Source organism: Salvelinus namaycush, chromosome 5 (genome assembly GCF_016432855.1).
Source record: "Salvelinus namaycush isolate Seneca chromosome 5, SaNama_1.0, whole genome shotgun sequence".
NCBI classification, from domain to species: Eukaryota; Metazoa; Chordata; class Actinopteri; order Salmoniformes; family Salmonidae; genus Salvelinus; species Salvelinus namaycush.
The window spans coordinates 67,161,781-67,233,869 of record NC_052311.1 but is presented as its reverse complement, the minus strand read 5'-3'; the positions used below and the strand labels follow the sequence as shown (position 1 = coordinate 67,233,869).

Sequence of the window (72,089 nt, the reverse complement as noted above, 5' to 3'; positions counted from 1 at the left end):
GATACACTACAACATGGATACCACTACAACATGGATACACTACAACATGGATACACTACAACATGGATACCACTACAACATGGATACCACTACAACATGGATACCACTACAACATGGATACACTACAACATGGATACACTACAACATGGATACCACTACAACATGGATACACTACAACATGGATACCACTACAACATGGATAACACTACAACATGGATACCACTACAGCATGGATACACTACAACATGGATACACTACAACATGGATACACTACAACATGGATACCACTACAACATGGATACACTACAACATGGATACCACTAAAGCATGGATACACTACAACATGGATACCACTACAGCATGGATACCACTACAACATGGATACCACTACAACATGGATACACTACAACATGGATACACTACAACATGGATACCACTACAGCATGGATACCACTACAACATGGATACCACTACAACATGGATACCACTACAACATGGATACCACTACAACATGGATACCACTACAACATGGATACACTACAACATGGATACACTACAACATGGATACCACTACAACATGGATACACTACAACATGGATACACTACAACATGGATACCACTACAACATGGATACACTACAACATGGATACACTACAACATGGATACACTACAACATGGATACACTACAACATGGATACACTACAACATGGATACCACTACAACATGGATACCCTACAACATGGATACCACTACAGCATGGATACACTACAGCATGGATACACTACAACATGGATACGCTACAACATGGATACGCTACAACATGGATACGCTACAACATGGATACACTACAGCATGGATACACTACAACATGGATACACTACAACATGGATACACTACAACATGGATACACTACAACATGGATACACTACAACATGGATACACTACAACATGGATACACTACAACATGGATACCACTACAACATGGATACCACTACAACATGGATACACTACAACATGGATACACTACAACATGGATACCACTACAACATGGATACCACTACAACATGGATACACTACAACATGGATACCACTACAACATGGATACACTACAACATGGATACCACTATAACATGGATACACTACAACATGGATACCACTACAACATGGATACACTACAACATGGATACACTACAACATCGATACCACTACAACATGGATACCACTAGAGCAGGGGTGTCAAACTCATTCCACGGAGGGCCTAGTGTCTGCAGGTTTTTGGTTTTTCCTTTCAATAAAGCCCTAGACAACCAGGTGTGGGGAGTTCCTAACTAATTAGTGATGTTAATTCATCAATCAAGTACAAGGGAGGAGCGAAAACCCGCAGACACTCGGCCCCCCGTGGAATGAGTTTGACACCTGTGCACTAGAGCATGGATACCACTACAACATGGATACCACTACAACATGGGTACACTACAACATGGATACACTACAGCATGGATACACTACAACATGGATACACTACAACATGGATACCACTACAACATGGATACACTACAACATGGATACACTACAACATGGATACACTACAACATGGATACACTACAACATGGATACACTACAACATGGATACCACTACAACATGGATACACTACAACATGGATACCACTACAACATGGATACCACTACAACATGGATACACTACAACATGGATACACTACAACATGGATACCACTACAACATGGATACACTACAACATGGATACCACTACAACATGGATACCACTACAGCATGGATACACTACAACATGGATACCACTACAACATGGATACACTACAACATGGATACACTACAACATGGATACCACTACAACATGGATATCACTACAACATGGATACACTACAACATGGATACCACTACAACATGGATACACTACAACATGGATACACTACAACATGGATACCACTACAACATGGATACACTACAACATGGATACACTACAACATGGATACACTACAACATGGATACACTACAGCATGGATACACTACAACATGGATACACTACAGCATGGATACACTACAACATGGATACACTAACATGGATACACTACAACATGGATACACTACAACATGGATACACTACAGCATGGATACACTACAACATGGATACACTACAACATGGATACACTACAGCATGGATACACTACAACATGGATACACTACAACATGGATACCACTACAACATGGATACCACTACAACATGGATACCACTACAACATGGATACCACTACATGGATACCACTACAACATGGATACCACTACAACATGGATACACTACAACATGGATACCACTACAACATGGATACACTTACAACATGGATACACTACAACATGGATACACTACAACATGGATACACTACAACATGGATACACTACAACATGGATACACTACAACATGGATACACTACAGCATGGATACACTACAACATGGATACACTACAGCATGGATACACTACAACATGGATACACTACAACATGGATACACTACAACATGGATACACTACAACATGGATACACTACAACATGGATACACTACAGCATGGATACACTACAACATGGATACACTACAACATGGATACCACTACAGCATGGATACACTACAACATGGATACACTACAACATGGATACACTACAACATGGATACACTACAACATGGATACACTACAGCATGGATAACATTATAGCATGGATACACTACAACATGGATAACATTATAGCATGGATACACTACAACATGGATACACTACAACATGGATACACTACAACATGGATACACTACAACATGGATACACTACAACATGGATACACTACAACATGGATACACTACAGCATGGATACACTACAACATGGATACACTACAACATGGATACACTACAACATGGATACACTACAACATGGATACACTACAACATGGATAACATTATAGCATGGATACACTATAACATGGATACACTACAACATGGATACACTACAACATGGATACACTACAACATGGATACACTGCAACATGGATACACTACAACATGGATACACTACAACATGGATACACTACAACATGGATACACTGCAACATGGATACACTACAACATGGATACACTACAACATGGATACACTACAACATCGATACCACTACAACATCGATACCACTACAACATGGATACACTACAACATGGATACACTACAACATGGATACCACTACAGCATGGATACACTACAACATGGATACCACTACAACATGGATACACTACAACATGGATACCACTACAACATGAATACACTACAACATGGATACACTACAACATGGATACCACTACAGCATGGATACACTACAACATGGATACCACTACAACATGGATACCACTACAACATGGATACACTACAACATGGATACACTACAACATGGATACACTACAACATGGATACCACTACAGCATGGATACACTACAGCATGGATACCACTGCAACATGGATACACTACAACATGGATACACTACAACATGGATACAGTACAACATGGATAGACTACAACATGGATACCACTACAACATGGATACCACTACAACATGGATACCACTACAACATGGATACACTACAACATGGATACCACTACAGCATGGATACCACTACAGCATGGATACACTACAACATGTATACACTACAACATGGATACCACTACAACATGGATACACTACAACATGGATACACTACAACATGGATACACTACAGCATGGATACACTACAACATGGATACCACTACAACATGGATACCACTACAGCATGGATACCACTACAGCATGGATACACTACAACATGGATACACTACAACATGGATACACTACAGCATGGATACACTACAGCATGGATACACTACAACATGGATACACTACAACATGGATACACTACAACATGGATACCACTACAACATGGATACCACTACAACATGGATACACTACAACATGGATACACTACAACATGGATACACTACAACATGGATACACTACAACATGGATACACTACAACATGGATACACTACAACATGGATACACTACAACATGGATACACTACAGCATGGATACCACTACAACATGGATACCACTACAACATGGATACACTACAACATGGATACACTACAACATGGATACACTACAACATGGATACACTACAACATGGATACCACTACAACATGGATACCACTACAACATGGATACACTACAACATGGATACACTACAACATGGATACACTACAACATGGATACACTACAACATGGATACACTACAACATGGATACACTACAACATGGATACACTACAACATGGATACCACTACAGCATGGATACACTACAACATGGATACACTACAACATGGATACCACTACAACATGGATACCACTACAACATGGATACACTACAACATGGATACACTACAACATGGATACACTACAACATGGATACACTACAACATGGATACACTACAACATGGATACACTACAACATGGATACACTACAGCATGGATACACTACAACATGGATACACTACAACATGGATACACTACAACATGGATACCACTACAACATGGATACACTACAACATGGATACCACTACAACATGGATACACTACAACATGGATACCACTACAACATGGATACACTACAACATGGATACCACTACAACATGGATACACTACAACATGGATACCACTACAACATGGATACACTACAACATGGATACCACTACAGCATGGATACACTACAGCATGGATACCACTACAACATGGATACACTACAACATGGATACCACTACAACATGGATACCACTACAACATGGATACACTACAACATGGATACACTACAGCATGGATACACTACAACATGGATACCACTACAACATGGATACCACTACAGCATGGATACCACTACAGCATGGATACACTACAACATGGATACACTACAACATGGATACACTACAGCATGGATACACTACAGCATGGATACACTACAACATGGATACACTACAACATGGATACACTACAACATGGATACCACTACAACATGGATACCACTACAACATGGATACACTACAACATGGATACCACTACAACATGGATACACTACAACATGGATACACTACAACATGGATACACTACAACATGGATACACTACAACATGGATACACTACAACATGGATACACTACAGCATGGATACCACTACAACATGGATACCACTACAACATGGATACACTACAACATGGATACACTACAACATGGATACACTACAACATGGATACACTACAACATGGATACCACTACAACATGGATACCACTACAACATGGATACACTACAACATGGATACACTACAACATGGATACACTACAACATGGATACACTACAACATGGATACACTACAACATGGATACACTACAACATGGATACACTACAACATGGATACCACTACAGCATGGATACACTACAACCTGGATACACTACAACATGGATACACTACAACATGGATACACTACAACATGGATATCACTACAACCTGGATACACTACAACATGGATACACTACAACATGGATACCACTACAACATGGATACACTACAACATGGATACCACTACAACATGGATACACTACAACATGGATATCACTACAGCATGGATACCACTACAACATGGATACACTACAACATGGATACACTACAACATGGATACCACTACAACATGGATACCACTACAACACACACACACACACACACACACACACACACACACACACACACACACACACACACACACACACACACACACACACACTCCATCTGCCCTTCAGGTATTACAGGAAATGTCAATCTGAGCTGAATCCATGCATCACTCCGTCCAATCATAAACCAACATTTACCAAGTAGCTTCTAACATCACACGGATACATAAGGTTAAAACAAGGCTTCATAGACACTAACCTCCTACTCCTCATTCTGTAATACTATACACTCCTACCTTTGGTGGAACGCATTATGCATTTTCCATCCAATAGTAATTGACTCTGTTATTAGCATAAACAGTTTCTGTCTGCGGCTCTGTTGGCTGAAATGGCCACGCGGTGGAAAGAGAGTGTGGTGGGACCCACATGAAAAAACACTATAATATACTATGGTTTCAATACTATAAATCAAATCAAATTTTATTTGTCACATTAACATGGTTAGCAGATGTTAATGCGAGTGTAGCGAAATGCTTGTGCTTCTAGTTCCGACAGTGCAGTAATATCTAACAAGTAATCTAACAATTCCCCAACAACTACCTAATAAACACACATCTAAAAGGGGTGAATGAGAATATGTACATGTAAGTATATGGATGAGTAACGACCGAGCGGCATAGGCAAGGTGCAATAGATGGTATAAAATACAGTATACATGCAGATATATATAGTATACAATTGTATGAATACTATAGTATACTATGGTTTAAATACTATAGTCTACTACGGTATAAATATTATAGTCTACTATGGTATAAATACTATAGTATTCACTGTAATATTTTTGCTGACTTTACTGTAGCATTTACAGTAGCATACTGTAGTATAAATACCGTAGTAAAAGAAAACTGTATATACTATAGTAATTAATGTAGTGTTTTTGTGGATTGTAGTATACTGTAGTATTTATTGTAGTGTTTTTGTTTTATTGTCTTTGACATAGAATTGCAGGCGTTCTCCTCGAGGAAACCTACTGGAGAAATACTAAAAGAACACATTTTACATAACCTGTAGGTAGGTAGGTAGGACTGGGGTCTGAATGGAGAGTTCAGAGCTTTTGCTCTTTTCTATAACATGTAGGGAACACATTATATGGTCTATACTTGGCATGTAGGTTTCTCACTTATGGGTGGCACAACTTGATATGGGGGAGGGGAATGTGTAGGGTATATGCAAATTAAATACTGTAGTATTTACTTTAGTTCAAAAAGTGCTTTTTCGGACTGTAGTGTTTTTACAGACATTACTGTAGTATTTACTACAATGTTTTCGGGGAGATAATACTGTAGTATTTACTATAGTATTCAACAACATTCTATAGTAAGTACTCCACATGATTGAGGGACACTACCGTGTGTAGCATAGTATTCTACAGTATACTACAGTTTACTACAGTTTACTATAGAATTATATAGTAAGTACTGAAGTATTCTATAGTAATCTGTAGTATTTTTTTAATGTGGGGAGAGTCGACACCAAAAATCCTGAAGACGTTAAAAACAAATCAGCCAGCTAGTCTGGCGTAGGCTACTGAATAGCCTTAAGTATTTTGTTTAGTAGAGATTGTCAGATGGCTCCATATGCATTGCTTATCAATCACCCAGTTCATTAGGACACGTGCACACACTGACATAGCAGCTGTAGCTTAGCTAACTGTAGCTTAGCTAATTGTGGTCAGTTTTGTCAAATTTGAGTCAGTCGAGAAAGCGTCGACTCCAACGACTCTGATAGCAGGAGTCGGAGTCGACTCCAATAGAAACAGAATATCCAGTCTCTCTCTGGCCTCTCGTTGTCCTGACAACAGCCCACACAGGAACAGCAAGGAACCAGCTCAGTGCTGGAACCGTATCACTCATAACACCAGTTTCATAAACAGACAGGTTATAGCAATTACTGACACCCACTAGCACCTGCCCACCTACTCCTTTCATCTCACACGAAGAGGGGGGAGACACACACACACACACACACACACACACACACACACACACACACACACACACACACACACACACACACACACACACACACACACACACACACACACACACACACACAGAACTTATTCTATTCTGTCAACACTGAGATTAAATTCTATGGGGTTGTTCATAGAAACTATACGGTATAACAACATCCCTTTTATACAACAATGAGCCTTGAAGCCTCTGTGAATATTTCATAACATGTCAAAACACTGGTTAGACATGTAGTCTACAGACCTCCTAACCTCATTCTAAGAGTACATAAAACATGGGAAAAATGTCATGTTTTAAGACCAAATATAATGCACGACATACAAAAAAGACATAAGAGATCTTCTAATCTTTGTATTAGTTCATATAAATTATATTTTTGTATGAGTTGTAATGTAAATCATATCAACTCAAACTTTGTCACTTGCGCTGAATACAAGTGTAGACCTTACCGTGAAATGCCTACTTACAAACCCTTAACCAACAGTGCAGTTCAAGAAAAGTTAATAAAATATTTCCCCAAAAAACTAAAGTAAAAAATAATAAAAGTAACACAATAACATAAACAATAATGAGGCTACAGCTGAAGTCGGAAGTTTACATACACCTTAGCCAAATACATTTAAACTCAGTTTTTCACAATTCCTGACATTTAATCCCAGTAAACATTCCCTGTCTTAGGTCAATTAGGATCACCACTTTATTTTAAGAATGTGAAATTTCAGAATAATAGTAGAGAGAATGATTTATTTCAGCTTTTATTTCTTTCATCACATTCCCAGCGGGTCAGAAGTTTACATACTCTCAATTAGTATTTGGTAGCATTGCCTTTAAATTGTTGAACTTTTTGGGTAGCCTTCCACAAGCTTCCCACAATAAGTTGGGTGAATTTCGGCCCATTCCTCCTGACAGAGCTGGTGTAACTGAGTCAGGTTTGTAGGCCTCCTTGCTCGCACACGCTTTTTCAGTTCTGCTCACAAATGTTTTATGGGATTGAGGTCAGGGCTTTGTGATGGCCACTCCAATACCTTGACTTTGTTGTCCTTAAGCCATTTTGGAAGTATGCTTGGGGGCATTGTCCATTTGGAAGAGCCATTTGCGGACCAAGCTTTAACTTCCTGACTGATGTCTTGAGATGTTGCTTCAATATATCCACATAATTTTCTTCCCTCATGATGCCATCTATTTTGTGAAGTGCACCAGTCCCTCCTGCAGCAAAGCACCCCAACAACATGATGCTGCAACCCGTGCTTCACAGTTGGGATGGTGTTCTTCGGTTTGTAAGCCTCCCCCTTTTTCCTCCAAACATAACAATGGTCATTATGGCCAAACAGTTCTATTTTTGCTTCATCAGACCAGAGGACATTTCTCCAAAAAGTACGATCTTTGTCCCCATGTGCAGTTGCAAACCGTAGTCTGGCTTTTTTATGGCAGTTTTCGAGTAGTGGCTTCTTCCTTGCTGAGCGGCCTTTCAGGTTATGTCGATATAGGACTCGTTTTACTGTGGATATGTCACGCCCTGACCCTAGTTCCTTTTTTATGTCTCTATTTTGGTTGGTCAGGTCGTGAGTTGGGGTGGGCATTCTATGTTTTTCCCCCTAAGTTTTCTATTTCTATGTGTTTGGCCTGGTATGGTTCCCAATCAGAGGCAGCTGTCTATCGTTGTCTCTGATTGAGAACCATACTTAGGTAGCCTTTTCCCACCTGTGGTTTGTGGGTAGTTGTTTCCTGTTTTGTGTTGTTTCACCTTTCAGGACTGTTTCGATTTTCGTTTCTTACATTCACTTTGTTATTTTGTATTTTCGTGTTCAGTTATAATAAATTAACATGGACACTTACCACACTGCGTTTTGGTCCGATCTTTCCTGTTCCTCAGATGAAGAAGATCGTTACAGGATATAGATACTTTGTACCTGTTTCCTCCAGCATCTTCCCAAAGTCCTTTGCTGTTGTTCTGGGATTGATTTGCACTTTTCGCACCAAAGTACGTTCATCTCTAGGAAACAGAACGCGTCTCCTTCCTGAGCGGTATGATGGCTGTGTGAGAGGCACAAAGAGGCACTGAGTTTGAAGGTAGGCCTTGAAATACATCCACTGGTACACCTCCAATTGACTCAACTTATGTCAGTTAGCCTATCAGAAGCTTCTAAAGCCATGACATAATTTTCTGGAATTTTCCAAGCTGTTTAAAGGCACAGTCAACTTAGTGTATGTAAGCTTCTGACCCACTGGAATTGTGATACAGTGAATTATAAGTGAAATAATCTGTCTGTAAACAATTGTTGGAAAAATTACTTGTGTCATGCACAAAGAAGATGTCCTAACCGACTTGCCAAAACAATAGTTTGTTTACAAGAAATTTATGGAGGGGTTAAAAAACTAGTTTTAATAACTCCAACCTAAGTGTATGTAATCTTCTGACTTCAACTGTATATACAGGGGGTACTGGTACCCGAGTCAATGTGCGGGGGTACAGGTTAGAGGTATTTGTACATGTAGGTAGGGGTGAAGACTATGCATAGATAATAAACAGCGAGTAGCAGCAGTGTAGAAATCAAACGGGGGGGGGGGGGGGGGGTCAATGTAAATGCAAATGGGGGGGTCAATGGGCTTTCCTCTGACACCACCTATTATATAGGTCCTGGATTGCAGGAAGCTTGGCCCCAGTGATGTACTGGGCCGTACGCATTACCCTCTGTAGCGCCTTACGGTCAGATGCCGAGCAGTTGCCATACCAGGCAGTGATGCAACCGGTCAGGATGCTCTCGATGGTGCAGCTGTAGAACTATTTGAGGAACTGGGGACCCATGCCAAATCTTTTTAGTCTCCTGAGGGGGAAAAGGTTTTGTCGTGCCCTCTTCACGACTGTCTTGGTGTGTTTGGACCATGATAGTTCATTGGTGATGTGGACACCAAGGAACTTGAAACTCTCGACCCGCTCCACTACAGCCCCGTTGATGTTAATGGGGCTTGTTCGGCCCACCTTTCACTGTAGTCCACGATCAGCTCTTCTATCTTGCTCACATTGAGGAAGAGGTTGTTGTCCTGGCACCACACTGCCAGGTCTCTGACCTCCTCCCTATAGCTGTCTCATTGTTGTCGGTGATCAGGTCTACCACTGTTGTGTCGTCAGCAAACTTAATGATGGTGTTGGGAGTCGTGTTTGGCCATGCAGTCGTGGGTGAACAGGGAGTACAGGAGGGGACTAAGTACACACCACTGAGGGGCCCCAGTGTTGAGGATCAGCGTGGCAGACGTATTGTTGCCTACCCTCACCACCTGGGGGCGGCCCGTCAGGAAGTCCAGGATCCAGTTGCAGAGGGAGGTGTTTAATCCCAGGGTCTTTAGCTTAGTGAAGAGCTTCGTGGGCACTATGGTGTTGAACGCTGAGCTGTAGTCAATGAACAGCATTCTCACATAGGTGTTCTTTTTGTCCAGGTGGGAAAGGGAAGTGTGGAGTGCGATTGAGATTGCGTCATCTGTGGATCTGCTGGTGCGGTTTTTGAATTGGAGTGGGTCTAGGGTATCCGGGAGGATGCTGTTGATGTGAGCCATGACCAGCCTTTCAAAGCATTCATGGCTACCGGCGTGAGTGCTACGGGACGGTAATCATTTATGTATGTATTAGTTGTAATGTAAACAATAGGTTTGTACTAGTTGTAATGTAAACAATAGGTTTGTACTAGTTGTAATGTAAACAATAGGTTTGTACTAGTTGTAATGTAAACAATAGGTTTGTACTAGTTGTAATGTAAACAATAGGTTTGTACTAGTTGTAATGTAAACAATAGGTTTGTACTAGTTGTAATGTAAACAATAGGTTTGTACTAGTTGTAATGTAAACAATAGGTTTGTACTCGTTGTAATGTAAACCGTAGGTTTGTACTCGTTGTAATGTAAACAGTAGGTTTGTACTAGTTGTAATGTAAACAATAGGTTTGTACTAGTTGTAATGTAAACAATAGGTTTGTACTAGTTGTAATGTAAACCGTAGGTTTGTACTAGTTGTAATGGAAACAGTAGGTTTGTACTAGTTGTAATGGAAACAGTAGGTTTGTACTAGTTGTAATGTAAACAATAGGTTTGTACTAGTTGTAATGGAAACAATAGGTTTGTACTAGTTGTAATGTAAACCGTAGGTTTGTACTAGTTGTAATGGAAACAATAGGTTTGTACTAGTTGTAATGGAAACAATAGGTTTGTACTAGTTGTAATGTAAACAATAGGTTTGTACTAGTTGTAATGTAAACAATAGGTTTGTACTAGTTGTAATGTAAACCGTAGGTTTGTACTAGTTGTAATGTAAACAATAGGTTTGTACTAGTTGTAATGGAAACAATAGGTTTGTACTAGTTGTAATGGAAACAATAGGTTTGTACTAGTTGTAATGTAAACAATAGGTTTGTACTAGTTGTAATGGAAACAATAGGTTTGTACTAGTTGTAATGGAAACAATAGGTTTGTACTAGTTGTAATGTAAAAAATAGGTTTGTACTAGTTGTAATGTAAACAATAGGTTTGTACTAGTTGTAATGTAAACAATAGGTTTGTACTAGTTGTAATGTAAACAATAGGTTTGTACTAGTTGTAATGTAAACCGTAGGTTTGTACTAGTTGTAATGTAAACCATAGGTTTGTACTAGTTGTAATGTAAACAATAGGTTTGTACTAGTTGTAATGTAAACCATAGGTTTGTACTAGTTGTAATGTAAACCGTAGGTTTGTACTAGTTGTAATGTAAACAATAGGTTTGTACTAGTTGTAATGTAAACCGTAGGTTTGTACTAGTTGTAATGTAAACCGTAGGTTTGTACTAGTTGTAATGTAAACCGTAGGTTTGTACTAGTTGTAATGTAAACAATAGGTTTGTACTAGTTGTAATGTAAACCGTAGGTTTGTACTAGTTGTAATATAAACAATAGGTTTGTACTAGTTGTAATGTAAACAATAGGTTTGTACTAGTTGTAATGTAAACCGTAGGTTTGTACTAGTTGTAATGGAAACAATAGGTTTGTACTAGTTGTAATGTAAACCGTAGGTTTGTACTAGTTGTAATGTAAACCATAGGTTTGTACTAGTTGTAATGTAAACAATAGGTTTGTACTAGTTGTAATGTAAACCATAGGTTTGTACTAGTTGTAATGTAAACCGTAGGTTTGTACTAGTTGTAATGTAAACAATAGGTTTGTACTAGTTGTAATGTAAACCGTAGGTTTGTACTAGTTGTAATGTAAACCGTAGGTTTGTACTAGTTGTAATGTAAACCGTAGGTTTGTACTAGTTGTAATGTAAACAATAGGTTTGTACTAGTTGTAATGTAAACCGTAGGTTTGTACTAGTTGTAATATAAACAATAGGTTTGTACTAGTTGTAATGTAAACAATAGGTTTGTACTAGTTGTAATGTAAACCATAGGTTTGTACTAGTTGTAATGTAAACCATAGGTTTGTACTAGTTGTAATGTAAACCGTAGGTTTGTACTAGTTGTAATGTAAACAATAGGTTTGTACTAGTTGTAATGTAAACCATAGGTTTGTACTAGTTGTAATGTAAACAATAGGTTTGTACTAGTTGTAATGTAAACAATAGGTTTGTACTAGTTGTAATGTAAACCGTAGGTTTGTACTAGTTGTAATGGAAACAATAGGTTTGAATTAATTGTAATGTAAACGATAGGTTTGTACTAGTTGTAATGTAAACAATAGGTTTGTACTAGTTGTAATGGAAACAATAGGTTTGTACTAGTTGTAATGTAAACAATAGGTTTGTACTAGTTGTAATGTAAACAATAGGTTTGTACTAGTTGTAATGTAAACAATAGGTTTGTACTAGTTGTAATGGAAACCGTAGGTTTGTACTAGTTGTAATGTAAACAATAGGTTTGTACTAGTTGTAATGGAAACCGTAGGTTTGTACTAGTTGTAATGGAAACAATAGGTTTGTACTAGTTGTAATGTAAACCGTAGGTTTGTACTTGCTGTAATGTAAACAATAGGTTTGTACTAGTTGTAATGTAAACCGTAGGTTTGTACTAGTTGTAATGTAAACAATAGGTTTGTACTAGTTGTAATGTAAAAAGTAGGTTTGTACTAGTTGTAATGTAAACAATAGGTTTGTACTAGCTGTAATGGAAACAATAGGTTTGTACTAGTTGTAATGTAAACAATAGGTTTGTACTAGTTGTAATGTAAACAATAGGTTTGTACTAGTTGTAATGTAAACCGTAGGTTTGTACTAGTTGTAATGTAAACCGTAGGTTTGTACTAGCTGTAATGTAAACAATAGGTTTGTACTAGTTGTAATGTAAACAATAGGTTTGTACTAGTTGTAATGTAAACAATAGGTTTGTACTAGTTGTAATGTAAACAATAGGTTTGTACTAGTTGTAATGTAAACAATAGGTTTGTACTAGTTGTAATATAAACAATAGGTTTGTACTAGTTGTAATGGAAACAATAGGTTTGTACTAGTTGTAATGTAAACAATAGGTTTGTACTAGTTGTAATGTAAACCGTAGGTTTGTACTAGTTGTAATGGAAACAATAGGTTTGCACTAGTTGTAATGTAAACCATAGGTTTGTACTAGTTGTAATGGAAACAATAGGTTTGAATTGGTTGTAATGTAAACAATAGGTTTGCAGTAGTTGTAATGTAAACCATAGGTTTGTACTAGTTGTAATGGAAACAATAGGTTTGTACTAGTTGTAATGTAAACAATAGGTTTGTACTAGTTGTAATGGAAACAATAGGTTTGTACTAGCTGTAATGGAAACAATAGGTTTGAATTGGTTGTAATGTAAACCATAGGTTTGTACTAGTTGTAATGTAAACCGTAGGTTTGTACTAGTTGTAATGTAAACCATAGGTTTGTACTAGTTGTAATGTAAACCGTAGGTTTGTACTAGCTGTAATGTAAACAATAGGTTTGTACTAGTTGTAATGTAAACCATAGGTTTGTACTAGTTGTAATGGAAACAATAGGTTTGTACTAGTTGTAATGTAAACCATAGGTTTGTACTAGTTGTAATGGAAACCATAGGTTTGTACTAGTTGTAATGGAAACCATAGGTTTGTACTAGTTGTAATGGAAACAATAGGTTTGTACTAGTTGTAATGTAAACAATAGGTTTGTACTAGTTGTAATGTAAACAATAGGTTTGTACTAGTTGTAATGTAAACCATAGGTTTGTACTAGTTGTAATGGAAACAATAGGTTTGTACTAGTTGTAATGTAAACCATAGGTTTGTACTAGTTGTAATGGAAACAATAGGTTTGTACTAGTTGTAATGTAAACAATAGGTTTGTACTAGTTGTAATGTAAACAATAGGTTTGTACTAGTTGTAATGGAAACAATAGGTTTGTACTAGTTGTAATGTAAACCATAGGTTTGTACTAGTTGTAATGGAAACAATAGGTTTGTACTAGTTGTAATGTAAACAATAGGTTTGTACTAGTTGTAATGGAAACCGTAGGTTTGTACTAGTTGTAATGGAAACAATAGGTTTGTACTAGTTGTAATGTAAACAATAGGTTTGTACTAGTTGTAATGTAAACAATAGGTTTGTACTAGTTGTAATGGAAACCGTAGGTTTGTACTAGTTGTAATGTAAACAATAGGTTTGCACTAGTTGTAATGTAAACAATAGGTTTGTACTAGTTGTAATGTAAACCATAGGTTTGTACTAGTTGTAATGTAAATAATATGTTCTGTGGGCCCCCAGGCTCTAAACTGGCCCATGGTTTATAAGAGCCACATTGAGGCTTAATTGGTACTGCAGTAAGAGCACCAGACTGAGCCATTCACACACACACACACACACACACACACACACACACACACACACACACACACACACACACACACACACACACACACACACACACACACACACACACACACACACACACACACACACACACACACACACACACACATCCCATTTCAGCGTCCCCCTTTAATCTTACAGGGACATCAATTATTCAGCGTGAGCAGGTGGGAGGAGTGGTGAGGGGTGAGGAGGAGGTGTGGTTTATGAGGAAAGGGGAGTATCATTCAAAGAAGCACCCCCACCCCAACCCATCCCATCCCATCCCACTCCCTCTCCCATCCCACCCCCACCCCATTGCAGCCCACTCTCACCCCATCCCAGCCCACTCCCGAGGCCATGAATGGCAATTTGGAGGCAGCCAAAGATGTAAGAGGGAGAGGACAAAGAAGCCTAAGGAAGTGATGTGTGACCTTAGCACAGTAGGCAACACAGACACACTTCTGCCCTGCACTACTTTGGTATTTTTACTATTACATTGTTACTGACTACTGCATTGTTGGGTTTAGGGCTTGCAAGAAAGGCATTTCACTGTACTTGTGCATGTAACATTATAACACTAAAAACACACACACCCTCACAGTTGCAGTTATAGTAGGCACAAGCTAAAAATACCTGATGCGTTTCTGAGAGGCTCTTCTTCATCATCAAATCTGTGATCTTATTAAAAGATCCCAGTGGAAAGAGAGAGTAGCATCTCAAAATCAACTGAAATAAAAAACAAGCAGCCTCTTGTTTGTTATGCTTGCAACTGCTTAAACACATACAAACACACACAGACACACACACAGAGGAGAGAGGTCATTGATCAACCTAAGGAAACTAGGTCTCGCTGCATGAAGCCAAGAAACATGCACGCTCAACCTCAATGCCCTCCTCACACACACACAGCTCAAGAAAGTTATCTCGTCAACAAAGGGAAAGGGGGATACCTAGTCAGTTGTACAACTGAATGCATTCAACTGAAATGTGTCTTCTGCATTTAACCCAAGCAGGGTGCAGTGTGATTGGATGGATGGAGAAGAGCAGCACACACACACACACAAACACACAAAGCATATAACAGAACCTCATGAAACACATAGCCACCGCAGGAGAGAGAGAGAGATGGAAAGAGGGAGGGAGAGAAAGAGACAACAGGACTGAGAACCATTCCCTCCATACTACCATTGTACTGATCACTACAACAGGACAGAGAACCATTCCCTCCATACTACCATTGTACTGATCACTACAACAGGACAGAGAACCATTCCCTCCATACTACCATTGTACTGATCACTACAACAGGACAGAGAACCATTCCCTCCATACTACCATTGTACTGATCACTACAACAGGACAGAGAACCATTCCCTCCATACTACCATTGTACTGATCACTACAACAGGACAGAGAACCATTCCCTCCATACTACCATTGTACTGATCACTACAACAGGACAGAGAACCATTCCCTCCATACTACCATTGTACTGATCACTACAACAGGACAGAGAACCATTCCCTCCATACTACCATTGTACTGATCACTACAACAGGACAGAGAACCATTCCCTCCATACTACCATTGTACTGATCACTACAACAGGACTGAGAACCATTCCCTCCATACTACCATTGTACTGATCACTACAACAGGACAGAGAACCATTCCCTCCATACTACCATTGTACTGATCACTACAACAGGACAGAGAACCATTCCCTCCATACTACCATTGTACTGATCACTACAACAGGACTGAGAACCATTCCCTCCATACTACCATTGTACTGATCACTACAACAGGACTGAGAACCATTCCCTCCATACTACCATTGTACTGATCACTACAACAGGACAGAGAACCATTCCCTCCATACTACCATTGTACTGATCACTACAACAGGACAGAGAACCATTCCCTCCATACTACCATTGTACTGATCACTACAACAGGACAGAGAACCATTCCCTCCATACTACCATTGTACTGATCACTACAACAGGACAGAGAACCATTCCCTCCATACTACCATTGTACTGATCACTACAACAGGACTGAGAACCATTCCCTCCATACTACCATTGTACTGATCACTACAACAGGACAGAGAACCATTCCCTCCATACTACCATTGTACTGACCACTACAACAGGACAGAGAACCATTCCCTCCATACTACCATTGTACTGATCACTACAACAGGACTGAGAACCATTCCCTCCATACTACCATTGTACTGATCACTACAACAGGACAGAGAACCATTCCCTCCATACTACTATTGTACTGATCACTACAACAGGACAGAGAACCATTCCCTCCATACTACCATTGTACTGATCACTACAACAGGACAGAGAACCATTCCCTCCATACTACCATTGTACTGATCACTACAACAGGACAGAGAACCATTCCCTCCATACTACTATTGTACTGATCACTACAACAGGACAGGGGTTCAAATCTATATGCAGGCTTCCCAAACCATACAGACACACAGTTACAGCTGTGAATACAGACTCCAGACTCCAACATAGAATACAGACTCCATATGATGGATGACATCCAGCACCTCAGGTCACCAAACACAACATACGACAGAGACATGCCTGACCGTGTCACAACAATAGCTCTACATCCCACAGGGACACTGTGTCATGACACATGACGCTTCATGCATCATACAGTAACCCTACGAGTGGCAGCACTGTGCTGTTTGGATATTCCTGTGATGTCATCTCCATTTCTCTCAGTCTACTGTGTGTGAATGGCTCTGGGTGACAGGTGAAATAGATCCTCATACAGAGAGAGATGACTTCAGCTATAATGACACGACAGAGTACAGACTCACTCTAATGATGCAGACTCACTTCTACACACAACTGCCTGCTTAGGTGAGCATGTTTGATTTATTTCACCTTTATTTTGACAGGGAGTCATGCTGAGACCAAGGTCTCTTTTTCAGAAGAACCCTGTGATTACAAAAATGATGCATATCAATACACTACAAAAAGCACAACAGAGATACAAAACACAATCATAGAAAACACACATTCTTCAGTAAAACAGATAGTCAATCAGCAGCCATCTGAATAGCCCTCGAGACACCAAAACATCACATTTAAAGAGTTTGGAAACTATTCCAAGAGTAAGGTGCAAAAAAACTTAAAGCGATTTACCAAACTCAGTGGCGATCGAAGGGATATCCCGAGTTAGCCCTCCCTGAGACCGGGTCTGGTAGCTCATACATCTGTAGGTTAACAATGACGCAAGGTACGGCGGAAGTTGTGTAAGGGGGCTTTATAAACTAAAATAGTGCAATGCATCGATCTACGAGACCTCAGAGAGGGCCAGCCTACTTTAATCAATGCACAGATCTACGAGACCTCAAAGAGGGCCAGACTACTTTCATCAATGCACCGATCTACGAGACCTCAAAGAGGGCCAGCCTACTTTCTGATACAGAATGCAGTGATGTGTACTGAACCTGTCACCCTGTGTCTTTGTGTCTGTGACACAGACACAGAGAGAGCGAGAGAGAGAGAGAGAGAGAGAGAGAGAGAGAGAGACACAACTTCCCCTCATTAGTGAAAGACCATTGGTCAGCAGAGTGTGAGGGCCAGATAGAGAGAGCTTGAGAGAAAGGAAGAGAGGGAGAGAGAGAAGTGGTAAAAGCTGACAGAGAAACAGTGAGAGGGAGTAAAAGTGAAAAAGGGAGAAAGCTGAGTGAGAGAGAGATGACGGGATGGAGAGCGAGAGAAATAGCCCCACAAACACACAGCATATAATTTCTTCCCCAAAACAAGGTGGCCCAAAAGGCACTGGACACTGGGAGGAAATATGGTCCTGTCTGCTCTGTACCACACGATCAGCCAGAGGTGAAAGATGTCTCATTCCTCATTAGAGCACTGTGATAAAGATGTACTGCCAGATTCTGTTGTTCTACATACCCAGAGGCAGAACTCGTGGATCCCATTTTAATGTCTCTGCATGCACCATGAAGGACATGCTACCGTACCTGTAGACTTCCAAACATTGCTCTAACACTAATTAGCACAGGCTCCCGAAACTACCTCTTAACTTCCTTTATTCTGTGCGCAATGACAACTGCTAGAATCTTGCAGTATCCCTTTAAGACCTCATTTGAAAGCCTGCTTATGAACGGCTTATAACCTGCATAATAACGGCGTATAACCTGCTTATGAACAGCTTATAACCTGCTTATGAACGGCTTATAAACTATTGTTGCCGAGTGAATAAGCAGCCTATAAGCAGTATTACCAACCAAGTATTCATAATCAATGATAGGCCTACAGCACTGCCACTAACAGGTTTTCCCAGATCAAAGCTTCGCGAGGAAGACATTAGGGACTAATTAAACAGCTCTTAAAGACATGCTCCGGTACTTTGGCGACTAGTAAATATTTTTGAAACCTCCCGCTTTGGCCTGGATGTGTCAATATGTAGTTCACCCATGCATAATCTATGATCGGAATTACTGTCTTACCTCAACTAGGCACGAAACTGCTCGTTTGAAAGTGACTATTTTCTGGAAGCTGTGCTGCGCCATTTTCACTAAATTTCCCCCGCATGGGCCAGACCCCCAACAATTTGAGTTCCAGCCAATGAGATTCAGCCCCTCGTAATTTGAGTGACAGCTAGCAAGAATCACACACAGCAGAGTGAAAGAGAGAGCAATGACGTGGTGCACATACAGTATCTGCACATATGTGATGTAGTACACTATTTTCGGGGACCACTTTTGGCTCATGGGTGCTACTTTCAGAACTACTTGCTAATAAGTATACAAAAGTAACGGAGAATTCCTTTAATCATACAAAATACCGTCTAGTACTACTGGCTATTTTACTATCACATGCAGAAATCATGACATAGAGAGAAAGGGGATTTATCGCAGTAGATTTCGAGAATGTTGGTGATAGGTCAAAGGTTATACTCACTGGTTCAGTTCAACATCCAAGATGAACTGCTCACCAAACGCGTCCACCTGGAAGCTGGCTTGGGCCACGTGGTTCCCCTGTGAATAATTTAAAAAAAAGAAACGTGGTACAATCATCTCTATTCCATTGAGTGCTGAAAAAGCTTTTACAAAACAACTAACAATATACATACTGTACATGAACTTTAAGGAAAGGAATACATTCTGAGAGACAGGGGAGCTGTGATGGAAGCTGAACTAGACCCAGACATTCTGAGAGACAGGGGAGCTGTGATGGAAGCTGAACTAGACCCAGACATTCTGAGAGACGGGAGCTGTGATGGAAGCTGAACTAGACCCAGACATTCTGAGAGACGGGAGCTGTGATGGAAGCTGAACTAGACCCAGACATTCTGAGAGACAGGGGAGCTGTGATGGAAGCTGAACCAGACCCAGACATTCTGAGAGACAGGGGAGCTGTGATGGAAGCTGAACCAGACCCAGACATTATGAGAGATGGGAGCTGTGATGGAAGCTGAACCAGACCCAGACATTCTGAGAGACAGGGGAGCTGTGATGGAAGCTGAACTAGACCCAGACATTCTGAGAGACAGGGGAGCTGTGATGGAAGCTGAACCAGACCCAGACATTCTGAGAGACAGGGGAGCTGTGATGGAAGCTGAACCAGACCCAGACATTATGAGAGATGGGAGCTGTGATGGAAGCTGAACCAGACCCAGACATTCTGAGAGACAGGGGAGCTGTGATGGAAGCTGAACCAGACCCAGACATTCTGAGAGACAGGGGAGCTGTGATGGAAGCTGAACTAGACCCAGACATTCTGAGAGACATCGGTGAAATTAACCATGCAAATCTGTGTAACTCACACCCTCCCACCTCCTCCTGTACTCACATCCTCCCACCTCCCCCTGTACTCACACACACATCCACCCACCCACCCTCCCTGCTGGCTCATCCAGAAATGATTGATTGGGTTGAGGGGGAAGGTCTAATACATCCCTAGCTCTGGGCACATATGGCGCGTGGTCTATTACAGGCCCCAGGGGCAACGAGGACTTACCACTATTGTTCCTGTGTAACTCTGAGGGAGTCCCCAGCTAGTCTAATACAGGACTAACCCCTACCCCAGGCATAGCCCACGGGCCTGAGTCAATACACTCCGGACGCTGCATTAAAACCAAGGGAGTGTGTGTGTGTGAGTATGAAATGCCGCAATCTTCACCCAAGGATGACCTTAAACCTCGGGGTCCCCTGTGGCCACAGACACTATTGTTACTATGTGTGTGTGTGTGTGTGTGTGTGTGTGTGTGTGTGTGTGTGTGTGTGTGTGTGTGTGTGTGTGTGTGTGTGTGTGTGTGTGTGTGTGTGTGTGTGTACGCACGAGCATATAACGGTACGCGAGTATGTGATTCTTTTTCAGGGCACACTTTAAAATCAAATTAAGCAAATTGAATCCACATGAAGTGGTACCAGTAATTGTGTTCTCCTGGACCAGATTTCCCAGTTTGACTGGGCCGAGCCGAGGCACCGAGATCAGCGACTCCTGTTTCATTGATTAGTGCATCATAGCAGGACCACTGATGGAGCTAGGGGCCTACCAGGGAGGGCTGTTATCCTACTACAACACAGACAGCCTTACACACACACACACACACACACACACACACACACACACACACACACACACACACACACACACACACACACACACACACACACACACACACACACACACACACACACACACACACACACACACACACACACACACACACACACACTCCACTGATGGCTATGGGCCCATGACTATAAGTGCTTTTCTTCCACAGAAACGCTTAAACAGCACTCAGCTGAGCTCTTCTCAAAGCTCCTCTTTTAAAAATGTGTACAGTAAGTTACGCCTTTAACTGAAAATAGTAGACTCAACGCAAGTCTATAAATAGTTATTTTTGTGTGTCATACTTTAAGAATGATTTGACAGGTTCCTTTCAGATGTTATGATACCGAGCTAAAAACAGCCGAAATCAGAGCAGAATCAGACAATAGGACGCTGAGAATGCAGGCTGTGTGACGAAGTGGCTGATTTGAGGTTAGTTTAAAACTCTCTCTGGGGATGACAAGAAACTCAACGACTGATCAGATCAAATGAAGATTCCTCATATCTCTCTCTCTTTCTCTCTCTCTTTGTGGGGCAGTAAAATTTCACCTGGAGACACCTGATGCAGTTGTGCTTTAAATAGTGGCAAAAAGATGAGGCAGTGTTTCCCCCAAGAACTTTCTTTTAGGCGGCACAAGAATCTTATTTTGAAGACAAATGAAGCCAAACCAGTTTATCAGTATCTGGCACACATGTTCCAGTCCCAAGTTAACAGTTCTAATGACGTACGCTCATGTTCCTTATTAGAGCTCAACATATAGAACACCAGTGAGGTCATATAAACAATGTTGAAGCCAATGACAGATGTGTCCAATTAGCTTGGTTATCATGGCTAGCCTGGTTCTCTCTACCTTGGAGTGAGAGACAAAGGGTTAACACCTTCCCTGCCTGCCATAATCTGCAGCCCTTTACCTGACCCTGTGGGAGCCCCGTGCAGGCTAGCCTTTAGCCTAGCATAGCCTCTGGAACTATAAACCCATAATAGGTTAGCGTCCAGGGGCAGATTGGCCATTTGGCAAATGACAGATGGTTTTCGCGCAATTTTTCCGTTATTCTACTCTATAATGAGCCTTTGGCTGATCAGTGGGCAATGGCCGGCCCCCCTACCAAGATGGGCCTGCCTGGTTTTCTGATAGGCTGAGCTGAGGTCATGTTAACTCACATTCAAAGTCAAACGCAGTATGAGCAAAGGGAACTGCTCTGACCTTGTCATTATACTAGTAAACAAACTGAAAGGGTGCATATAAACGGAGAAAGAGCACATTCTACATTGTCACCTCACTCAAAACGTCCTATTTTTGGGGCGACTAAAACCATGGTTTGGTCAAACTATAAAGTGCATTATCCTCATGATTCCTGTAATGAAAGTGTCTGCCCTTGTGCCTGTGCTCTCGATGTCCCTCTGCTCAGGCTGAAATTTCAGGCGGTCTTTTCAAACAGCTCTTACACTAAAAGGGCACTATCATAATTTTCACAGTATTATTCCAACTGCATGTGTGGAAATATATATAAAACACAGACAAATCACATGTGTTGACTGCACTGGGACTTTAATATCAATAACACAACTAGATTTTAGATAAAAGGAAGGAATAGTGGAATAGAAATCTGATGATGTTTATAACGTGTACATTTCAGAGGTAGAGAGCCTTACGATTGTATCTGAGTATCCAGACTAGGTCTTCATACCAAACAGATAATTTAATAGCCAAAGCAACCACACAGACAGTGAACTGTAAAGGATGCCAACCAGATAGAGAGCAGACTCTCTTTAACCATCCAAGAAGCAGTGTGTCTCAGACATAGGGCCATGTGGGTTACGAGCGAATCCATTGTAAGGGCACAAACCAATCATTATTCAATAGATTCTGAAGATATTGTGTCAGGTCCGCTCACCTTTATAATAATGAGAACCTCTCTTACTATATAACGAAAACAAAATATTTGACATGTATTAACATATATGGATGTTACAGGCCTATTTGTCTATTCATTCTAATGCATAGGCTTCATCCCCATGTGTTTCATGCATGGGCTCTTTTGCTGATCAGGCCTGAGCCTGTCTTTTGTGTATGTATGTGCATAGAAAACCCCACAATACACCACCAGGCTATCTTTATTTTGCTCAATGAAAAGACACTGCCTACGCTTTTAAATGTGGCGAAATTGAATAGCCTATATTTCTGTACATAGACCACTAGTCAAAAGAACTAGCTTGTTATAGGTGAAAATATGATATTGCCGAATTATCTGTGAAATGCGTAAAAAGGAGATGTTTCAACAAAAACATAAACAACATGAGAATAGCGGGATGTCTCCAATAGCAACGCGTACCAAAAGCATTTGTCTCTCTGCACATAGCGGAGCTCCATCGCCACCGTCACCATAATAAATAACACCACCACTGTGTAGGCTACCTGTGTGGGGCTGGAACTGGCTCTAGTCCTGGTGCTGATGACATCGTGGGAGATTTGACTGTGGTTGTGCATGCTGTAGAGCAGACGGAGCGGGACCGTGTCCTCCTTCTCCGCGAACCTGCTCGCATCACGAACAGCCTTCGCCTGCGACAAGGCGTCTCCTGCACAGGGAGGAAACAGCGATGTTTAAGACTGCGATAGCCATCCTGGCGCAAAAAACACAGCTACAAGCGCCTATACCAAAACATAAATCAACGTGAAATAACACTGCAATGGTTTTGGAATATCTTTCATCAAATAGTGACAGATTCCCTTTCATAAGGTTACATTAAATGCATATTTTAGAGGTTGTTTACGTTGGGGATTCAGGCTCCCTCTCTGGCAGCATAATAACATGGAATGTGATGCTGTTGCTATTCGGATCTATTCCAATAAAATACATCGCAATATTTGTTGTCATAAATACATTACCATTTCGAGGCATATGATTGCTGGAATGAACGATGCACATCAGTACATAGACGCACAAAAGGGAAATCCACCATCGCCGATACATCGTCATCAGTTCTTCTTCATCAATGGACAGAAAGAGGGACAAAAAAAAGCGATATCCTAAAACGGATTTGGGCACCTCTCTCTTCGCTAGAGGAGGTTCGGGGTTGAGAAGCACAGATGAAAGTGCGCGCTGGTCGTCTGCTTAGCGCAGTCTCTTGTGCTGGTGGCCATCGGGGTGCTCTTGCTGCCCCTGCATTGAGACGCTCACGCTGCTGTTTCTACGCCAAGTGCATCTTAGCGCGCTGAGTCTCTATGGGACACAGAGCGGAGAGGGAGGAGAGGTAAGAGGAAGGGAGGAGAGGGGACACATTAAAGCACATCAATATCCAGTAGCTCACTGCAGAAGCGCCTCATGCGTAAACATGCGAGGAGAACAGCGATTGCCGAGATGGGATGTCGGGAACTGTAGTGTGCACGCTCCATCTCCATACAGACCTAGACTACCTTCTGACCGCTTCTGCGCATAATCATAGAAGGGCACAATCACTGAAGGGCACGGTCAAGATAAACAATCTGTAATACTGCTATGTTGTGTATAACAGCCCATCATGCTCTTTCTAGACTATATTCTCAGTTGCTGTATAATTAGCCCAACCCACAGCCAGATGACGCTATTATTCCTTTTACGTCATCTGCGTCCACCTGTAATGTGCCCAGCCGTCTATACACTGGTCTCCCCCTGCGACCGGCTCATACATAAAACATCCTCCGTTCAGGCTGCAAAGGCATCAGTTTCCTCCTAAAATCGGTTTAATTGCCCTTCAGTCTAACAAAACATGAAAATATAAGTACTATTTGAATAAAACACAATTTTCCACTACCATGCTGGGGTGGCTAATGCTACTTCCTGATGTTGCGCATTGTGTTTTGCCATGGATAAACTACTGTAAGCAGGTCCCCTACAAGCATACACATACACCAGAAATCATCACAACTTGATCATGTATTAAACCCCTTTAGGCCTATAGCGCATTTTAGGAGCAATCCAGAGCTAATAACATTCACAAGTGACATATTTGGTCCCCCAAAAAAACCTCTAGGCCAATTGATATTTTTATTCAAGATGATTCTACAACCCAGGGGAATACAGTGCAAGAGGCATCACTACAGTCCCTGGTTCGATTCCAGACTGTATCACATCCGGCCGTGATTGGGAGTCCCATAGGGTGCATAGGGTGGCGTACAATTGGCCCAGCGTCGTAGGTCGTCACTGTAAATAAGAATTTGTTCTTAACGGACTTACCTAGTTAAATAAAAATACATTTAAAAAAGGTCCCCAAGAACACAGTGGCCTACATCATTCTTAAATGGAAGAAGTTTGGAACCACCAAGACTCTTCCTTGAGCTGGCCACCCGGCCAAACTGAGCAATCGTGGGAGAAGGGAGGGAGGGAGGTGCAGCGACAGATTAACCTCTGTCACTGACAGAGCTCCAGAGTTCCTCTGTGGAGATGGGAAAACTTTCCAGAAGGACAACTATCTCTGCAGCACTCCACCAAATCAGGCCTTTATGGTAGTGGCCAAACAGAAGCCATTCCCTAGTAAAAAGCACACAGCCCGCTTGGAGTATTCCAAAAGGCACCTAAAGGACTCTCCGACCATGAGAAACAAGATTCTCTGGTCTGATGAAACCAGGATTGAACTCTTTGGCTAGTCAGGATCGAGGGAACGATTAACGTAGAAAATGACAGAGAGATCCTTGATGAAAACCTGCTCCAGAGCGCTCAGGACCTCAGACTGGGGCGAAGGGTCACCTTCCAACAGAACAACAACCCTAAGCACACAGCCAAGACAACGCATTAGTGGCTTCGGGACAAGTCTCTGAATGTCCTTGAGTGGCCCAAACAGAGCCTGGACTTGAACCCGATCGAACATCTCTGGAGAGACCTGAAAATAGCTGTGCAGCGACGCTCCCCATTCAACCTGACAGAGCTTGAGAGGATCTGCAGAGAAGAATGGGAGAAACTCCCCAAATACAGGTGTGCCAAGCTTGTAGCATCATACCCAAGAAGACTCAAGGCTGTATTTGCTGCCAAAGGTGCTTCAACAAAGTACTGAGTAAAGGGTCTGAATACTTAAAAAAAATACATTTGCAAAAATGTCTAAAAAGCTGTTTTTGCTTTGTCATTATGGGGTATTGTGTGTAGATTGAGGGAAAAAAACAATTTAATACATTTTAGAATAAGGCTGTAACTTAACAAAATGTGAAAAAAGTCAAGAGGTCTGAATAGATTCCAAATGCATTGTATGGCTAGCCCCCTATCCTCCTCAACATTACTTCCACCTGCTCTCTTTACCTATTGATTGCTCATTGTCAGCAAATAATCCTTACCTCTGTTCAGGCATGTGCACAGATAGGGCTCTACCTGTGCAGAGCACATGCCCCTTCCAGTCTCCAAAGTGCCCTTTTCCATGGTGGTATAATTTCCCCCAAAAATGTTTTAAAAAAAATACTATAAATATGTAATTGTTCTAAACCCACTGAACTCAAATTAGCACCTATTCTTCCGAACCAAAAATGTGTGCATCTTGATTGTTGACCAATGACCAGCAGCGTTGCATGGGTAAAATCCCTGGGGAAGCCTCCACTATTCCAGCACCATTTCAACTTCAACATCATCAAATCACCTTTGCTTAGTCTAATACAGTGACAACTAAAAGATACCAAAAACGATTTAGTCCAATCAACATAGGCTAAATATGTGGCTGTCCATGGTTCTGATTTTATACGTGTGTGCGTGCTCTTTCATGCAAGTAGAAAAACATGTTGACTCACTCTACTTGTAGAGAAACGCCAATGCCATCCTCTCTTTCATGTTGACGAAATGGTCTATCACTCTGTCATACAGTACACGCTTTTATCTTTTGGTGTCCTGGGCTACCTGGCTAAAATGCTTGCTAGCTAGCCTAACTTTAATTCATGGGCAACGTTAGCTATTTAACATTAGTGTTCTACATCTAGCTACAAATTGAACTTCCATCTTCTCAGGCCAGGGGCACAACAATGTATAAATTAATGGTTGGATCAGAATCGCCGTTATAATCATTGTAAAGTACAGAGAACCACAACTCCAAATCCCTATATCCATCCATGGCTAATTTAGGAAAGTGCCAATTTTAGCTAGCTGGCTAGCTAGCCACTGGAGGACAACACAACAACGAGATGCAACAATTCAAATTTTTCTGTCAATGATATATGCTCTCAATGGGATTTGATAGTAGTGAAGCCAAAATCCAAGCTGGCTTCCCTCGACACTTTTTTTTTGGTGCGCCAGTACCATTCAATTGAGCTCGCTCAGTTTAGCTCAATGCTGATATACTTGTTCTGTCAAGGGAGGCCTGACAGAAGGTTAAATAAAGGTTAAATAAAAAATAAAAAAATGTAAATGCTCATTGGCTTCCCTTACCTTCAATGCTTCGGCGGCAACAATGTCATCCTCATTTGGACCAGACAGAATCAGATAGTTGGCCTACACATGGAGACAGAGGGGTGCTGTTTCGCTCTCTCAGATGCTTTCTCCTGTGAGATACAGTCAACCTCTTACGAATTAAAGGAAAATTATGAAACACAGAGACGAAAGATAAATTATTTCGTTTTTTTATTTGTTCCTTGGTAATTTTTGGGGGGGAAGCCTGGCTTCCCTTGGCATTCATGAATACACTCCACTGCCAATGACCAGTCATCAGCATTGTTGGGCAAAGGTGGTATGGGTTAAACTAAGCTTAGGTTTAGGGCAGGGATGTCCCAAGGATTCCAAATAGCCCTAACCTATCCAGATTAGTGGCCAGAAAGACAGTATTGCCTGGCAAAAACAGTGTAGGCCTACGTTAATTATCCATATAAAATACAGTTTAGCAATCAACTACTGACTCATCATTGCCAGAACAACAGGCTACCTGGTGATGTGGTCTTATTTCAGATATTGCCAGTAGCCACCCAAACTTGGCCTATGTCTAAAGAAGCTGTAACATCGATATTATGACTTCAACATTATGGGATGAAGATGTAACATATTCTGGCAAATGCATTACGATATTTGTGAGGCAGAACAGGGCTACCCGGCTGGCATCAAGCACCTTGTAAGCAGGCTGCCCTACAAAGTGATGGCTGGTGGAAACAGAACGCGCTTTCTGAAATTGTGTGTACTTTACTCATCAGATTGCGCTGCCTTTCTCTCTTGTAATTTTTGCTTAATGAGTCTGTAACCGCAGTGCAGATTTTTCTTTTTGGGGGGGGGGGGCACATGTACCCCCCCGAAAGGTCTGTGCACGGCCCTGCCTGTTTACAGCCCAGACGCCAAGTTTAAATTGTATCTCCTATTCAGTCACTAATCACCAGCGCCACATAGCAACTCCCATCTGACCCCAGTGCATTCATTTTAAAGAAATGAGGGAGAACAAGAGCACTATGCTAAATACAGGCACACAAATAAGGAAAACCTAGAAAACCGATGCATTTCTCCTTCAGTTATGCTGAGGGGAATTCTAGATGCATTCAGTACATGAGAAAGTGCAAATACTTCTTTATTACTGTTATGGAGGGAAAGAGGAAGCAATCCCTCTCGCCTTGTCTCAGTCTCTCTGTGTTGGTGGCTGTGTAAGAGGACGATGTGCTTTATGACAAGTTAGCCTTGAGGGAGACCTCTCCTTTGTGTAACACAGCATGTCCAGGGTCAGAGCTATGTACTCTTATCTATGAGAATGTGCTCATTCAACTGATCACAGACATGTCAGAGCGGTTTAGGTAGTCTTTCATTTATCAAACAGACGTCACGTAGATACCTTTTTCACCTGTACAATACGTACAGAAATGTAATGACAATTCAATAGAAGACCTTCGGTTGTATCCCTTTTTATTTTTAAATGTACAATACCACATACCAAAAACACAACCATGCAGTTCCTCTGGACACCAGAACACATGCAGGCGTTGTACAGGACTGAGGATAGTGCTCCAGCCTGTTCTCCAGATAAAACCAGTCATGGTAAAAAAAGCCAGGTAGACTAAAAGCTGCCATGGTTAAATCAACACAAGTGTTGCGCCACCACCCTCCCAACCTGAAGAGAACTATTCCCTTTATAGAAGTCATAGGTTTAAAGAGCCACAGTCAACAGGTTCCCATATAGATCTGCTATGTCACTCAATGAAACTGTCATACAATAAGTTCATACAGTGAGTCCGTAACAAGTTAGTGCTCATATTGGGAAGATTCTGGGTCACCCAAACCCCCCCCACTCTCCTCTAGCTGGGGAAGGCCTGGAACTCCCAGTCTATGTACTCACTGGAGTTGAACAGCTGGGAAAGCCTCTGAACTCACACTCCATGTCCTCACTGGAGTGGAACAGCTGCCAGAGGTTCAGCAGAGAGCTGCTGGGAACATTGCTCGGTTTTTCCTGCTCCTGAGCAGTCTGCTGCTTCTCAACTTTCCTTCTCTTCCGTCTGTAATCCCTGACCCTCCTCTGTAACGTCCTGGCAGGAGGAGGGGTGTGTGTCTCCGTGTCACCTGCCTCGAGCTCCGAAACACCCACAGTATTCCCGGGAAGAGTATCCCCAGCCAACGTATCATGACTCAGTTCACTCTCCTCTAAAGCTCTGAGCTTGTGGTGTTCTGAAGGCCCTGCCACCTCGTGCTGACTGGAATCGACATTCACACGTCCAGCTGGATCGCCACATTGTAAATCCTCTGTGTGACTAAATGAAGAGTGGCCATCTTTGTCTGTGTGAGTTCTCTGGCCCTGATGGGAAAGTCTGGGGTTGGCGACAGAGTCATGGGTAGAAGGGTCTATTTCTGCATTAGACACAGGTGTCTGACTCAGCCCAGCCCTCTGGGGGTGCTTGCGCGGGGATCCCTGTCGGCAGCAATGTTTGCAGGACAGGGATCTGTGCTTGGGCTGGGGTCTGTCTGAGACGTAAGAGCACCTCTTCTCCCCCTCGTGGGTGCTGTGGGGAACAGGGGCTCCTCGGCTGCACTTCCGAGGCTGTTCCAAGGGTTTTTCCACACTCTGGGAGAGAGGGTGCTCCACTGTAGTAGACCAGAGGGACATTAATCCCCCCTTAAGCTCTTTGGTTTCCACACCTCCCTCCTTCTGTATGCTGGGTCCAGGAACACACAACAGGGAGGTTATGCTGTACTTTGACCTGTGGGAACAAAAAATTACTTAGAGATGTGGTGATCAGCACAACAGATGAAAAAAAAAAAAACAGGCAATCTGCAAAATGTTCCACACAACATTGCATTTGTTTTCCTAACAAACATGTGACTGAACAGCATTCAATATGTGTGCGTTTACTTTTGATTTGGGTAGATTTTGCTCCTGTGTGGACAATTGGTAGCGCATGGTGCTTGAAACGCCAGGGTTGTGGGTTCCATTCCCACGGGGAATTTAGAAAATGTATGCACTCACTACTTACTGTAAGTCGCTCTGGATAAGAACGCCTGCTAAATGACTAAAATGTAAAAATGTAAGACTACTGCACCTTGTGGTTGGAGTTTGTGTTGTTTTGACGTGACTGAAGTTGAAGGGCAGTGTGGTGATGAGCCTGTCCACCACCAGGTACTCATCACTTCTGGAGAAGGCCGTGTGCTGCTCACTCTGCAGGTGCTGCAGAATACAGACACAAGTCAAGCATTACCACAACGTCTGCTACCACTACATCAAGTACAGAAGGCCTTTTGTACATGATTAGGTTCTCGTTATAAACACGTGTTAACTGTGTTTACATACATTAAACAGATGTATTCTAACTCACAGCTTTGATGTTGTTGTATTTGAGCGTGCAGCACTCGCAGTAGCCTCCACGTTTCTTCTCCCTGTTCCTCCTGGCCGGGTCCTGCCCCCTCTCCTCACTGGCTGATACTCTCACCCCTCGGTTCCTGAGACACCTATAGGTCAGTAAGTAATAGCCAGGTCAGAGTTCAATCACATATAGTTGCCTAGCAACCAAGACTTAGCAGTTAGTCCCGGAGGGTGCTAAGCAATACATAACCGTTTCCTGCTGTAGCAATCCCCATCAACAACAGTAGGAAAATCTGGATGTTTTGGTGAATCAGGTAAAACACAAATGCCAAGACAGGGGAATATACTGCCACACTGCTTCTTCTGTAATTGGTGGATTTTCTTTATGTTCACAACAAGAAGGGTTAAGAAAGGTGAGGCGTTTAGTGAATGAGACTCCATACCCGTGCTCTTTAGGTCTCTTCCCAGAGTGTTCCTGGTCCTCTACATAGAAGGGACTGCAGGGGGGAGCTGACGTTAGGTTAAACTCTGGCATGTTCGGCATGGCCAGATAAATTGGACGGTAATGTCTGGCAGAGAGACATAAGATAGATGCTATATTACATGCTCAAACACTAACAAAATGACAATAAGAATTGCCTTAATATGTCAATACTACAGACATCGGAGTCTGTCATCTCTTTTATAGACCCACCTGCTGGAGTCCACTACCTTTACAAAGGGTTTACGGATCCTTCCACCTGAGCAAAACACAGAACAAAGCATTAGAGACAGTGCCTATGTCTGGGTCAAATAACTTCTCATAATGATATACAGGAGGACGGCTCATAATAACGGCTGGACGGAGCAAATGGAATGGCATCCAACACATGGGCTCCCGAGTGGTGCAGCGGTCGAAGGCACTGCATCTCAGTGCTAGAGGTGTCACTGCAGACCCTGGTTCGAGTCCAGGCTGTATCACAACCGGCCGTGTTTGGGAGTCCCATAGGGCGGCGCACAATTGGCCCAGTGTCATCCGGGGTAGGCCATCATTGTAAATAAGAATTTGTTCTTAACTGACTTGCCTAGTTAAATAAATCAAATAAAAAATGTATTTGATACCATTCCACTGATTCTGCTCCAGCCATTACCACAAGCCCGTCCTCCCCAATTAAGGTGCCACCAACCTCCTGTGAGTACCAGTGTTATCGTACAACCAACATCAACCTTAATCTACTGAGATGATATACGTAGAAGGTTTTAGAAGTTCTCTATAACAATAACACAGTGATGAAGCGGTAAACAGACAACAGAGTCACATGCAACAGGACATTATTTACCCTTATACTTCTGGAAGGCTGGATTTCCTGCAGGTTCTCCTTTGGCCTACATTAGTAAGGAATAACACACAAGACTCATGTAAGTGATATGTTATTCCAGGAAATAACTGTCAAAATATAAATCCAGAAACATGACTTACACTTTTCTTGACAGCAGATGTGGTTGCGGTTGGCTTTTCAGCAGTATACTTAACATTCCTTTTCTTCTTTTCCATATAAGCTATTACATCTGGAATTTAAGGAAATTCAAGAAAATATTTTTTTTACATATGAAAGTATCATTGTCATAATAAGCATTATGTCAACATTTCTTATCAAACAAATGAATAGACATGTTACCATCAATGTACAGGATTTTCACTCCCCACTCCAGAGCATTGGATAGGATCTCGTTGACCTGTATTCTCACCTACAGGGTAAAAACAAATAAACATCTTAATTAACCAAAGAACTGAAATCCAAAGTATCTCCTGAAGTATGAACAAACATTTCGATCCAAAGTGCAAACTTTCCTGAAGTTCCTGACGCCTATCAGTCGGAAACAATAAAAGTAACATGTAGCATTAGGTTGGAAATAGCTTGCCAAACTCATTAGTGAGGATCTTAACAAACCTGCTCTTTTACAACTCTCTTCACAAAAGACTTGCCCCTGCTTATGACCACCTGTCAAGAGAAATAGGGAGAGATGGATAAATATATATATGGATAGCTTCAGTTATACAGCATATCATGGAAAATGATCCCACTGAGATACAGATACCAGTGACAGACACAGAGAGGAATAGTTGTCTCACCATGTCTGCCTGGCCCTGGGAACTTCCTTTGAGGCTGTCTCTGTGGCTGCCAGGACGGGGGTGAGGGTGGGGGGAGCTGTGCCCAGAGTCAGGGCTTGGGACAAGTGAGTCGCGGCCATGACAATGCACATACCTGGCCTCTCTCTTATTAGACACCAGGTACTTGATCTCCTTGCTGAAGAACTTCTCCACCGTCTGAGAGAGGGGACAGAGACACAGGGTCAGACGCAAGAGGGGGCGGTCTGTGCATATTTGTAAACAACAGCTGGTGCACGAAATCTAAGGAAGTCTCTAGATTTTGCTCGCCTGAAGTAGAGTATATTGTGATAAATTGCAGGCCACACTACTTGCCTAGAGAGTTTTCAGCCATACTTTTCGTGGCTGTTTATTTACCACCACAGACAGATGCTGGCACTAAGACCGCACTCAGTCAGCTGTATAAGGAAATAAGCAAACAGGAAACCACTCACCCAGAAGCAGCGCTCCTAGTGGCCGGAGACTTTAATATAGGTTAACTTAAATCAGTTTAACCAAATTTCTATTAACATGTTAAATGATCACCTGTACTCCACACACAGAGACGCGTACAAAGCTCTCCCTCGCCCTCCATTTGGTAAATCTGACCACAACTCTATCCTCCTGATTCCTGCTTACAAGCAAAAATTAAAGCAGGAAGCACCAGTGACTCGATCTATAAAAAAAGTGGTCAGATGAAGCAGATGCTAAACTACAGGACTGTTTTGCTATCACAGACTGGAACATGTTGCGGGATTCTTCCGATGGCATTGAGGAGTACACCACATCAGTCACTGGCTTTATCAATAAGTGCATCGAGGACGTCGTCCCCAGTGACTGTATGTACATACTTGAGGTCGACCGATTAATCGGAATGGCCGATTAATTAGGGCCGATTTCAAGTTTTCATAACAATCGGAAATCGGCATTTTTTTGTTGTTGACACCTTTATTTAACTAGACAAATCAGTTAAGAACACATTCTTATTTTCAATGACGGCTAGGAATGGTGGGTTAACCGCCTTGTTCAGGGGCAGAACGACAGATTTTTACCTTGTCAGCTCGGGGATTCAATCTTGCAACCTTACGGTTAACTAGTCCAACGCTCTAACCACACCTGCCTTACTTTGCACTCCACGAGGAGCCTGCCTGTTACGCGAATGCAGTAAGAAGCCAAGCTAAGTTGCTAGCTAGCATTAAACTTATCTTATGAAAAACAATCAATCAATCAATCATAATCACTAGTTAACTACACATGGTTGATGATATTACTAGTTTATCTAGCGTGTCCTGCGTTGCATATAATCGATGCGGTGCGCATTCGCGAAAAAGGACTGTCGTTGCTCCAACGTGTACGGTACCTAACCATAAACATCAATGCCTTTCTTAAAATCAATACACAGAAGTATACATTTTTTTAAACCTGCATATTTAGCTAAAACAAATCCAGGTTAGCAGGCAATATTGACCAGGTGAAATTGTGTCACTTCTCTTGCGTTCATTGCACGCTGAGTCAGGGTACATGCAACAGTTTGGGCCGCCTGGCTCGTTGCGAACTAATTTGCCAGAATTTTACGTAATTATGACATGACATTGAAGGTTGTGCAATGTAACAGGAATATTTAGACTTATGGATGCCACTCGTTAGATAAAATACGGAACGGTTCCGTATTTCACTGAAAGAATAAACGTTTTGTTTTCGAGATGATAGTTTCCGGATTCGACCATATTAATGACCTAAGGCTCGTATTTCTCTGTGTTATTATGTTATAATTAAGTCTATGATTTGATAGAGCAGTCTGACTGAGCAATGGTAGGCACCAGCAGGCTCGTAAGCATTCATTCAAACAGCACTTTTGTGCATTATGCCAGCAGCTCTTCGCAATGCTTCAAGCATTGCGCTGTTTATGACTTCAAGCCTATCAACTCCCGAGAATAGGCTGGTGTAACCGATGTGAAATGGCTAGCTAGTTAGCAGGGTGCACGCTAATAGCGTTTCAAACGTCACTCGCTCTGAGACTTGGAGTGGTTGTTCCCCTTGCTCTGCAAGGGTAACGCTGCTTCGAGGGTGGCTGTTGTTGATGTGTTCCTGGTTCGAGCCCAGGTAGGAGCGAGGAGAGGGACGGAAGCTATACTGTTACACTGGCAATACTAAAGTGCCTATAAGAACATCCAATAGTCAAAGGTATATGAAATACAAATCGTAGAGAGAAATAGTCCTATAATAACTACAACCTAAAACTTCTTACCTGGGAATATTGAACACTCATGTTAAAAGGAACCACCAGCTTTCATATGTTCTCATGTTCTGAGCAAGGAACTTAAACGTTAGCTTTCTTATATGGCACATATTGCACTTTTACTTTCTTCTCCAACACTTTGTTTTTCATTATTTCAACCAAATAGAACATTTTTCATTATTTATTTGAGGCTAAATTTATTTTATTGATGTATTATATTAAGTTAAAATAAGTGTTAATTCAGTATTGTTGTAATTGTCATTATTACAAATAAAAAAATTGGCATAACCGGTATCGGCTTTTTTTGGTCCTCCAATAATCGGTATCGGCGTTGAAAAATCATAATCGGTCGACCTCTAGTACATACCCCAACCAGAAGCCATGGATTACAGGCAACATTCGCAATGAGCTAAAGGGTAGAGCTGCCGCTTTCAAGGTGCGGGACACTAACCCAGAAGCTTACAAGAAATCCTGCTATGCCCTGCGACGAACCATCAGGCAAAGCGTCAATACAGGGCTAAGATTGAATCATACTACACCGGCTCCGACGCTCATCTTATGTGGCAGGGCTTGCAAACTATTACAGACTACAAAGCGAAGCACAGCCGCGAGCTGCCCAGTGACACAAGCCTACCAGACGAGCTAAATCACTTCTATGCTTGGGTCGAGGAAAACAACACTAAGGCATGCATGAGAGCATCAGCTGTTCCGGACGACTGTGTGAACACGCTCTCCGTAGCCGACGTGAGTAAGACCTTTAAACAGGTCAACATACACAAGGCTGCGGGGCCAGACGGATTTCCAGGACGTGTGCTCCGGGCATGTGCTGACCAACTGGAAAGTGTCTTCACTGACATTTTCAACATGTCCCTGACTGAGTCTGTAATACCAACATGTTTCAAGCAGACCACCATAGTCCCTGTGCCCGAGAACACAAAGGCAACCTGCCTAAATGACCACAGACCCGTAGCACTCATGTCCGTAGCCATGAAGTGCTTTGAAAGGTTGGTAATGGCTCACATCAACACCATTATCCCAGAAACCCTAGACCCACTCCAATTTGCATACCGTCCAAACAGATCCACAGATGATGCAATCTCTATTGCACTCCACACTGCCCTTTCCCACCTGTACAAAAGGAACACTTATGTGAGAATGCTGTTCATTGACTACAGATCAGCGTTCAACACCATAGCGCCCTCAAAGCTCATCACTAGGCTAAGGATCCTGGGACTAAACACCTCCCTCTGCAACTGGATCCTGGACTTCCTGAAGGGCCGCCCCAGGTGGTGAGGGTAGGTAGCAACACATCTGCCACGCTGATCCTCAACACTGGAGCTACACAGGGGTGCGTGCCCAGTCCCCTCCTGTTCACCCACGACTGCATGGCCAGGCACGACTCCAACACCCTCATTAAGTTTGCAGACGACACAACAGTGGTAGGCCTGATCACCGACAACGATGAGACAGCCTATAGGGAGGAGGTCAGAGATCTGGCCGGGTGGTGGCAGAATAACAAACTATCCATCAACGTAACCAAGACTAAGGAGATGATTGTGGACTACAGGAAAAGGAGGACCGAGCACGCCCCCATTCTCATCGACGGGGCTGTAGTGGAGCAAGTTGAGAGCTTTAAGTTCCTTGGTGTCCACATCAACAACAAACTAGAATGGTCCAAACACACCAAAACAGTCGTGAAGAGGGCACGACAAAGCCTATTCCCCCTCAGGAAACTGAAAAGATTTGGCATGGGTCCTCAGATCCTCAAAAGGTTCTACAGCTGCACCATCGAGAGCATCCTAACTGGTTGCGTCACTGCCTGGTACGGCAATTGCTCGGCCTCTGACCGCAAGGCACTACAGAGGGTAGTGCGTACGGCCCAGTACATCACTGGGGCTAAGCTGCCTGCCATCAAGGACCTCTACACCAGGCGGTGTCAGAGGAAGGCCCTAATTGTCAAAGACCCCAGCCACCCCAGTCATAGACTGTTCTCTCTATTACCGCATGGCAAGCCGTACCGGAGTGCCAAGTCTAGGACAAAAAGGCTTCTCAACAGTTTTTACCCCCAAGCCATAAGACTCCTGAACTGGTTATCAAATGGCTACCCGGACTATTTGCATTGTGTGCACCTCTTTTTACGCTGGTGCTACTCTCTGTTTATCATATATGCATAGTCACTTTAACCATATCTACATGTACATACTACCTCAATCAGCCTGACTAACCGGTGTCTGAATGTAGCCTCGCTACTTTTATAGCCTCGCTACTGTATATAGCCTGTCTTTTTACTGTTGTTTTATTTCTTTAGTTACCTATTGTTCACCTAACACCTTTTTTGCACTATTGGTTAGAACCTGTAAGTAAGCATTTTCCTGTAAGGTACCTGTTGTATTCGGCGCACGTGACAAATAAACTTTGATTTGGGGGAGAACACACAAGGTCCATCCTGGGCCAGAGTATTAATCAAATACTGTATTTAAAACGGTGGTGAAAAGAGAGAAATGACAGCGGGCAGCAGTGCAAGGGGCTTCCGGGCCTCTATGAGGACCCCACATGCACAATCTTGCACAACGTTTTGAGCTGCTGCACTTCGGAAGGAGATATAGGCCCCACTGTTCAGCAAGAATAGGAGCAGGTTGTGCTTGATTGCGTCAGCTATCAGGTTGCTGAACAGTGGAACATAGGACAGATGCAGGCCCTATACATGGTCGGACAGTTAAGCCGCAGACTTTAAATATGTGTGACTTGAGTACTAACTTTCCAATGTTTTCCGTACTACATGTATTATAGTGTAGTGTTTATATGCTGACTTCACAAAATGAATTTCTATGTAAATGGACAATAACTTACTGTATGTATATTGTATCAATAGGAGTCAACCAGAGAGAACTCCGGTAACAAGACAGAAGCAATCACTAGAAGAGTTATGTTCCAAAAGACTGAAAGCCACTTCTCCTCCACAGTAAGTAGACAGTAGCCACATTGGTGTGAAAGGCAGCAAGTTGTCATTTCTCTTCAAAATGGTCCATGATCAGCAGTATGTCAACACAACACCTTATTAACAATTCACACAACCTGTCAATTTGAATGCCCTATCTCGCTGGCTCAGGAATGATTATCCCCTTTTGTTAAAGGCAGGCAAGCTGATAACTGTATCATCCACATTCAATGTGCTATAATACTTTACAGTCTGTCATTATGTAAAATGCTAACAGATGTAAACAAATATTCACTTACCCCTCCAAACCGTTTGATATCATTCTCTAATGTCTCTGCTCTTCTGTTTGATGGCAAATCTAAGTAGAATAGTTTCCCAGTGAAAGGCTTTTTTGGGGCAGGATAAGATTCACATGGTGGTTTGGCATGGCTCTTCGATGCTGACTTGTGCCCCTTATCAGCGAGTTTGGGGTCTGAAAAAGTAGCTAGTTTCAGTTAGTTTCAATTTTTGACGGAACTTTCTTGAAGATAAGGCTCATCAACAATGTAGTAATAACGTTCGCTAGTTACATGTTAAAAAATATCCCTTACCTTGTAAACGGGGTTTTGTAGACTTTTGGGTGCGTCTAGATTTCATCTTATTCAATATAATTTGAGAGGAGAATAGAATATCCTTGTATTCTCCTGTGTTGTAAGCAATAGACATGTTTACAAACTGAGTTAATGGATGCTAACGTTAACCGTTGTAACGTTATCTAGCTAAACTGCATAAAATCGTTAGCTTTAAAAATAAAACAAAAATAAGTTTAAGGAGTAACGTTAATGTAAATATTGACATAGTTAGAGAAGTTTAAAATGAAAAATAGGACTTCAAAGAAAACGAAAAGACCCTAGCTAGCACAAGCAAACAACAAACCCGTACCACGGCAATTTAAACTTTGTTTTTACAGCCTGTTTTTTAAACTACAGGGAGTGGAATCTGCCAGCTAACTAACGTTAGCTAATTAGTAACGTTAGCTTGCTAACTCACTGGCTAAAAGTTCATATATACCTGTGGTCTTGTAAAACAATATATTTCCGTAAATTGACATTTGTTACAACCGATTTTCACAAAAGTTCAGTAGTATCTTTAAATTGTTTTGGTTCCGCTAAGATTACTCTGTTGCCATAATATTTTGTTGTGCCATAGACGTTCTATGTTCTTTCCCGCTTCGAAAAATCCCGTCATTCCAAAAAAGGGGGTGTGGTTGCTGAAAGTTATCATTGCTTTCGAATGCGATGTTTCCACATATTTTTTCTGGCTTTTTTAAAAGTAAAAATTGATCAAGCAAGTAACTGATGACTTTATCCTTAACGAATAATTTATTGAGAAATTGGAATTTGTCATATTTATAGGTATTTAGTTAGTTAGCTAGTGTAGCTGTAACCATGTGCTGGATCTCCTTGTGCCAAGAATGTGCTCTGCTGAAAGTCTAAATACTTTTACAAATGTAATGTTGGGTAAACTAGCTATTCTTATTTCACTTTATCTAGTTGAATGAAGCCATGTATTGTGGAATTGCCCCATGAAGCACATGTACGCAGATACGAGCTATAAGAATACCGGGACATCACATTTAAAATGGGATTGGTTTGGATTCCGTCGCTGACAAAGAGCAAGACTACTTGTTCACTGTGTAGTTATTTATTTATCTAGAGTAGCTAGATAAATAAGTTAGCTAGCTAGCTTCTAGTTCCTGCAATATAGCTAGCATAGCAAGAAGCTTCTCTGAGGTAAACATAATGATTACAAATTGTCACTGGCCAGAATTCAACAATCATTTATTGGTCAATTAAATGTTCATAACAACAACTGAATCAAATGTTGTTTTGAATATCTTTCTTAGGCAAGATGAGTGGTAATTCTGGTAAAAATCCTGTGCCCGTCGACCAATGGCATTACTCCATTTCAACAGATGTTGGCTTCCTGCTCAGGGGCTCTCCTGACGTCATTGTTTGGTGAGCACGGGAACCCTCCCCTACACACACATACACTGACTATATATATATCTCTGGATGTTGTCAAGATCAGACTCCAGGCTCAGAAAAGTCATTTTCCCAAAGGTAATAAGACAATAATCAATGTAACCTACCATTCCGCTGTCCTCTCTCTAAACCACAGTGCTCAATCCATTATGTATGTCTTCATTGTTCTCCAGGGAAATGCTTTGTGTACTACAATGGCCTGATGGACCATACCTGTGTGTGTACGAACGGCAACTCCAAGGCCTGGTACAAGGCCCCCGGCCACTTCAACGGCACTCTGGTAAACATCTTTAACATCTCTACCCAACTCCCAACCCCCATCTAGATATGCAAGGATTGGGTTGGTGTGTATCGTGTGCAACTTTTTTCTAATCATCATTAGTTACTTCTTGCAGCCTTAGAATGTATTAAAAAGCAAAACATATAGCCCAATGTTTGAATCACAACTACATAAATAACTCTAAATTAAGCAAATAGGATTACCTGTTTCTTTGTTAACCACTCAACACAGAGTAGCCGCATGTGCACACTCCCTCAAATCGTTTGGAAAAAATATCCTTTCTATTTTATTAAGCTATGTTCAATGGTATTCTTTGTAATATAAAATAATACCACAGAATTCTAAGCAAATCATGTCTGCTAAATGAACTAGTGTAGCCCACAGCCATATGGCATAGCCAGATCAGGACCTATCATAAGGACAACTCAGAGTATGCTATTCTGTTAATCTGAAAGAGACTACATTTTCTTCATATCATATTTCTTTAGACCTGTCGAAAATAAATCATGGATTTATTGTGATGGTGTAGGCTATATTACATAGATTTATTAGACTTTTTAAAATGTAGATGTTCCAAAGGTCTGCACCAGTAGCTTGTAGGCTATGTGTGGAAGCCAGGAGATGTTAAATGTGTTAATGTTAATTAACTGTCAATTATCGTTAGACCGGCTGTTATTTGCTTGACAATCACCGGCTGACAAAATTTCATGACCGCCACAGCCCGTGGGACTTGGAACCAGCCTCAAGTGGTGGATCCATTGAAAGCTAACCACAAGCATTATAAAGATGTACAGTGGCAAGAAAAAGTATGTGAACCCTTAAGAATGATCTGGATTTCTGCATAAATTGGTCATAACAACATATAAACACATTCTTCTTAAACTAATAACACACAAATTATTGTATGTTTCTTGTCTATATTGAATACATCATTTAAACATTCACAGTGTAGGTTGGAAAAAGTATGTGAACCCCTAGGCTAATGACTTCTCCAAAAGCTAATTGGAGTCAGGAGTCAGCTAACCTGGAGTACAATCATTGAGACAAGTTTGGAGATGTTGGTTAGAGCTGCCCTGCCCAATAAAAAACACTCAAAAAAATTTGAGTTTGCTATTCACAAGAAGCATTGCCTGATGTGAAACATGCCTCAAACAAAAGAGATCTCAGAAGACCCAAGAATAAGAGTAGTTGACTTACATAAGCTGGAAAGGGTTACAAAAGTATCTCTAAAAGCCTTGATGTTCATCAGTCCACGGGAAGACAAATTGTCTATAAATGTAGAAAGTTCAGCACTGTTGCTTCTCTCTCTAGGAGTGGCCGTCCTGCAAAGATGACTGCAAGAGCACAACGCAGAATGCTCAATGAGGTTAAGAAGAATCCTAGAGTGTCAGCTAAAGACTTACAGAAATCTTTGGAACATGCTAACATCTCTGTTGACGAGTATACGATACGTAAAACACTAAACAATAATGGTGTTCATGGGAGGACACCACGGAAGAAGCCACTGCTGTCCAAAAAAAACATTGCTGCACATCTGAAGTTTGCAAAAGAGCATCTGGATGTTCTACAGCGCTACTGGCAAAATATTCTGTGACAGATGAAACTACAGTTGAGTTGTTTGGAAGGAACACACAACACTGTGGAGAAAAAAAGGCACAGCACGCCAACATCAAAACGTCAACTGTTAAGTATGGTTAAGGGAGCATCATGGTTTGGAGCTGCTTTGCTGCCTCAGGGCCTGGACAGCTTGCTATCATCGACGGAAAAATGAATTCCCAAGTTTATCAAGACATTTTGCAGGAGAATGTAAGGCTATCTGTCCGCCAATTGAAGCTCAACAGAAGTTGGGTGATGCAACAGGACAACGACCCAAAACACAGAAGTAAATCAACAACAGAATGGCTTCAACAGAAGAAAATACGCCTTCTGGAGTGGCCCAGTCAGAGTCCTGACCTCAACCCGATTTAGATGCTGTGGCATAACCTCAATAGAATGGTTCACACCATACATCCAAAAATATTGCTGAACTGAAACAGTTTTGTAAAGAGGAATGGTCCAAAATTTCTCCTGACCAGTGCAGGAGTGCAGGTCGGATCTGCAACTACAGAAAACGTTTGGTTGAGGTTATTGCTGCCAAAGGAGGGTCAACCAGTTATTAAATCCAAGGGTTCACATACTTTTCCCACCCTGCACTGTGAATGTTTACACGGTGTGTTCAATAAAGACATGAAAATGTATAATTGTTTGTGTGTTATTCGTTTTAAGCAGACTGTGTTTGTCTATTGTTGTGACTTAGATGAAGATCAAATTGTATGACCAATTTATGCAGAAGTCCAGGTAACTCCAAAGGGTTCACATACTTTTTATTGCCACTGTATAATGGTTCGGACACACCAATAGCATTTGCCTGCCGAGAGTACTTAGCTCCTCTGAACAGAGTGCCGGCTGTAATTTGCAAACCGAGTGTGAACCGATTTTACATGTAGAATCGCACAAAAGTGTCGGCAGTCAGACATCAACAGCGTGCTAAATGAACGGTAGACAAACGGGAGATCCACATTCGGTACGACCCTTAAGCATTTATAAACATGTACATCAGTATCATGCATTAGTTATTTCTCTGGTTCTTTGACCCTCTCTCTACAGGATGCCTTTATTAAGATAGTCCGCAGGGAAGGTATCAAGTCGTTATGGAGCGGCCTCCCTCCAACCCTGTGAGTCTGAAGTCTGCCGTTACTCTGCCTCATTACTAATTCACACTGCTTACTTGGCTTCAGCACTGATTTATGGTCAGCTGTGTCTTGAGTGCCTGGCCCGCTGTGATTCAGCAAACTCATAGTCTATTGATAATTCAGTTGTTTACGATTGTTTCCCATTGTTCTGCTCATTTGTATCGAGCAGTATGGATGGACAAGGGGATTTTGTAGACTCAGGGTTTATCGATATTTGAGTTGTTAATGTTTTATTTTAAATCTCTCAGTCCTGGATTTGTGTCTGAGCGGTGTGATAACGGCTGAGTCATGGGCTGTTGATTAATTTGGGAACATTTTATTTGTACCTCTTGCTTGTACCCATCTGATTTGTGTCTGATATGGTAAAAGCTGATTCATTTTATTTGTTGTTTATGGATATTTCATCTGTTGATGTTGGTTTCTTGTTTGTAATGCCTGATTTGAATGAGTCAGGGTTCTTGAGGAAACATTAGATTTGCATCTCTGTTAATGCTTCTTGCAGTATCATGGCGGTCCCGGCAACGGTGATCTACTTCACGTGTTACGACCAACTGCGTGCTGCCCTGAGGGTCAGGATGGGGTCACACGCTGAGGAGGCGCCTCTACTAGCAGGCGCCCTCGCCAGAGGTGAGCTGACCTCTGACCTTACAGGTCACTGTGGTGATGTATACTTGAGAGCGATAAATAGTGATAGAGTGATTAACATTGTTTTGTCTATCCACTAGAAAGACCTTAGTAACCCAACTGCTGCTTCCTATCCTAGACTATGGTGATATCATCAATCAAAACACAACCAAGACCTTACTTTGCAAATTAGATGTAATTTATAACTATCTTTGCGGATTCATTCTTGGATGCCATTGTAAGACATCATTGAACAATGTCTGAATCACTAAACTAGCTGTCACTCCCAAACAGAAGACCACTGCATTGGTACTAGTTCCTTTTTAAATGTTTCAACTTAAAGTTCCCTGTATATATTAAGGAACACCTAACTTCACAAAACTCGCACTACTTTCGACAACGGCAGTAATTCCAAAAGGGGGTTGGAGTAAGATCTTTCAGATATGGTACAAAGGCCTGAGTGACTGGAATCATTTACCGACAGAAACCAGGACATTGTTATCACACAGTGCATTTACGAAACCCTTTTTCAACTGTTAAGAACAAACTGTTTGTGTTTTTAACTAATAGAAACATCACCATGTGAGGATATTTGTAAATATGTATACTCTATATTAAAGGTACTTAGTTGTATTAGTAGTTGTAGCGTAGTTTTTATTAGTTATAAGCCTATTCGTAGTTGTACAACAACTTTTTATGCTGTTAATGTAATTATATTTTATTATCATTATAATTATTTAATTGTTATTATTATTAGACAGTAGTTGCCATATTCTTCTTCTTACTAAGTACTTTAATAAAATAAAATATACAATATATACACTGCTCAAAAAAATAAAGGGAACACTTAAACAACACAACGTAACTCCCAAGTCAATCACACTTCTGTGAAATCAAAATGTCCACTTAGGAAGCAACACTGATTGACAATAAATTTCACATGCTGTTGTGCAAATGGAATAGACAACAGGTGGAAATTATAGGCAATTAGCAAGACACCCCCAATAAAGGAGTGGTTCTGCAGGTGGTGACCACAGACCACTTCTCAGTTCCTATGCTTCCTGGCTGATGTTTTGGTCACTTTTGAATGCTGGCGGTGCTTTCATTCTAGTGGTAGCATGAGACGGAGTCTACAACCCACACAAGTGGCTCAGGTAGTGCAGCTCATCCAGGATGGCACATCAATGCGAGCTGTGGCAAGAAGGTTTGCTGTGTCTTTCAGCGTAGTGTCCAGAGCATGGAGGCGCTACCAGGAGACAGGCCAGTACATCAGGAGACGTGGAGGAGGCCGTAGGAGGGCAACAACCCAGCAGCAGGACCGCTACCTCCGCCTTTGTGCAAGGAGCACTGCCAGAGCCCTGCAAAATGACCTCCAGCAGGCCACAAATGTGCATGTGTCTGCTCAAACGGTCAGAAACAGACTCCATGAGGGTGGTATGAGGGCCCGACGTCCACAGGTGGGGGTTGTGCTTACAGCCCAACACCGTGCAGGACGTTTGGCATTTGCCAGAGAACACCAAGATTGGCAAATTTGCCACTGGCGCCCTGTGCTCTTCACAGATGAAAGCAGGTTCACACTGAGCACATGTGACAGACGTGACAGAGTCTGGAGACGCCGTGGAGAACGTTCTGCTGCCTGCAACATCCTCCAGCATGACCGGTTTGGCGGTGGGTCAGTCATGGTGTGGGGTGGCATTTCTTTGGGGGGGGCCGCACAGCCCTCCATGTGCTCGCCAGAGGTAGCCTGACTGCCATTAGGTACCGAGATAAGATCCTCAGACCCCTTGTGAGACCATATGCTGGTGCGGTTGGCCCTGGGTTCCTCCTAATGCAAGACAATGCTAGACCTCATGTGGCTGGAGTGTGTCAGCAGTTCCTGCAAGAGGAAGGCATTGATGCTATGGACTGGCCCGCCCGTTCCCCAGACCTGAATCCAATTGAGCACATCTGGGACATCATGTCTCGCTCCATCCACCAACGCCACGTTGCACCACAGACTGTCCAGGAGTTGGCGGATGCTTTAGTCCAGGTCTGGGAGGAGATCCCGCCACCTCATCAGAAGCATGCCCAGGCGTTGTAGGGAGGTCATACAGGCACGTGGAGGCCACACACACTACTGAGCCTCATTTTGACTTGTTTTAAGGACATTACATCAAAGTTGGATCAGCCTGTAGTGTGGTTTTCCACTTTAATTTTGAGTGTGACTGCAAATCCAGACCTCCATGGGTTGATAAATTTGATTTCCATTGATCATTTTTGTGTGATTTTGTTGTCAGCACATTCAACTATGTAAAGAAAAAAGTATTTAATAAGAATATTTCATTCATTCAGATCTAGGATGTGTTATTTTAGTGTTCCCTTTATTTTTTTGAGCAGTGTGTATATATTTATATATATATATATATATGTTGGGACACTCTTGAAAACGAGATGGTGCATCTCAAGAGATTTCATCCTGCAAAATTTCAAATAAATATGGAAACTACAGACACCTTATTTTCAATCAAATCCAATGTTATTAGTCACATGCGCCGAATACAACAGGTGTAGAACTTACAGTGAAATGCATACTTACAAGCCCCTAACCAACAATGCAGTTTAAAGAATAAGAAATTTAAGTAACAAGTTATTAAAGAGTAAAATATCAATAGCGAGACTATATACAGGGGGTACCGGTTAGTCGAGGTAATTGAGGTAATGTCTACATGTAGTTAGAGTTAATAAAGTGACTATGCTTAAATAATAACAGAGAGTAGCAGCGGCATAAAAGAGGGGGGCAATGCAAATAGTCTGTGTAGCCATTTGATTAGATGTTCAGGAGACTTATGGCTTGGGGGTAGAAGCTGTTTAGAAGCCTCTTGGATCTAGACTTGGTGCTTCAGTACGGCTTGCCGTGCCGTAGCAGAGAGAAAAGTCTATGACTAGGGTGGCTGGAGTCTTTGACAATTTTTAGGGCCTTCCTCTGACACCGCCTGGTATAGAGGTCCTGGATGGCAGGAAGCTTGGCCCCAGTGATGTATTGGGCCGTACACACTACCCTCTGTAGTGCCTTGCGGTCGGAGGCCGAGCAGTTGCCATACAAGGCAGTGATGCGACCAGTCAGGATGTTCTCGATGGTGCAGCTGTAGAACCTTTTGAGGATCTGAGGACCCATGCCAAATATTTTCAGTCTCCTGAGGGGGAATAGGTTTTGTCGTGCCCTTTTCACGACTGTCTTGGTGTGCTTGGACCATGTTAGTTTGTTGGTGATGTGGACACCAAGGAACTTAAAGCTCTCAACCTGCTCCATTGCAGCCTCGTCGATGAGAATGGGGGTGTGCTCGGGCCTCCCTTTCCTGAAGTCCACAATCATCTCCTTAGTCTTGATCACGTTGAGGGATAGGTTGTTGTCCTGGCACCACACGACCAGGTCTCTGACCTCCTCCCTATAGGCTGTCTCGTCGATGTCGGTGATCAGGCCTACCACTGTTGTGTCATCGGTAAACTTAATGATGGTGTTGGAATCGTGCCTGGCCGTGCAGTAATGAGTGAACAGGGAGTACAGGAGGGGACTGAGCACACACCCCTGAGTGTTGAGGATCAACATGGCGGATGTGTTGTTACCTACATTTACCACCTGGGGGCGGCCCGTCAGGAAGTCCAGGATCCAGTTGCAGAGGGAGGTGTTTAGTCCCAGGGTCCTTAGCTTGTTGATGAGCTTTGAGGGCACTATGGTGTTGAACGCTGAGCTGTAGTCAATGAATAGCATTCTCACATAGGTGTTCCTTTTGTCCAGGTGGGAAAAGGCAGTGTGGAGTGCAATAGAGATTGCATCATCTGTGGATCTGTTAGGGCGGTATGCAAATTGGAGTGGGTCTAGGGTTTCCGGCATGATGGTGTTGATGTGAGCCATGACCAGCCGTTCAAAGCACTTCATGGCTACAGATGTGAGTGCTATGGGTCGGTAGTCATTTAGGCAGGTTACCTTAGTGTTCTTGGGCACAGGGACTATGCTGGTCTGCTTAAAGCATGTTGGTATTACAGACTCTAGGAGAGGGGTGACCTTGATAATTTATTGTTAAAACGATAGGCTGCCTGGATCTTTAACTTAAAGACCCTTGCTCCCTTCGGTCTCAACGTAGACTTTGATCTGAAGCCATTCTTGTGATTATTGTGACTTTGCCATTGTAATTGTTTGTAAGCTTGTGTAGTCTAAAATGAATCTATGATCGTATGCTATCCATTTGTTTTTTGTATGCTGCTCTTTGTATGCCATTTTAATATTTGAGAATTAACCAATGATATTAGGCCACTCTTGGCCATGATTACAGACACCTGTGTGTCTTTTGACACTATATAAACGAGTCATCCCGCAGTGTTTGTGATTATACCCTGATGAAGACAGCTTGGCTGTCGAAACGTTGGTAATTACATTTTTGCATCTGAGCTCCTAGAGTGTGCGGCTCTCCTTTATTTTTAAGTATTACAGACTCGGACAGGGAGAGGTTGAAAATGTCAGTGAAGACACTTGCCAGTTGGTCAGCGCATGCTCACAGTACATGTTCTGGTAATCCGCCTGGCCTTGTGAATGTTGACCTGTTTAAAGGTCTTGCTCACATTGGCTGCGGAGTCGCCCGGGAACAGCTGGTGCTCTCATGCATGTTTCAGTGTTATTTGCCTGGAAGTAGTTTAGCTCGTCTGGTAGATTAGTTAAAACGGATTTAAATTTCCCTGCGTGAAAGTCCCCAGCCACTAGGAGCGCCGCCTCTGGATGAGCGTTTTCCTGTTTGCTTATGGCGGAATACAGCTCATTGAGTGCGGTCTTAGTGCCAGCATTGGTCTGTGGTGGTATGTAGACAGCTACGAAAAATACAGATGAAAACTCTCTAGGTAGATAGTGTGGTCGACAGCTTATCATGAGATACTCTACCTCAGGCGAGCAAAACCTCAAGACTTCCTTAGATATCGTGCACCAGCTGTTGTTTACAAATATGCATAGTCCGCCACCCCTTGTCTTACCAGACGCCGCTGTTCTATCCTGCCGATACAGCATATAACCAGCCAGCTGTATGTTGATAATGTCGTCATTCAGCCACGACTCCGTGAAGCATAAGATATTACAGTTTTTATTGTCGTCGATTTTATTTTCCAATGATTGCACGTTAGCTAGTAGAAAGGAAGGCCTACGAATTCTCAGAAGGCAGCCCTCTTTTTCTCCATCTTCTCTTCACGCAAATGACGGGGATTTGGGCCTGTTCCCGGGAAAGCAGTATGTCCTTCACGTCAGGCTTGTCGGGCTCGTTAAAGGAAAAAAAGCGCCTGCCAGTTGGTGGTGAGTAATCGCTCTTCTGATGTTCAGAAGTTATTTTCGGTCTTAAGAGACGGTAGCAGCAACATTATATACAAAATAAGTTTAAAAATATGTTACAAACAGCACAAAAAATGAACAAAAAAACAGTTGGTTAGGAGCACGTAAAACATCAGCCATCTTCTCCAGGGCCATGATATAATTATGGCCTCCTTTTCATGTGAGAAAGAAATGTATGTGTTTAACTGCTCTGTTTAACTGCTCTTTCTGTGTGTAGTGCTTATAAGTGTTTTCTCTCTCTCTCTGTCTCTCTGTGAGTCAGTGGGCTCTGTGACAGTGATCAGTCCGTTGGAGCTGATCCGTACTAAGATGCAGTCCCAGAGAAGTTCGTACAGGGAGCTGAGTGAGGTTATCCACTCTGCAGTACGCAACGAGGGCTGGCGGTCTCTCTGGAGGGGCTGGGGACCCACACTGCTTAGAGACGTGCCCTTCTCAGGTAGAAATAACACAATGTCTATCACTATATCTCTCTCAGGTAGAAACAACACAATGTCTATCACTATATCTCTCTCAGGTAGAAACAACACAATGTCTATCACTATATCTCTCTCAGTTAGAAATAACACAATGTCTATCACTATATCTCTCTCAGTTAGAAATAACACAATGTCTATCACTATATCTCTCTCAGTTAGAAACAACACAATGTCTATCACTATATCTCTCTGTTAGAAACAACACAATGTCTATCACTATATCTCTCTCAGTTAGAAACAACACAATGTCTATCACTATATCTCTCAGTTAGAAATAACACAATGTCTATCACTATATCTCTCAGTTAGAAACAACACAATGTCTATCACTATATCTCTGTTAGAAACAACACAATGTCTATCACTATATCTCTCAGTTAGAAATAACACAATGTCTATCACTATATCTCTCTCAGTTAGAAATAACACAATGTCTATCACTATATCTCTCTCAGTTAGAAACAACACAATGTCTATCACTATATCTCTCTCAGTTAGAAACAACACAATGTCTATCACTATATCTCTCAGTTAGAAACAACACAATGTCTATCACTATATCTCTCAGTTAGAAATAACACAATGTCTATCACTATATCTCTCTCAGGTAGAAACAACACAATGTCTGTCACTATATCTCTCTCAGTTAGAAACAACACAATGTCTATCACTATATCTCTCAGTTAGAAATAACACAATGTCTATCACTATATCTCTCTCAGGTAGAAACAACACAATGTCTATCACTATATCTCTGTTAGAAACAACACAATGTCTATCACTATATCTCTCAGTTAAAAACAACACAATGTCTATCACTATATCTCTCAGTTAGAAACAACACAATGTCTATCACTATATCTCTCTCAGGTAGAAACAACACAATGTCTATCACTATATCTCTCAGTTAGAAACAACACAATGTCTATCACTATATCTCTCTCAGGTAGAAATAACACAATGTCTATCACTATATCTCTCTCAGTTAGAAATAACACAATGTCTATCACTATATCTCTCTCAGGTAGAAACAACACAATGTCTATCACTATATCTCTCAGTTAGAAATAACACAATGTCTATCACTATATCTCTCAGTTAGAAACAACACAATGTCTATCACTATATCTCTCTGTTAGAAACAACACAATGTCTATCACTATATCTCTCTCAGTTAGAAACAACACAATGCCTATCACTATATCTCTCTCAGTTAGAAATAACACAATGTCTATCACTATATCTCTCAGTTAGAAATAACACAATGTCTATCACTATATCTCTCTCAGGTAGAAATAACACAATTTCTATCACTATATCTCTCTCAGGTAGAAACAACACAATTTCTATCACTATATCTCTCAGTTAGAAATAACACAATGTCTATCACTATATCTCTCAGTTAGAAATAACACAATGTCTATCACTATATCTCTCTCAGTTAGAAACAACACAATGTCTATCACTATATCTCTCTCAGTTAGAAACAACACAATGTCTATCACTATATCTCTCTCAGTTAGAAATAACACAATGTCTATCACTATATCTCTCTCAGGTAGAAATAACACAATGTCTATCACTATATCTCTCAGTTAGAAACAACACAATGTCTATCACTATATCTCTCAGTTAGAAATAACACAATGTCTATCACTATATCTCTCAGTTAGAAATAACACAATGTCTATCACTATATCTCTCTCAGTTAGAAACAACACAATGTCTATCACTATATCTCTCTCAGTTAGAAACAACACAATGTCTATCACTATATCTCTCTCAGGTAGAAATAACACAATGTCTATCACTATATCTCTCTCAGTTAGAAATAACACAATGTCTATCACTATATCTCTCTCAGTTAGAAACAACACAATGTCTATCATTATATCTCTCAGTTAGAAACAACACAATGTCTATCACTATATCTCTCAGTTAGAAATAACACAATGTCTATCACTATATCTCTCTCAGTTAGAAATAACACAATGTCTATCACTATATCTCTCAGTTATAAACAACACAATGTCTATCACTATATCTCTCTCAGTTAGAAACAACACAATGTCTATCACTATATCTCTCTCAGTTAGAAATAACACAATGTCTATCACTATATCTCTCTCAGGTAGAAATAACACAATTTCTATCACTATATCTCTCTCAGGTAGAAACAACACAATTTCTATCACTATATCTCTCTCAGGTAGAAACAACACAATGTCTATCACTATATCTCTCTCAGTTAGAAACCACACAATGTCTATCACTATATCTCTCAGTTAGAAACAACACAATGTCTATCACTATATCTCTCTCAGGTAGAAATAACACAATGTATATCACTATATCTCTCAGTTAGAAATAACACAATGTCTATCACTATATCTCTCTCAGGTAGAAATAACACAATGTCTATCACTATATCTCTCTCAGTTAGAAATAACACAATGTCTATCACTATATCTCTCTCAGGTAGAAACAACACAATGTCTATCACTATATCTCTCAGTTAGAAATAACACAATGTCTATCACTATATCTCTCAGTTAGAAACAACACAATGTCTATCACTATATCTCTCTGTTAGAAACAACACAATGTCTATCACTATATCTCTCTCAGTTAGAAACAACACAATGCCTATCACTATATCTCTCTCAGTTAGAAATAACACAATGTCTATCACTATATCTCTCAGTTAGAAATAACACAATGTCTATCACTATATCTCTCTCAGGTAGAAATAACACAATTTCTATCACTATATCTCTCTCAGGTAGAAACAACACAATTTCTATCACTATATCTCTCAGTTAGAAATAACACAATGTCTATCACTATATCTCTCAGTTAGAAATAACACAATGTCTATCACTATATCTCTCTCAGTTAGAAACAACACAATGTCTATCACTATATCTCTCTCAGTTAGAAACAACACAATGTCTATCACTATATCTCTCTCAGTTAGAAACAACACAATGTCTATCACTATATCTCTCTCAGTTAGAAACAACACAATGTCTATCACTATATCTCTCTCAGTTAGAAACAACACAATGTCTATCACTATATCTCTCTCAGGTAGAAATAACACAATGTATATCACTATATCTCTCAGTTAGAAATAACACAATGTCTATCACTATATATCTCTCAGTTAGAAATAACACAATGTCTATCACTATATCTCTCTCAGTTAGAAACAACACAATGTCTATCACTATATCTCTCTCAGTTAGAAATAACACAATGTATATCACTATATCTCTCTCAGTTAGAAACAACACAATGTCTATCACTATATCTCTCTCAGGTAGAAATAACACAATGTATATCACTATATCTCTCTCAGTTAGAAACAACACAATGTCTATCACTATATCTCTCTCAGGTAGAAACAACACAATGTCTATCACTATATCTCTCTGTTAGAAACAACACAATGTCTATCACTATATCTCTCTCAGGTAGAAATAACACAATGTCTATCACTATATCTCTCTCAGTTAGAAACAACACAATGTCTATCATTATATCTCTCAGTTAGAAACAACACAATGTCTATCACTATATCTCTCAGTTAGAAATAACACAATGTCTATCACTATATCTCTCTCAGTTAGAAATAACACAATGTCTATCACTATATCTCTCAGTTAGAAACAACACAATGTCTATCACTATATCTCTCTCAGGTAGAAACAACACAATTTCTATCACTATATCTCTCTCAGTTAGAAACAACACAATGTCTATCATTATATCTCTCAGTTAGAAACAACACAATGTCTATCACTATATCTCTCAGTTAGAAACAACACAATGTCTATCACTATATCTCTCTCAGTTAGAAATAACACAATGTCTATCACTATATCTCTCTCAGGTAGAAATAACACAATTTCTATCACTATATCTCTCTCAGGTAGAAACAACACAATTTCTATCACTATATCTCTCTCAGGTAGAAACAACACAATGTCTATCACTATATCTCTCTCAGTTAGAAACCACACAATGTCTATCACTATATCTCTCAGTTAGAAATAACACAATGTATATCACTATATCTCTCTCAGTTAGAAACAACACAATGTCTATCACTATATCTCTCAGTTAGAAACAACACAATGTCTATCACTATATCTCTCTCAGTTAGAAACAACACAATGTCTATCACTATATCTCTCTCAGGTAGAAATAACACAATGTATATCACTATATCTCTCTCAGTTAGAAACAACACAATGTCTATCACTATATCTCTCTCAGGTAGAAACAACACAATGTCTATCACTATATCTCTCTCAGTTAGAAACAACACAATGTCTATCACTATATCTCTCTGTTAGAAACAACACAATGTCTATCACTATATCTCTCTCAGGTAGAAATAACACAATGTCTATCACTATATCTCTCAGTTAGAAATAACACAATGTCTATCACTATATCTCTCTCAGTTAGAAACAACACAATGTCTATCACTATATCTCTCTCAGTTAGAAATAACACAATGTATATCACTATATCTCTCTCAGTTAGAAACAACACAATGTCTATCACTATATCTCTCTCAGGTAGAAATAACACAATGTATATCACTATATCTCTCTCAGTTAGAAACAACACAATGTCTATCACTATATCTCTCTCAGGTAGAAATAACACAATGTCTATCACTATATCTCTCTGTTAGAAACAACACAATGTCTATCACTATATCTCTGTTAGAAACAACACAATGTCTATCACTATATCTCTCTCAGGTAGAAACAACACAATGTATATCACTATATCTCTCTCAGTTAGAAATAACACAATGTCTATCACTATATCTCTCTCAGTTAGAAACAACACAATGTCTATCACTATATCTCTCTCAGGTAGAAATAACACAATGTCTATCACTATATCTCTCTCAGTTAGAAACAACACAATGTCTATCACTATATCTCTCTCAGGTAGAAACAACACAATGTCTATCACTATATCTCTCTCAGGTAGAAATAACACAATGTCTATCACTATATCTCTCTCAGGTAGAAATAACACAATGTATATCACTATATCTCTCTCAGGTAGACACAACACAATGTATATCACTATATAACTATCTCAGGTATACAACACTCTCTATTTCTCGCTCTCTCTTCTCTCTAGCTCCCTCTCTCTCCTTCTCTCTAGCTCCCTCCTCTCTCTCCTCTCCCTCTCATTCTCTCTGTCTCTTAGTGTTTGATAACAGGAGTTCCATGTTGTGTCTGTTTCCTCCTCAGCCATGTACTGGTATAACTATGAGAAGGGGAAGGCGTGGCTGTGTAAGCACAACAACATCAGAGAGCCAACGTTTGCCATCACCTTCATATCCGGAGCGGTGTCAGGATCAGTGAGTATTCTAGCTGTCCTCTCAACTCAAACTGTTCTGTCTAGTAGAGCACCTAGATATATTGAACATTGAATATCTGATATAGTTTGTTGTACCTTTCTAATGTTATTCTAGCTCTGTAACTCTTCTTGTGCTGACAAGGTGTTATTCCATCTAATACTGCTAGAGGGCAGCATTGTCAAATATAAGTGTGATTTCTAACCCTTGTTTATGTCTTCCTCCAGATCGCTTCCATAGTAACTCTTCCCTTCGACGTCGTGAAGACCAGGAGGCAGGTGGAGATAGGGGAACTCCAGGCTATGAATTGTGGGTATAGAACTCCAGGCTGATCACCTGATTCATGGAATCATCCTTATGATCTTTAGTGATGTGTTGATGTGTAGTGATCCTGTACTACTAACCCAGCTATGTTGTCATGTGTGTCTGCAGTGTCGTCCAAGGCCTCCTCCTCCACTCTCAGTGTGATGACCAAGATTGTGGCTGAGAACGGCGTGGGTGGACTGTTTGTAGGTAGGTCAGGCTACAGGGATAGTTCACCCAAAACACACAGTTACCTCAGGTTAGTCTCCTAACTGGTGACCTCCTTTCTCTCCTTATCCCTCTCCTCCACCCCTCTCTCTCCCTGTCACTCCCTCTCCTCCACCCCTCTCTCTCCCCGTCACTCCCTCTCCTCCACCCCTCTCTCTCCCCGTCACTCCCTCTCCTCCACCCCTCTCTCTCCCCGTCACTCGCTCTCCTCCACCCCTCTCTCTCCCCCCTTTCACTCCCTCTCCTACTTTTATCTCCTAGGTTTCCTGCCCAGGGTGATCAAGGTGGCCCCAGCCTGTGCCATTATGATCAGCTGTTATGAGTTTGGGAAAGCCTTCTTCCGCAAGCACAACCAGGAGAGGCTGCTGACCAGCAACACCTGACCTGACTAGGCCCTCTCACACACACAAACCACAACCATAGACAATACCAAGAACACAATCAGCCATCGCCAACAGTAGGTATTGGCTACCTCTACCTTTCCCTGGGTCCTTAGAGATTTTCAGGTGTAACTTTGCATGCCTGTGTCCTCCCAGCTGCTTAGACACCAACACCCCTCACTGTTATAAAGTGTTCAAGTGTGATATGTCATGTAACTAGCTAGAAGTAGCTAATGTTGGTGTTTAGGACCTAAGAACGCCAGGACTTGATTCTGTTCCAAAGCAGGAAATACTGGCAGACATGAAAACAAATGTTGAAGACAAATATTTGTAGGTAATCAATATTATTCATATTTTATCTTATATTTCTCAATCAAGGTATACTGCACTAAATCACCATACTAATTGTGACAAGAGAAAATAGTAAAAGTGCACAGATTGTATTTGAAATATATTTTTTTTTTTGCCAAATCATGAAGGTATTATCATTTTCATAACTACTTAAAAATTATTTATTGTGCACCCATGGTAAAATATCATGTTATGAAGTGCATTTAATTACACTGGCCTGTAGGTGGTATCAGAGACTTGTCTGTAACCAGAAACTGGGTGGGGTCATTGGACAAGTGTTTTATCCCATTACGTTAGTTATTGAGGTATGGGGGTTGTGTGCACTGTGCCATCTGGGGTCTGACAGTAATAATAATCATTTGATGGATGCGTATATTTGTCCTGTTTCACACATGTACACGTGTGTATTATACCCATGTCTGAAATGGATATCCCGACTCCTCCTGAGACACCCTCGGAGAGTGGAGTCAGGGACAGTAGAGACGAGTGTCAAAGCTGTGGATGAGGCGGGATAACTTCTGGTTAGTAGTCTCTGTCCCGCAGAACCCCCTCTCATTCCCTGCTGCTTTCTCTCTCAATTCATGACCCTAACGCTATCACCTCATTCTCAACCCTATTGGAAGAGAAGGCCCAAGGTCCTTCAGGATACATGTTCTGTTCAGTGCCAGACTGCCAGTTTAAACCTGAAATTCAACTCTTAACTTGCACCTCTTCCAGAATCCCATATTCAATCCCCAGTCAGCCAGACATGGACTATGAACTGTGACAACCTGTACATGTTCTCAAAACATGTAGCAATGATATATATTTCTATTGTTTAATATATTCAATGATCACCTGCAGTGACACGTTTTCCAACTTTGTACAGAAATACATAGAATAAAAGTCACATTTTGACATTTGAATTGTTGAATCAATTGTTTTTATTAGATCAGCAAAGATTTGTGATTTGGTTCAATCCAGTAGTTTCTGTTGTTAACATATAATAATTCATATGATAATACAATTCATAATTGAATCCTGTCGAACAAATCTAAATCACGGAGGTAGTGGTGCCTTCCGCTGCGTCAGCGTACCACAACAACTGATCAAGTTAAAAGGAAGAAGGGCTAACATGGGGAGGTATAATGTGCTGTTCCACTGTTACAGAGGCTTTCCCTGGTAAGATCCTAGCAGCGTAGAGATTGCTGCCAATATTGATGTATGGAAACAATCTCTCTGTAAAAGTGTGTGTGAATGTGTGTATGTGTGTGTTATTATCAAGGTCGTAAAAGGACAGTATCTCTGTCCCAGTCCAGCTGCACTCTGATCCGATGGGGTTTATTTTCCAGTGTCAGGACAGTCTGTGGCCCTTTTGGACAACGTGCCCAGTATTTCTCATTATAATAGCCTACACGCCAGAGTCCAGTCTGTACCACTCCCTTCCTCTGGACAGACTTATAGACTACACCTACAAACCATACTGTATTGTCCCCGACGTCTGTGTCCCAACTGTGTGTCCCAGAGTCAAAGCCCTCAGAGCCCAGGACCATTCGATAGTTATCAAACCTCTCTGGGTTGTCAGGAAGCAGCCGTATCCCATCACTGAATCTCATACTGGTCAGATCGTCAGACAGGATGAGACATGGATGGGCAGTGTTGGGGTCCAGAATCACAGGCGCTGAACAGAGGAAAAAAGAGACATGTTTAAAACCAGAGATCCACTGTTTGTTTTAATTTACTGGGACATTATTGCCAGATGATCAGTGATATTTTTTTATCTGAAATTGTCTGAATGCAATTTAAAAATGTTTGTGAAGATATGAACATTGGTAAGAATAAAATCAGACTCACTGTATTGAACAGACTTCAGCATCTTCTCCAGAACTCTGACCTGCAGGTTGCCCAGGTGCTTTGCCACATTGATCAGCGCTCCAGAAACAAGCTCTGGATCTGGGCTTGTGCACTGGGCTCTAGAAGAATATCCAAGAGTTAGTGATACGGTGGGGTTGGGTTCAGAACCACAGGGAACAGAGATAGAGAAGAGGCCAATCACTTAGGGTTAGGGTCCAGATTCTTCATCCTTCACCTGAAGTGTGGCGGATAAATAGGACGTAGCCTTACCTTTTTAACGTGTCCTTGTAGTTCTGCAGGTGAACAAAAGAGCAAATGAATCAATAATACATGTAATCACTGAAATCAATCAGTTAATAATCAATACATCTATCCCAAATAACCTCTAGACAACACAGAGATATTGGTCCTTACCTGCAGGAATGAGATGTCATCAGATACAAGGTCCTTCTTTATGGCTCTCGTTGTGTCTAAAATGGCTGCTATCTCTCTGTTCATATCATCAATCATCTTCTTCATCCTCCGACTCTTCTCCTCCTCTTCCTCCCTCAGGACAGCCATCCTGGCTGCCTCTTCATATCGTAGAAACTGGTGAAGTTTCTCAAAGTCCTCCTGAATCTGATTTTCTGTCTTCTGGGCCTGGCTCTGGAGACAGTGTATCATCATCAGGCATTACACTATATTTCATATCAATCTGAAAGGTTTTTCAAAACATACTGTTAAAGAGGCTGTATGGAACGTTCGTTGCTTATCGTTTATTTAAAATGTTGGCTTGAGTGTTGCCTCTATGGTTCATATACACATGATATAACAATCAACTTCTAGACTCATGAAACCACACAATCCTTAGTTTAAGGCTTTTGCTCAGTCGTGGGAAGGTGTACCCCTTTTTTTGTCCAATTACATAATTTCTGGGTAATATTTATGTCCATTTAGGGGACCCCTTTTGGCTCAAGCCAAATGCTAAAAAAATCATTCTGATACACTTTCATATGCATATTGCATTGTAACATTACAAAGCAGTCTTACCTTAATAAGCTCTGCTGTTTCTTCAAAGCTTTGTTTAACTTCTTTAAATCCCTCCAGCTGCTCCTCTAAGGGCTTCAGGCCTGTCTCTAAGAGCTCTTCCTACAATTCATTTTGTTGATTTACTTGTGTGATCTTTTAATGATTGCATGCAAAATTGGATGGATTTATGAGAACGTCACATTCTAATCAATCTAAACAGAACAAGGCCTTCGAAAAATGTTGCTTTTCAAAGAGAACATCAAGGCTGTACAAGTACGACAGGGTAGCTGAATATGATAAGGAACTCTTCTGCACTAGACATTTGCTAGGAGAGAATGATCCTGTTATAGTGAATGTATTGTATATGTTAGTAGATATTTTGTATCGTACCTTGCGATCCAGAGCAGCCTCATCTACTGGGATACACTCATGTGTTTTATGTTTACTTGAACCCTCACACACCGAACAGATAGGCTCTTCATGCTCCAGACAGAACAGTGTGAGTAGCTTGCTGTGCAGACATGTTTTTTAACTGAAACTTTCTCACCCGGCATACACAGGTTCTTCAGAGCAAGATCCATCGAATCCTTATAGCATTTTATGCTGCACACTGGACATTCCCATGATTCCATCTGTTTCCAGTATGAGTCCAGACAGGCTATACAGCAGCTATGGCCACAGGACAGGAGAACAGGTTCCTTGAGGGTTTCAGAGCACACAGGACAGGAGAGATCCTTCTCTGGGACAGACGCCTGGGAGGCCATTTTCTCACTCCCTAATGGCATTTGGAGTGAGGAGGTTACTTTCAATTTCAAAACTCACCCTGGTTTAGTCAGCAGCTTTCTTACCACAGTGTTGATGAATAGTTTTGCAGTTAGTTTGAGTCCTGTGTTGTGTCTTCTGTCTTACAGAGCAGATACACATAGAATATCTGGGAGATCTGTGTGTGAAGCCAGTAAAATGTGTGCATTGCCATGTAAACTGATCTGTGAGACAGCACTCAAGACATGACAGCTCCTTAAGGAGAGAGAGTGGGGGGGATCTATAAGTCATTTTCTAAAAATAAAATATTCATCTCTAGTTTTCTCAGCTGTTTGTATCAGTCTTGTTTAGTGATTTAAATATGTGTTGCTGGAGCGGCCGCCTACTCCTCAGTAGCTGCTGGAGTAAGTTGTGCTTAATTTGAGTCCTGTGGTGACAGAACAGGTCATTAAACACCAGTTTAATGTTACTGTCAGGGACTTTATTTTGGACCGGGGCCTGCTGGGTTAAACGTTACATCCCGCTCTAACACTAGGGTCGTGGTAGGGGAAAAACATGGAGATCTATGTGTATACATGGGGAATGAACATACACATTGGTACAGAATTCAAACAAAACACAAGACTAAATATATTGTTTAGTACAGTAGTTTATTCAAAATAGCAGGAGAAAATAAATAAAAGTAATAAAATCAATGTGCAATATCACAATACTATTAACTGTGTGTGTGTGTGTGTGAGACAGAACACACCCTGAACACTTTCCCCACATGCCTCTGGTCAAAATAAATCTCACAGCAGTCAGAGACAGAAAATGCAACCCCAATACAGCCTATTATGTTCAACCTAACCCTGTTGGACAGGAAACATTTCCTGAGAATACAAACCCTTTATGACGCATAAAGATATAACATAATACTGTGTGGTTAAATCCAAAACGGATTGTGGATGAGATACATTCAATTAAAATAAAAAACATTCACTGGCGCACACCCAGAACAATGTGTTTGTGTGGAGGTGCTGACTAATGGCAAATAAACCATCAAAATAAAGTCGGACACTCCATATATAAACTTCCAGTAATTTATTGGGTATTTACCAATGTGTCTGTGCCTGAAGAAGGCACAGTGATGCCGAAACGCTGGTAAATACCCAATAAATTACTGGGAGTTTATATATGGAGTGTCCGACTTTATTTTGATGGTTTATAAGATAGTCAATGCCATCAATAATATGATTATGGCTGCAAGTCAAGTACCAGAGGATTGACCGTAGAAACAGAAAACATAAAAGCAACACTGTTCTCCTCTAGATATTTCAAGGCCCTTCAACATTATAAATAATGAGGATAGTCCAGTCCTCTGGCAGGAATAAAATACCTAAATACGTCCATTCTTTGAGATGTATTTCTTTGGCCGCTGAGTCGGACCCACCATGGCCATCTATAGTAGAGCTCACTTAAGTTGCCAGGGTAACAGGACAACACCTGCAAGTTGATGAGGCATGAACAGAACCACTAGTCTACAGGCTTTAACACTGTTGAGAAACAACAAACCCTAAACTTCAACACTCCTTACCCATCCCTAAATAAATCCTAAAGAAAGCCATTCAAGTTGTCAATCTCTGGGATGCTGAGCATGTTTACATCATGAGGAGTCCTTTAAGTGACACAAAAGGTCTGGTCAATAGTGTCAAGTGGCATTCTCCTTGGTCTGCAGTGATCTGAACACATAAGATAGGTGACAACAGTATGCCTACCCGGAACTGGCTTTCAACTATGCAGTTGTTTTCCCATCAGTGCAGATATACAACAAACTAATAAATAAACATGGGGTCGGTCCTGGTCAATATAGTCCTGGTTTTTCCAACGGCTCTGCGCTTACATTGAAGGACTGACTACTGAAGCGCTGGTTCCAGGGTCAGTTCGGGTTGTAAATTCCAAATTATTGACTGCAGCTCCCATGTTTTGAGCTATGAGTTCCTTCAATATTTCTTTTTAAACTCAAGAGTTCCTGGATCCAGATTCCATGTGATTTAGTCATAGAAATTCCAATAAATAAATCTCTATGCACAGTTGTCTGATTCTACGACCTGTGTTGCATCTCTGGTAATCTATGAATTGAGCCTGGGGACGAAGTTAGACCTCTGGGTTTAGGACGGGATGGGGTGGAATGTTATTTAAAAAGGCTGAGTTCCAATTCCAGGATCCAAATCTGGCTCTCTTTCTCCAAACCATGTGCTGGGTCTCTTGTTCTAGGACGGGGTGAGGTCAGGACTGGTCATCTGTGGTGGGGCTGGCTAGACACTCACTGGACTTCAGGCTGGCCAGTGACTTATTGCTGGCTACTGACTGCAGAGACCCACACAGACCTATCAGAGAGGAGGTGTCCTCCTTCCCTGGGGAGCAGAAGAGGGGGTTAACACATGCACAAAATAACTATTATTTATTGGTAGTGGGGGATAGCACAGAAATGCACACACACACACACCATGGTGGTGCCAGTGTGAGCTGGCTGGTCTAGTGTCCAGGTTGAGTGTGTGTGAGGGCTCCAGAGAGGACTGGGACAGCTGCTCTAGACTCTGGAAATTCTTCCTGTAGAATACACAGAGACATTAGAGCGGACTCTCTGGATGCATCTAAAAAGTGTGATGGCTACATTGGACTAACCATTTGGAATGTTAAAATTCATATTTTTTTCACAGCACTTCTCACAGGTACAGTATATATAAATATACTGTGTCACCACATTTGGGTAGACCGTATAAAATCATACTATTGCGTGTAAGGAAGTGAGGAAGTTGTGGAATAGGAATTTATCCCTGTTTACATACTCCTCCCACTGCCCCACCCTATTCCTGTACAGCATGGTATCCAAGGCACCGGGTGAAGGCCACTGATTGGTCAGATGTGCGGTCAGTTCTTGTCTAGACCTCAAGTCATGGTTCTTCAGCACTGTCCTTGAGCAGGATGAAATATACACGCACAAAGACATAAACCTCTACTGTCAAGACACTAGCTACTCATTTTGTGTTCCTGGAACATTGTCCCAAAATATGCTACGTACCCCAGTCCCTCTGTAATCGCTTCTCTCCATGTTGTGTCTGTAAATCCATACCCCTGACTGATTATTGGTTTGAGATATGACTGCAGTTTCAACCCCAGCATTTGGAAAGATAAGGAAATCCTCACAACCCAAATTAAAATATTGATCAGAGGGTGGAAAGGAAGAGATCAAATTGATCACACCATTAATTTAGAGACTCTGTGACTAACCTCCACCAAACCATCTCCTCTGATGATTCACCCAGGCCAAGTCATCACACCAAGGTTATTACAGTAAACCAATTATGAAAAAAAACTGTAAACTGAAATAAAATGAACAAATCTGTTTGAGTATAGCTTTAGTTTTTCAAACTATTATCTTTGACTCCAAAATTAACTCAAATAAAATGGGGTTTTGAAGCTTCTGAATCTGGCAGGCCACATTGATATTTAAAGGTAGATTCAGCAAGACGACGTCGCCATGAGCAGCACCGCAGATATTGGGGGCGTTTGAGTGGTAAGGCCGAAAGCAACCGACTGTAGACCAAAGGTCGAGGAGTGAAGTCAGGGGAGATGCATCCGACAGCCAAAAGTAATGTGGTTTTCCAACAGCAAGGCTCAGATCAACATGGCAGTGTTGCCATCGTTTATAAAATGTTTTCTTTATGTCTAAATAAACATCTATTCCCCATATCTCACACTCAAACTGAAATCATAGTATAGTAGTGTACAATCAATTAGAGAGAGAGGCTCAAATAGCACATTTATTTATATGTATCCACTGTATACATAAATCGCAGCAAATTGGTTCCTGTTTGTCATGTCTTTGGTCACGTTCGCGTGGGTCAAACAAAAACACCCTAATGATTGGTTGGCAATAGAGCTTCCCACAATACAGGCGATGGCTGCAGAATTAAGTTGGTGAAGAGCAGAAACTTGCAGTCGATGACCTTTGATCACATTTTTATAATGTTCATGCAGTTGACATGTAGGCGCAAGTCAGACCATTTTTTCTCCCACAATGCAACACACTTTGAAAGGCTTGACAAAAGTGATCCGCTCTAACACGGCCATTGAGATTTGCGCGATGCAACATGGTAGCTACGGGACCAAAACAGAGGAGAAGTTAAGCCTCACGCTCATAGTTGTGGAAATTGATGCACTACTGTGTACACGGTGCATCTACGTCATCTTGCTGAGTCTACCTTTAAACCTAACTTAAAAACCTCAAGGATCTGACCTTTTTTTCCCAATTTTCACCTAAAATGACATACATGCCTGTAGCTCAGGACCTGAAGCAAGGATATGCATATTCTTGAAACCATTTGAAGTTTGTGGAAATGTGAAATTAATGTAGGAGAATAACACACATCTGGTAAAAGATAATACAAAGAAAAAAAACATGCGTTTTTTTTTTTAACCATCTCTGAAATGCAAGAGAAAGGCCATAATGTATTATTCCAGCCCAGGCGCAATTTAGATTTTGGCCACTAGATTGCAGCAGTGTATGTGCAAAGTTTTAGACTGTTCCAAATGAACCATTGCATATCTGTTTAAGACTGCCCAAATGTGCCTAATTGGTTTATTAATACATTTTCAAGTTCATATATAGCCACTCTCCTCAAACAATAACATGGTATTATTTCACTGTAATAGCTAGTGTAAATTGGACAGTGCAGTTACATTAAGAATTTAAGCTTTCTGCCCATATCAGATATATATATATGTCCTGGGAATTTATTTGTTACTTACAACCTCATGCTAATCACATTGGCTCAACCGTCCCGTTGGGGGGGGGGGGAAACACCGATCACGTAGAGGTTAACCTATGACCTGACCCATCACCTTATGTATTACTGGCCCATAGTGTCCCTAACACTAAAACATATATTTTTTTCTTCATAAAATAAACTAAATGAAAAGAACAAGTGGATCAGAAAACTAACTGAACTTCAAATAACAAGCTTAAAACTAATAATAACAACCTTGCGTCGCACACACACTTTCCTATACCTGTAAGTATAAGTCCTCAGAGAAGTGGGGACATTTTGCGGGTCCTCCCTTGTGAAAATAACTATTTTAGTCTTAGGGGTTAGGTTTAGGGTTAAGGTTAGAATTAGGGTTAGGTTTAGGAGTTAACTTCTCTAGGATAGGGGGCAGCATTTTCACGTTTGGATGAAAAGCATACCCAAATTCAACTGCCAGCTACTCATCCCCAGAAGATAAGATATGCATATTATTAGTAGATTTGGATAGAAAACACTCTGAAGTTTCTAAAACTGTTTGAATCATGTCTGTGTATAACATAACTTATTTAGCAGGCGAAACCCCGATGAAAAACCATTCCGAATTCTCTTTTTTTTTTTTTGAGGTCACTCTTTTCAATGGGTTTTCATTGGGAATCCAGATTTCTAATTGACCTTCTTGCAGTTCCTACCGCTTCCACTGGATGTCAACAGTCTTCAGAAATTGGTTGAGGTTTTTTCCTTTGTGTAATGAAGTACGGCCATCTTGAACGAGGGTCACTTGAAGTGTACTGTTTGTTAGAGGCGCGTGACCAGAAAGCTAGCTACAGTTTGTTTTAATCCTGTATTGAACACAGATCATCCCATCTTCAATTTTATCGATTATTTACGTTAAAAAATACCTAAAGTTGTATTACAAAAGTAGTTTGAAATGTTTTGGCAAAGTTTACAGGTAACTTTTGATTAATTTTGTAGTCACGTTGCACAAGTTGGAACCGGTGTTTTTCTGGATCAAACGCGCCAAATAAATTGACATTTTGGATATATATATATATATATATATAGACGGAATTAATCGAACAAAAGGACCATTTGTGATGTTTATGGGACATATTGGAGTGCCAACAACAGAAGCTCGTCAAAGGTAAGGCATGAATTATATTTTTATTTCTGTGTTTTGTGTCGCGCCTGCAGGGTTGAAATATGCTTCTCTCTCTTTGTTTACTCTGTTGCTATCCTCAGATAATAGCATCGTTTGCTTTTGCCGAAAAGCCTATTTGAATTCCAACATGTTGGCTGGATTCACAACAAGTGTAGCTTTAATTTGGTATCTTTCATGTGTGATTTCATGAAAGTTTGATTTTTATAGTAATTTATTTGAATTTGGCGCTCTGCATTTTTACTGGATTTTGGCCAAGTGGGACTTTAGCGTCCCACATATCCCAGAGAAGGTTGTTGGTCCCCAAGAAGTCCTCACAAGTATAGTAAGACATAGCTGTGTGCACTACTCCTGCATTCCCTGGCCCTCTCGCTGTGGTTAAAATTTCACACTCACAGCTGGTCATTCCACCCACTCACAGATACACAAACTCACAGTTGGTCCTGGAGCTCCAGTACGATGTATTCTAGTTGTTCCTTCTCCAGTGTGTGAGAGAGGTGTGTGTCTGTTAGTCTCTGCTGAAGAGCTTTGTTCTGAGGAATCACTTGAGACAGCTGGGCCTCTCTCAGACGAACCATCTCTTCCAGATAACACTGGCGCACACACACACACAGTGAGTTGTTGCATTATTACATTTTTTTGCAGTAGCAAAACAGATAAAGGGAAGATTTTTGTTTTGGTGAAGGAGGCACTATTTTGTACTCTGTAAATTTGTACTCTGGTGAGGATGGAATGAATGATATCAAGCTGTGTGCGTTTCCATTTCCTCAAGAGAGTACTGACAGTTAGCCTGACATTTTGATTTCTAACTTTCCAATTATTCCTCAGACACCTCACAGTCTCAGGCACAAATACACCTACATTCTATAGTGCAATACAGTGTTCTGCAGCACACACACGTACAATACACACACACTGAGACGTTACCTTCTGTTCCAGTGCCATGCGGTATTTCTGCTCGAGTCTTTTACACCTGCAGACCCAGCTGCTCTGCTCAGTTAAGATGGCCTCCGCAGTGCTGGCGGCCATCTTTTCAGGGGTGTTCTTCTCGCTGCCGCTGCTCCCCAGGGTCCTCAACTCCTCCTCATCACTGCTGATGCTGTTTTCTCTACACAGGGGGAAAGGGCACACTTCAGAGGGTACTACAGAGGGGGTAGGAGTTCAATTTATAGGGCACATACAGGGGGAAGGGTACATAATAGCAGGTAAAGGACTAAAAGATTGAATCCCACATACCTCTGAATCGACTTCAGATAGGGCGTATAGTCAATCACCGCTGGGCAGCTTCCATTCAGCCCCTCCCCTTTCAGACAGAAGCTACCACCAGAGGAAAATACACTTCAATTGAGACCTTTACTGTGTAACCTGAGCTCTGACTCAGCAACACTATAAATAATATACAGTATGATACGAGTACCTGAAGTCAATGGTGTTGAGACTGATGAGTGTATCTGCTAGCAGCCCCGCCTCCTCACCTAGCATGATGGCCCCATCCTCATACCATCTCCTACACAACACACACAGTAAGTTCCATCCTCAGAACACACACTAGCTCCATCCTCAGAACACCTAAAACAAACACTCAACTCAGTCTGGTGTTTTGTATTGCCATTGTGTGTGTGTGTGCCAGAGAGAAAGACCTGGTGGTTTTTAAGTCCCTCAGGGCAGAGGAGAAGTACTCAGACAGCCTCTTCTCCATCAGCACCAGCCTGATCCACGCCCGACCCTGTGGACACACACAGAGTTCTTAAGTTTCCATTATACATCAGGCCTGCATAGTAGCTCTTTAAAACAGACATCATTATAATACAAATACATACTGCCCTTCCGACTTAGCCCCAGTCAGCTGATTGAGTTTGTGCACCTGCACGCAAGTGTGCATGCATGGGTGCGTACGTGCGTGTGCTTGTGCCGGAGCTGTGGCGTTCTCTTGGACAGCACTACAGTATTTATTGTTTAAAGCGTCTGAACAAAGCTGTCTTTTGTTCTGTGTGTAATTTCATCCAGCGGAAAAGGCTGAGAGAGTTGTGTGTTTAAGATCCGTGGGAATATTGATGTTATCATTAAGGTCCATGGCTCAAGGCTTTCCAGCATAACCAGCAACCTCTCTCGTGCAGACACACACACACACCTTAGCTCTGGAGGAGCGTACATTCTCCATGCTCTCAATGCTGTGGATGCAGCTGTGAGAGACTTTACTGCAGGCTGCTTTCACATAGTCCCAGAAACTACGATGAGTCTCATAACCAAACCACATAGTCTGACCTGGGAGAAGGGAGGGGGAGACAGAAAGAAGGGAGAGAATGAGTGCTACATTTATAGGTGACATTGACTCCTATACCCAGCAACCCTGCAGTGGTCCAGATGGGAAGGGCTTTTAGCACATGTGTGTGTGTTACTCTACCTTTCAGTCTGTGACTGAGGATCTGTTCCAGGATGGAGACGAAGTTGGTGAACTCTGGAGATGAGTCGTCTATCGTGTCTAAACAGGAGCGGTCAATCAACGTCTTCACTGAAAACCTGCACACACACAGTTAACTGAGTCTGCACTGGTTTCCAACCGGATCGGCACGTTTCTCTCTGACAGGCTGTTAAATGTGACTCTAGGAGAGGAGATCATCTCTGACTGAACAGATGATTTACAGGCTTTAGGAAACAATCTCTACTGCACACTTTCAGTGGAGCGTTGACAATATACAAATTATTATTATATATATTTGTTTTTAAATCACTGTCATATAAGCATATAGGTAGATTGCACAGAGGTCAGACTGTGGGGCATGACAACAACGATAGGGCTCCTGACCAGAGATACTCTAATTAGTGTCTAGGTTATTAAGCACCGAGGAGATTTAATGGAATGAAGCAAACACAGGAAATGACTGTGTGTGTGTGTGTGTTGATTCTGGAGTAGAGGGATGCATCTCAGTAGTCTTAAATGGCCTCATTTCCATGTTGGTCAGACAGAGATGCAACAGTCATCTCTGTGCTGTGGGGCTTGTACAGCAGACACACAGTAGCAGGTTAAGTGGCAGTGGGTTGACGAAGCTTTATCTAAACAGGACCGGCAATAAGGTTTCAGTTTTTTCCATTACATACACAGAGAGAGGGAGACATACCAAATTCACCCACTAGAATCCCATACTTTAATGAAGACAGCTTCAACATGCCGCAGGGGGAAATCTATAATTTCCAGGGAAAGGGACATACTAGTCTGTGGCAACCTAAATGCCAGAACCGGACACCTCAGCACACAGGGGTACAAACACCTACCTGGAGGTGACATAATTCCCGAGTGGCATAGTGGTTTAAGACACTGCAAGAGGCGTCACTGCAGTACCTGGTTCGAATCCGTGATTGGGAGTCCCATAGGACGGCACACAATTTGGTCCAGCGTCGTCCGAGTTTGGCTGGGTTAGGCCATCATTGTAAATAAGAATTTGTCCTTAACTGACTTGCCTAGTTAAATAAAGATAAAATTAAAATTCCCTTCCCCATATGCTCCCCTAGGCACAACTACAACAACAAAAACAGGTCACAACTCCTGCAGCTCTGTTGCACACTGAGTATGGTATGTACATAGTCAATGGTAGGCTTCTAGGGGACTCCTACGGTAGGTACACCTATAGCTTATCCCTAGACTACCTTATCACTGACCTCAACCCAGAGTCTCTCAGATATATAGAGTTGAAGTCGGAAGTTACCATACACCTTAGCCAAATACATTTAAACTCGGTTTTTCACAATTCCTGACTAGAGGTCGACCGATTAATTAGGGCCGATTTCATAATCGGAAATCGGTATTTTTGGACACCGATTAGGCCGATTATTTTTTTTACACCTTTTTTTAACCTTTATTTAACTAGGCAAGTCAGTTAAGAACAAATTCTTATTTTCAATGACGGCCTAAGAACAGTGGGTTAACTGCCTTGTTCAGGGGCAGAACGACAGATTTTACCTTGTCAGCTCGGGGTATTCAATCTTGCAACCTGACAGTTAGCTAGTCAACGCTCTAACCACCTGATTACGTTGCACTCCACGAGGAGCCTGCCTGTTACGCGAATGCAGTAGAAGCCAAGGTAAGTTGCTAGCTAGCATTAAACTTATCTTATAAAAAACAATCATAAATCACTAGTTAACTACACATGGTTGATGATATTACTAGTTTATCTAGCGTGTCGATGCGGTAAATCGATGCGGTGCGTATCGTAGCTCCAATGTGTACCTAATCATAAACATCAATACACAGAAATATATTTAGCTAAAAGAAATCCAGGTTAGCAGGCAAATATTAACCAGGTGAAATTGTGTCACTTCTCTTGCATTCATTGCAAGCAGAGTCAGTGTATATGCAACAGTTTGGGCCGCCTAATTTGCAGAATTTTACGTAATTATGACATAACATTGAACGTTGTGCAATGTAACAGGAATATTTAGACTTATGGATGCCACTCGTTAGCTAAAATACGGAACGGTTCCGTATTTCACTGAAAGAATAAACGTTTTGTTTTCGAGATGATAGTTTCCGGATTCGACCATATTAATGACCTATGGCTCATATTTCTGTGTTATTATGTTATAATTAAGTCTATGATTTGATAGAGCAGTCTGAGCGGTGGTAGGCAGCAGCAGGCTCGTAAGCATTTATTCAAACAGCACTTTCCTGCGTTTTCCCAGAAGCTCTTCGCTGTGCTTCAAGCCTATCAACTCCCGAGATTAGGCTGGTGTAACCGATGTGAAATGGCTAGCTAGTTAGTGGGGTGCGCGCTAATAGCGTTTCAAACGTCATTCGCTCTGAGACTTGGAGTGGTTGTTCCCCTTGCTCTGCATGGGTAACGCTGCTTCGAGGGTGGCTATTGTCGATGTGTTCCTGGTTCGAGCCCAGGTAGGGGCGAGGAGAGGGACGGAAGCTATACTGTTACACTGGCAATACTAAAGTGCCTATAAGAACATCCAATAGTCAAAGGTTAATGAAATACAAATGGTATAGAGAGAAATAGTCCTATAATTCCTACAACTTCTTACCTGGGAATATTGAAGACTCACGTTAAAAGGAACCACCAGCTTTAATATGTTCTCATGTTCTGAGCAAGGAACTTAAACGTTAGCTTTCTTACATAGCACATATTGCACTTTTACTTTCTTCTCCAACACTTTGTTTTT

The 72,089-nt window shown here is 41.5% G+C and overlaps 2 protein-coding genes and 1 pseudogene across 2 annotated transcripts; 1 reads left to right on the top strand and 2 right to left on the bottom strand.

The window, feature by feature from the left end:
- Nucleotides 1–30,047: 30,047 nt before the first annotated feature.
- On the bottom strand, nucleotides 30,048–40,452 carry LOC120047760 (protein DBF4 homolog A-like). Its single transcript, XM_038993314.1, has 13 exons — nucleotides 40,291–40,452; nucleotides 39,831–39,923; nucleotides 39,540–39,712; nucleotides 34,049–34,243; nucleotides 33,867–33,917; nucleotides 33,594–33,663; nucleotides 33,395–33,483; nucleotides 33,255–33,300; nucleotides 32,630–32,675; nucleotides 32,379–32,504; nucleotides 31,949–32,081; nucleotides 31,676–31,800; nucleotides 30,048–31,336 (listed from the first exon to the last, which is right to left on the bottom strand). The coding sequence occupies exons 1-13, from the start codon at nucleotides 40,328–40,330 to the stop codon at nucleotides 30,469–30,471; spliced, it is 2,055 nt and encodes a 684-aa protein (XP_038849242.1). The 5' UTR covers nucleotides 40,331–40,452; the 3' UTR covers nucleotides 30,048–30,468.
- A 288-nt stretch (nucleotides 40,453–40,740) lies between these two features.
- On the top strand, nucleotides 40,741–58,282 carry LOC120048788 (solute carrier family 25 member 40-like). The gene is made up of 10 exons (XM_038995011.1): nucleotides 40,741–41,012; nucleotides 41,126–41,237; nucleotides 41,438–41,544; nucleotides 44,191–44,258; nucleotides 44,779–44,903; nucleotides 50,510–50,683; nucleotides 56,009–56,118; nucleotides 56,343–56,424; nucleotides 56,548–56,628; nucleotides 56,908–58,282. Exons 2-10 carry the CDS (start codon nucleotides 41,195–41,197, stop codon nucleotides 57,027–57,029), a joined length of 912 nt encoding a protein of 303 aa, XP_038850939.1. The 5' UTR covers nucleotides 40,741–41,012; nucleotides 41,126–41,194; the 3' UTR covers nucleotides 57,030–58,282.
- Nucleotides 58,283–62,258: 3,976 nt separating this feature from the next.
- On the bottom strand, nucleotides 62,259–69,448 carry LOC120047759 (annotated as a pseudogene).
- Between the last annotated feature and the right edge of the window lie 2,641 nt (nucleotides 69,449–72,089).

What these genes read in the sequence shown, in the direction of transcription:
- LOC120047760 (XM_038993314.1), bottom strand. Translation starts at nt 40,330, where the DNA reads ATGTCAATTTACGGAAATATATTGTTTTACAAGACCACAG. An exon ending in ATTGTTTTACAAGACCACAG is followed by an intron (nt 39,924 to 40,290) that starts GTATATATGAAC and finishes CTTACAACACAG; the next exon opens with GAGAATACAAGGATATTCTA. An exon ending in AGAGAGTTGTAAAAGAGCAG is followed by an intron (nt 33,664 to 33,866) that starts GTTTGTTAAGAT and finishes TTTACCCTGTAG; the next exon opens with GTGAGAATACAGGTCAACGA.
- LOC120048788 (XM_038995011.1), top strand. Translation starts at nt 41,195, where the DNA reads ATGTTGGCTTCCTGCTCAGGGGCTCTCCTGACGTCATTGTTTG. An exon ending in TCTCCTGACGTCATTGTTTG is followed by an intron (nt 41,238 to 41,437) that starts GTGAGCACGGGA and finishes ATTGTTCTCCAG; the next exon opens with GGAAATGCTTTGTGTACTAC. An exon ending in GCCACTTCAACGGCACTCTG is followed by an intron (nt 41,545 to 44,190) that starts GTAAACATCTTT and finishes CTCTCTCTACAG; the next exon opens with GATGCCTTTATTAAGATAGT.